This window comes from Bidens hawaiensis, unplaced genomic scaffold, assembly GCF_021521415.1.
Source record: "Bidens hawaiensis isolate Kalapana, Puna unplaced genomic scaffold, B.hawaiensis_p1.1 tig00000142_1, whole genome shotgun sequence".
NCBI lineage: Eukaryota > Viridiplantae > Streptophyta > Magnoliopsida > Asterales > Asteraceae > Bidens > Bidens hawaiensis.
In genome coordinates, this window is record NW_027491019.1 from 8,589,298 (window position 1) to 8,661,386 (window position 72,089).

General features: G+C 33.9%; 1 protein-coding gene across 1 annotated transcript; it reads right to left on the minus strand.

Moving 5' to 3' along the window:
• Positions 1-32,274: 32,274 nt before the first annotated feature.
• On the minus strand, positions 32,275-34,021 carry LOC143578140 (uncharacterized). The gene is made up of 4 exons (XM_077061829.1): positions 33,535-34,021; positions 33,200-33,432; positions 32,670-32,837; positions 32,275-32,442 (listed from the first exon to the last, which is right to left on the minus strand). The coding sequence occupies exons 1-4, from the start codon at positions 34,019-34,021 to the stop codon at positions 32,275-32,277; spliced, it is 1,056 nt and encodes a 351-aa protein (XP_076917944.1).
• Positions 34,022-72,089: the final 38,068 nt, after the last annotated feature.

Consider the following 72,089-nt stretch of genomic DNA (forward strand, 5'->3'; position numbering starts at 1 on the left):
TTTCGTGGTTTGAAAACTTTATTTATGGTGTTTGATTATAACTAATGATTCCGATCCTGTTAGTTCACACCCTCTGACGGTAAAACTCCGTTAGTGGATTTTGAGGGTGTGACATTTTTCAAAGAGGAGCCATTGACAAGAGCTTATTCTACAAGTAAAGAGCAAGAGATTTACTCCTACTTCAAGTGTATGTTGACAATATCATCTTTGGATCAACAAATGAACATATGTGTTTTGTGTTTGAAGAACTCACTAAGTCATGAAGTCAAAGTACCATAACAACTCAATGGGAGAGATGAATTTCTTCCTTGGATTGCAAGTTCAACAGAAATTGGATGGAATATTCATTAGTCAATCTAAGTATGTACAATACATCTTAACCAAGTTCAAATGCCAAGATTTGAAGACTGCTTCTATTCCAATGGACACACATGAAAATATGATAGCTGATGAAAAAGGGGAGCCTGTATATCAACATGAATATAGAGATAATATTGGATCACTAATGTATCTGACTACTTTAAGACCAGATATCATGTTTGCTGTGTGTGTATGTGTGTAAGATTTCAAGCTAATCCTAGAGTTTCACATATGATGGATGTCAAGAGAATCTTCAGATGCTTGAAAGGAAAGCCGGATTTGGGAATTTGGTATTCAAAGAACAATACTTTTGGCCTTTTTGCCTACACTGGCAATGACTATGATGGATGCAATATCAATAGGAAGTCAACATCTGGTGGTTGACAATTCTTAGGAGACAGGCTAGTTTCATGGCAAATGCAAAAAGCATATAACTGTGTCAATTTCAACTGCTGAAGCTGAATATATTATTTCATCTGCTTGTTGTGCTCAAGTCCTCTAGATTCAGAATCAGCTGCTCAATTTTGGTCTGAACTTCTTGAACACTTCAATTCTTATTGATAATACTGCTACTTTATTTATTGTGAAAAATCATGTTCAACATTCAAGGACCAAGCATATTGAAATCAGACACCATTTCTCAGAGATTGCAATGAGAAATGACTAATTTAAACGGAAAGAGTTGAAACAAGTGGCAACTTGGCTGATTTGTCACCAAGCCACTAGATAAGACTAGATTCAACTTTCTATCAAAATATTTTGGAATGATCAACTCTGATGAAGTCTAATTAAGGATATATGTTCTCATGTGCTAACTATTTACTAGTTAAAAGCCTTGAGTGATTTACAAGTGATTATGTGTTACTATGTGTGCTTATGTGATATTTGTTATGATCAAAATGTGCTTAAATGAATATGTGTGGCTCAGGTATCTATGACGCTTAAGTATGAATTTGTGATTATGTTTCATATTAATTTGACGAGTATGATTGAATCTAATTTGAAGTTTCTTATCTGCATACTTGTCTAAAAATTAATCACGACTGCTGTTTTGAAATGATTATGCATTATGTTCTTAGAACAAGTTGGATTATGCACGTTTTATCTTGATTAGAATTTCATGTTTGCATGCTTGTGTTTATGCATTAATGTGATTGCTGATTATGTTTGAATATGTAAACAGTTTGTCTTTGCCAAAATTACTTTTGTGCTGAAACTTATATGATTGAGTGAAATGCTCAAAGGTTTTCCAAAAGTAAAGTTCTTTTGATAAAAGAGCAAACTTATTGTGAAGAGATATGTTAAAACAATTCAGTTCAAGCTTTAAAGAAGTGTAGAAGGTTTTCAATGAAAATTTATCGAGCATTTTGGGAAATGATAGAAGATTGATTATTTACACTAATCTTATTGATTTAATAGGCTAAAAGGACTATTAGTGCAATCATTGATAAGTTTGGAAGATTTCCATGATTTGTAACAACTAAGGTGATATAAACTAAATGAAAATGCTAAACTTAATATGGAGATACATTATTGAAATATGCATGTTTCAAGATAAATCTCTCCACATGATATGTAGAAAGGTAACTACCCAGTCATACATAAGCCTGTTGGTATTTGGTCACTCAAAATGATTCATTTTATACATGACAAAGAACAAAATTGAGCAAAAGGACTATATATAAACCAAAAGTTGATAAAAATACAAACTTGAGGGTTTAAACTAGAACTACAAAGGTGGTGCATCATTATAAGTCCGAAACACCTTGAATGTAAGGCATGTAAGTCCGAACTGCGTGGCATGTAAGTCCAACATTCAACCTCAGAGTTTGAAAAGTTTTGAAAAGATAAATTTTGTTAAAGAATATTATTCATGTTATGCCATTAAAGATATTTTGAACAAATATCATGGGGGTTGAAGTCAATTTGGGGATATTTGAAGAAGGCCAAATAAGCTATGAGAAAAGATATGAGACATCCTAGTGCATTTAGTGTTATCCATTTTTGTATTTATGCAACTAAATAAACCTTAAACATATTACCAATGTAATAAAATTCATGCTAAGTAATTACCTGCTATTAGCATGTCTGATGTGTCATAATAACGCTGAGAATGAAGTACTGAAAGTTGTTTAACCAATATGATCCCATGGTGAGATCTTTTCATAAGAGAAAAGTATTTGAAATGATAAACTGAAATTTGATCTCACAATGCACCTTTTGTTATTAAACTTTTGATCTCAAAAGAAAAACTTGTTTAAAGTGAAGTTTAAGTAAAAGGTTTATCTAATAGCAACTCAACTTCAAAATGTTTTATTCATTGATGATTTGTCTATCTTTATAGTGATTATGTCTGAATATGTTTGAATATGTACTTTTGAGTAAACTTGGATGTTTATTTGAAATTTGTCTCATTCGAGCATACTTGATATATTTTTGATATAATTATGTCTGAATATGTTTGAATATGTACTTTCGAGTAAAATTGGATGTTTTTTTGAAATTTGTATCATTCGAGCATGCTTGATAAATTTTTGATAAAATTATGTCTGAATATGCGCTTTCGAGTAAACTTGAATGTTTAATTCACAATTTGTCTCATTCGAGCATACTTGATAATATGTCTGACTACTTTGTTCTTAAGTATAAGTGTTTTCGAGTAAACTTTATTTATTTAGCACACTTTATGCTTCAAGAAGACTTTTATATTAAGAAATAGATATTTTAAGTGTCTTCAAGCATGCTTGAACTTTGAAGTGTTTTCGAGTAAACTTTGTTTACCGAGCACACTTTATGCTTCCAGCACATTTTATGTTATAGATTTAGCATTCCAAGTGTTCTCAAGCATACTCCATATTATCAAGCATACTTGACTAATTTCGAGTAAACTTTATTTATAGAGCAAGCTTCGTGTTTGAAAATTTGAAAATGGGGTGGTTGGCAGCATTCATGTACTACACAACAAATGATTTTACTCAATGCTTTCAAGTAACCAGTGTACAATAGAAAAGGGAGAATAAAAGGAACTTTTTAGTCAGTTTTCTCTCCACCTATTTCATTCTTATACCCAAAAACCAAATTGTCATCTTACACATATTTGCTTAATCTGTTGTCGCTTTCATCAAATCAGTATCTGCAATAGTTTTATTATTATGTTCCGACACACTTTATCCCGATTGAAAGTTTCAATTTGAAGTTTAACTCACATCTCTGTGTTGTTTATATGTATTCATATTGTTGAAGAACATGTTCAACAAAGAATTATCTTTTATCCATCTCTTATCTTCTCTTTATTTGTTTATAACACTTTGATTTGACTAATCCATATTTTGTTTGTGTTTTAATTGGTAATTATACAGCACAAGATTGGATTTCAACTCTTTTTGCCCTAATTCATAAAGAAATCATCTAGCATAATTTGAAGATGAACTGAAGAAGGCATTGAAGAAAATTCAGGCCCTGAAATATGAGCTTGAGAAGACCTCAGATGCACCAAAACAAGGGAAGAATATTTTAATCAATGAAGAAGAGAATGCGTTACATCTTTTGAATGTGTATGATGATACATAAGAGGAATTAGTTTTAAATGAAACTATATTGAAACTGATGAAGTCTTGCATGAAGAAAAAAATGAAGTAATTCAAGAAAATGATAATAATACAATGGTGAATATAAAAGAAATTGATAAACAAACAATTTAATCTCAAATGAAAGATCCAAAATTTCAAAATGACTTGGAATTATTGTGTGGCGACCTTGACAACATCATGCCCTTTAATGATAGACTTTCAAATGAAAAACAAGAAGATTCTCCTCAAATAATGAATGACATTGGGACATCTAAATCTATAAAAGATGAGGAGGAAATAAGGAAATTAGAAAAGGCTGCAAACGAACAATTAGAAATTGCGCTTGAAATGGTCATCAAGGCATTGGATGATAAGAATGATACAAAGGCTATAAATAAAAAGGGTGTTAACTATGTTTTGAGCAAGAAAAGTCAGGAGAAATAGTTTGCAAGAAAGGAAAGACTAAGAAAACAAGATGAAGAGAAGACTGAATATGAAAATTTTATGTGCAGATATGGAGGAAAACCAAAATATCTTGTGAACAACGGTGTTTCCTTTGACATTGTGAATCCATGACAAAGAAAGAAATCGTGTCTAAATTCTAAATCATCAAAAGATGACTCCTTGAAGATGAAAAAATAACTACTCAACTCTGTAATGAAAAGATCAAGTGGGTGACACAGAAGAAGACTTATCAATCAAAGAATATTAGATTAGAAAAGAAAATATCTCTAGAAAAGTCAAATTCTATAAATGGAAATATTTTGAGTAATTTTTTTGTGTTTGTTACGTTTAATAGTATTTAAGAAACACTCATGTTTTTTAGTGATTTCGCCGTTAACAAACATTTGTTCTTACCCTAAATAGCACAGTCACCAACCGTTTTTGTCGACACAGTTTTCTGTGTTGGATGTGACATATATTCTAGAGTTTGAGTGATCATTTACCGTGACCTGACAAGTGGTATCAGAGCTTGTTTGTTGCTGTTTGGGTGAAGAATTGTTTCTTACTGTTGATTGATTAATGATGAAGAATGACGTGAGCTGAATACTGTTTCATTGATTTCTGACATCAGCCACTATGTTTTCATTCATTCTTCTAGATATGCAAATTTGGTGTCTTCTTTCACTGATTTTTACTTAAAGTTTGTATTTTTATTACTAGATCTTGCTCCAATCGAATCAGGAACATCAGATTTGAAGAGTTACCTCTCAGATCTGAGTGATTTTCAAATTTGATCTTTGACTCTGTTTTTAAGTTTTACCTATTTTATTTTAAAATCATTTTACAAAATACCAAAAATATGTCTGGTTTTGAAGAGCAAGTGGTTTCCACTAACAACATTCCTAGGTTGTACGGACAATAAAATTTCAAGAAACGGAAGGTATTGTTTGAGGCTGCAGTGTGTTATAATAACGTTGATATGTGGAACTCAACAGAATGGCCCACATGTAGCTGATGGTGCATATCCTAACCCTATTGTACGTGATAGGATAAGGAAAGTGGATGACATGGCTCTAGTTATGATCAAGCTGGGTCTGTCTTGGGAAATTTTAGCCAAGGTTGCACATCATACAACAGTCAAAGCTATATATGATGCAGTAATTGAAATGTTTGAAGGGAATTCTGAGCTGAAAAGCATTAAGAAACAAAGACTCAAGAATCAACTTGAGAGATGCAAGTATAAGGATGGGGAAAGAGTGAAATCCATTCTTGATAGGTTTCTAGCTATTGTGAATGACCTGAGAACCACTGATTATGTAATGACGGATTTTGATTTGAAAACTAAATTGTTGTCTTCAATGCCAAAGGAGTGGTATACAGCTAGCAAATTCATCCTTCAGAAACCAAATTTCGAACAACTCAAGTTGGATGATGTAATTTGCTTTCTTCAAGCTGCCGAGATAGAGATGATTGAGAATGAAATGATAAAGGAAGAAAAGCTATGTTTCCAGGTGTCCAATGCTCTTATTGCACCTATGGGGAACTTGTCCACCAAAAACCAACAACAGATCCCTATCATTGAAGAACCTACTGAACATGGTCTTGATACACCTAAAGCATTTGTTGGTGGTAGTTCAAGTAACCAAGGAAGCCCATCAAGGGTTAATGTCCAACTCATTGATGACAATGATTCTGCCTCAATAGCAAGTGGACATTCACCTTATGCTAGAGGAAACAGTGGTCAAGGAAGTGAAACTCAAGCATTGTTCTCTATGTTTACAGAGTCTTACATTGCCTTTGTAGCCAAAAATATGATCCACACAAGTGTCATTCAAGATAATTTACAATAGATTGATGCTGATGATCTTGAAGATATGGACTTGAAGTGGCAGGCTGCAATGCTTGCACTCAGAAGCAAGAGGCTGTTTAATAGGACTGGAAGATCTCTAAGTCTAAGGCAATCTGTTACATTTTCCAGCAACCTGGACACTTTTCTAGAGAATGCAACCAACCTAGAAACTTCTAAGTTAATCAATACCAGAACCAACAGCCAAGAAATCAGTTGCAATACCAGCAGAACCAGCCATGAAACAATAATTACAACAACCCCAATTTCAACAACTACCAGCAGCCACAAATAAATACTCAGCAAGTTGTGTCTCAGAATCAGAACTACCAAAGAAACCAGAACCCTTAAACTGCTCCAAATAACCTCAATAGAAACAATCAAAATCAACCCAGAAACCAAGGAAATGTAGCACTTGCTGCACAACAAGAAGGGAATTTTGATTGGAGTGATCATGCAGATGACATCACAAATAATGTTGCATTGATGTCAAATATTGAAAATGAGGCTGAATATTCTTCTTTACAGGTAAGTTGGAGAGTGAATGTGAAAGTTGATAAGTTGAAACAATTTGAAACACCTTCAAACTCTATAACAGATTTACTTGAAACAATTGATGCGTTGAATGTGAAAGTAGGTAAGTTGGAGAGTGAATGCTTTAGAAAACAAAGCATGATTAATGAGTATCAAGTAAGTGATATAATCAATGAAGAAAAGATTAGAAGCCTTGTAGATGACTGTATGGTTAATTACAAAACTCAGTCAAGGTATTTGACTGAAATTGATGGTCTAAAAAAATGATTGTTGAAGAAAAGGTGAAGAATACCAAGTTGCAAGTTGAGAATGAGTTTCTAAAGAACTTAGTTTCTACTGGAAACAATTGTGGTATTTTGAAAAAGGTAAAAGAAGAAGATAAGTACAAAGTTGTTCTACCACCATTCGACAACAATTATTTGTCCAATGTAGACAAAGAAAACGGAGATGGATATCTTCAACAATTCAGAGATGGTTTTCAAGACAATGAAGAATTTATTGACATTAACAAGATGGTTGAAGTGAGTAAAGATGGAGAGTTTGTTGTAAAGGAAGAGGTAAGGGTTGATAAGTCAATTGGTGTTCAAGTTTCTGAAGATGACTACAATGAAGATGATTTGGACAAATATGATTTGAGTGACTCAAGTGATCAAGTTTCAAATAAAGAAATTCAAGCTGTGGAAAGACATAGAAGACAAAAGAAACCTGAGTCAATTGAAAATCTCCCAAAACTGCCCAAGTTCACTCCCAAGATGATCAAATACAATGAAAAGATGAGAAAAGAGCATGTGTCATTTGACATATGTGAAAGATATAAGGTGAGCTACAATGCAGTGAGGCCACTAAGCAAGGCTGTGTTAAAAAGGATAAGTGACAATAACAAGAAAAAGGTCACTGAAACAGTAATTTGTGATAACTTCATTCCAGTTTACCCAGTTTTCTCTAGCCATGAAGTGCTTAGCATTGGAGAGGTTGAGACTATGGAAGAGTATGAGAAAAGACAATCAAGACACAAAGGAAATCTGGATGAAGAGCCTTTGAATTACAGAAAATCATCTTTGTGAAAAAGCAAGACTGAGAGAAAAGATATCAAAATTGAAGAATTTGTACCTTTTTCAATTGATTTTGATGGCTTGAAAACTCATAAAACACTTGGGATCAAGCCACCTAGACCAAGTAAGAGATTGAAATTCTCATGAAAATTTCAAAGGAAAGATATGGCGCAAAAAGTGTGATGAATATGGCCAGCATACTGATTCTTGCACTGAAAGATTCAACTTCAAACCCTTTCATGTTCCCAATGAGACAAAGTTTGGTCAAAACTTTGAACTTTATAAAAGGAAATATGAAGAATACATGGGAAAAGGAAAGGTGTGAAACGGAGACAGAAAGCAAAACTGTGAAGAATGTTGTTGACAATGTTAAGAAATAAAGGAATAATGTTGAAAAACCTAAGAAAAATGTTATTGATCAAGTCAAAAGAAACATTATTCCTAGGAAACCTGAAACTGGTGAGAAAAGGAACTTTCAGCCATTGAGAATTATCCCAAATCAAGACTCAAAATCAGATAAGTCTGATGATTCTCAAAAATCACCAAATAATGGAAAGAAAGGAAACAAGGGTTTCTTTTCAAGAAAGAAACCAACTGAATTAACTGGTAATGAAAATTTTCTTTTGAAGCATGGGTTTGAGCCTCATGAATTTCTTTGGAAACCAAGGGGTGAAGTTCAGGAGAAAAACAAATTTGATGTGAGAGATTATTCAAGAACAAAGGATTATGTTGTTCAATATTGACAAAGCATAATTCCTTGTGTGCAAAGCCTAGTAGAGAGTGGTTATGAAACTGACAAATGTGAAGACTGTGAAGTTGTGCATGAAGATCCTAAACCTACTGTTATCACATCCAATGCAACAATTGTCAATGAAAAGAATGATTTGCAAGTTGACTCAGCTTGCACTTCATCACTCAACTATCAACTCTTTTTGTTTTTGGAGGAACAGTCCACCAAACTAAATGAAGTATGATACATGGACAAGGGATATTCCAGGCACATGACTTGTGACAAGAGGTCACTTGTTAACTATGAAGAGAAGTTTAAGGGTCCATTTGCATTTAGAAGTGATGAAAATGGTGGAAAAATAGTTTGAAAAGGAATCTTAACCAATGGAAAGGTCACATTTGATAATGTCTTTTATGTGGAAGGGCTACAATATAACCTTTTGAGCATATCACAAATGTGCGATGAAGGTTATAAAGTTGGTTTTGTTGACTCTCACTGTTTCATTCTAAGACCTGAATATGTAATCCCACCAGATATGATTATGATGATGGCCCCACGGAATGGTAATTTATATGAATTGAACATGAAAGAAGCTATTTTTAGGGGTGGTACATGTTTTCTCTCAAAAGGAACTAAAAATGAGTCAAAATTGTGGCATAGAAAGCTGTTTCATGTCAATCTCAAGAATTTGAACAAACTAGTCAAGGGTGAGCATGTCATTGGTTTACCTATTAGGGAGTTCAAGTTGGATGAAAACTTTGAAACTTTCAAGTGTTCTCTCAACATGCTTGGTAATTTTTCAAACTTTTGCTTTTCAAGTACACTTTGTTTCTAGAACTCATCTCTAGCACACTTTGCTTATTCAACAGTGTCTCGAGCACATAATGTATAACAGTTTCCTTGAATTATTATTTGCTAACTGTTTATGCATTTTCGGGTAAGGTTTGAGTTAGTCAGACATTTGAGCAAGGTTGACAATTAGGAATATGTCTAATATATTATTTTGGGATACTTAATTGACTCCTAGCATGGATGCCTATTTGATTATTTATACTTGATTATTAGTCTTGTGATTTATTTCTCGAGCAATCTTGTATTTCGAGTAAGCTTCATTCACTTTTCGTAGTTTTATTCCTAAAACACTTGATAATCTGAACGAGCAAGCTTTCAGAAAGTGGAAGATACCTAGCAAGCTTTGTGAATAATCATTTTTCCGAGTAAGGTTTGCTAAAAGAACTTTATCGAGCAAGGTTTTAAATGTGAATATATTTAATGGATAATGTTATTGTTTGACAGCTATTTACTAACTACATGGCAAAATGCATTTAAAACCCACTTTCAAAAAGGTATAAAATAGGGAGTTAGTGAAATTTTCACCACTTTCACTTATCTCTCCTTCTACACTTGCTCTCGTTTTCTACACTTGCTCTCGTTTCAGAATATCAACCGACTTAATATCAAAATTCCTAACCCTAGTTTACCAGCCCACACAATACAAATCGGTAAGCATCAATTAGTGTTTTCCGACAACGATTGAGTAATAATGGGCATTGATTATTCATTTTTACTAACTCTCTGTTTCTTGTGTAGGTTATAAATTTTTTGAAGATCAGGTTCAAAGGACATTTCTTTACTCTTTCTTCTAATTATAACCTTAATCGTTCAAAGTTATGAGCTTTATGACTGATGTTTACTTTGAATGTGTTTTTGTTTGTGTGATCAGATATGGCTAACGAAGATAACCCGAGATATCCATTTGAGCACAAGCAGAACATGTGTGCTTTGTTACAAGTCACTCCAGACAATGAGTAGGTGGCTGATAAGATCGAACATACGCTTTGCCTTAACCAAGTGCCTGGTGATATACAGAAATCATTCACTAGATATCTGGCGCTCAACAAGATTATATGATGATGTAAACGGTAGGCGATTGACAGCTACCGGGGTAGGGCATGAGATTCGAGTAACTGAAAGATTGATCAGAAGATTGCAATTACATGATGATGATCATAATCCGATTCACTTTACAACCGATCATCTGCTAAAGATATTTGTGTAAACAATGGGATACCAAGGGAATGTGAAGGAGGCACAACTTCAAAAGGGAATGTTCCCGAACTTGTACAGATTTTTGATTCGCCATCTTATTCAAGGGTTTTCCCCTAGAAAGGGATCATGGACTCTAATGAGTCATGATTTGGCCAATGCAACTGTTTCCATAGTCTATGATCTGCCATTTAATTTTTCAAAAATGATTTTTGAAGACATGGTGAGCATATTGAAGAAATCAAAAAAAGACAAATTTCTAGCTTATCCCAGATTTCTTCAAATCATCTTTAATTAGGAGTTGAAAGGTTTACCCACAATGGGTACAACACATGTGTTGCAGAATCCAAATACTTATAAACGAATTGCAAACCTGGCAAGCACGAGCAAATTTGTTCCAAATGATGAGTTTGTTGTGTTACCTTAGATGGTTGATCAGAACTTGGAGATTATGCTTGTTCCTGAGTTAATCTTAGAGGAGGAAGATGATGAGGAAGTTGATGAGGAATCTGAGGAATCTAGTGATGACAGTGATGATAATGAAGGTGAGGGAGATGGAAATGAAGGAGGAGCTGAAGAAGTATTTATTGATGATGTACAAGATCAGGGGGCGAATCAAGCCATTCCAACAACACCAACCACACCTTAAGCCACACCACTAGCCACACCACTTTATGCACCACCACCACGTGACCAATCCCCACCTCAAACCCCATCTACTCATACCCAAAGCCCACCCCGAACCCATGACCATGAACCTTACATTCCAGAAACCATTCACATATAAAACTTTCCACCAACACCAACCCACTCACCAAAAACAACTCAATCTCCTACCCATTCCAAAACCCAAGACCCACCCATAGACCAAACCTTAAACCAACCCACAACCCAATCCACATCCCAACCCTTACAACCCACATTCATAACTATTGCCCCTATCCAATCCCAAACCACACCCACATCCTCACCTGATCCATTACCCCAAGCCACTCCCTTTGGTGGTTTTGCTTTTTAGAGAAATCTTGACCTGTTTATTGAAAATCTTGACTTGAAAGGTAAGAATGTTGTACTGGAGGAAGAAAATGAAAATCTCAAAGCACAGTAGGCCCAAGCTCTTTTAAAGATTCAAACCCTCGAGTAGGAAGTTGAGAAGACCTCAGCTGCCCCAGAACAGGGGGAGAATATTCCAACTGATAAGGCAACTGGTGCTGATTATGTTGAGGAAATGGCTGATGATGAGACTGAGACTATGGTGAAGGTAGTGGATACTGATGGTTTGACAAATATATTAAATGCATATGATGAGAGTGATAATGAGGATAGTGGAGAAAGAATGATCCTTGATGAGGATTATGAAGGTGATAGATCCGAGGATGATGAATAGAACTATAATGTGAATAATGAAGTGATGAATACTATCGCTGGAGATGTTGATGACGAGTTGTTAAGAAAAGACAAAGAGAGTGATGCTGAAATGGGAAATCAAGCCACCGAAGATATAGTAACAACTAAAACACTGGGAACTGATACAGTGGTTACTGATGTACATGTACAGACTGAAGCAAATTCTACTGATGTTATGACATATTTTATGACTGCTACTGATGTACAAACTGATGTAATGAATGAAGATAATGCAACTGAGGAGCTAATCTTAACTGAACAAGAAACTATTAAAGAAAGTTCCAAGAGGGTCATACATGACAAGGAGATGAGTGACATAAGTGATGATATTGATAACTTTCCTCCTGAAATAGAAGAGGAAAAGAAAAGAGGATTAGAAAAAGGGAAAGCTATTACTCATGATGACGAGGAGGAAGAGCCTTTTACTACCAAAAAGGCATATGTTGTTGAAGAGGAAGAGGATGAGAATGCTGCTGCCAGAAGGCTTGAACAAGTTATGAAAGAAACAAGGGAGAGGGAATTCATTGCCAAAACCCTAACTGCAGAAGGGTTGGCAGAGCAAGAAACTTTGATTGAGCAAGCTAACATTGTAAAAGTTCTTGATGAAGAAGGTGTTGAGCAACAGGAGGTGATTGAAACTTTCATTAAAATGAAAAGAGCTGAAGAGGTTGATAAATCCTTGGCCATGGTTGTAATTATATTAAGTCAATCCCAAAATAAACCTCACCATGAACCTGAAAAGGAAGCTGAACATGAAGAATCTAAAATAAGGGAGAAACCATAGAAACATTGGTGAAAAAGGCCTCCAAGTTTCATGAGGAGTTCATAGCAAAAGTTAATAGATTTGTAATGATGAATACAAGAAAAAGGAAGGCTGATGAACAGGCTCATAAAAACAAGTCAGCAAAAAGGAGTAAATGGGATAATGAAAATGAATATTTTGTTGAAAGTCCCGAATAGAAAGAAAGCCCTTTGAGGCCTGTTCCAATTAAGATACTTAGGCCTGAAGATTTACCTAATACAAAAAGAGCTAGATGGGATGATAAAAAAGAGTATTTTGTTGAAAGTCCCAAGGATAAGGAAGGTCCTATATGGCCTACTCCAATTCAGATAATTAGGCCTGAAGATTTACTCAATCCTGAAGAAGCAAAAATTGATTCAATGAATGTGTCTACCAAAAAAGAAGATACCACTGAGGAAAATGACTCTGAAAATGATAATGAAGATAATGAACAAGGTGATAAGCCTGCTGAGGCTAAAAAAGTTGATATTGTGTCCCCTCATGTTGAAATGACAGATGATCAAAGGGAAAATATTCAACAAAGTCTGGATGAAGCTCAAAGGAATAATCCATTAATTGTGAAACTGGCCAGACTTGGGCATAAGTTTGAAGATCTGGCTCCACTTTCTGATAAGGAGCTGCAGAAGTTAATTGAGAAAGAGAATGATGCGATTAAAAGGAGAATGCAGAAAAAGACCGTGAGTCCTTGAGGTATAGGGATTATTTGACAGGCTATGGATTCTCAGAAAAGGATTTGACTAAAATGACCTTCAAAGACCTTGAAGAACATTTTTAATTTGAATAGAGAAAGAAGGGAAAGAGAAGAAAGGGAAAGATTGAAAGAAAGAATTGAAGAATTAAAGAAAAGATATGCAGGAAAGTGTGGATACTTGATTGAAAGAGGAATTGCTCCTGAAATGGTTGATAGTTTGTCAAAGGCTGCAGCTGAATCTCATTACAACAGATTGTTAAAGAAAGATAAATCAAAGAAGGATCAACCCGAACCATCTGCCAAAAGGAGAAGGATTATGACATTAAGAGAGAAGAAGAGGGCTGAAAATGAAAAGGATGAACTAAAAGATCTGAAACATCCAAGACTCCTATCCCAGTAGAAGTAAAGAAAGAACCGATTGAACACAAAGAACCATGGGAGGATGAGGAGATGATTAAATTGCTGAAAGAAGTAATGAAGAACAAAGGTATGACAGGAAATATGTTTGACATGTTGGGTCAAGCACAATTGAAGAAGTTGTTTTATGAACAAAAGGTTGAATTGGAGAAGCTGCTGAAAGAAACAAGAATCCCAAGAAGATTTAAAGATGGCCCAAGTGGGTTTGAATAAGTACCAGCCGGTCGGCTTGGAGATGATAACTTGTTGGAGATGATTGGAAAACTTTTCAGAGAAGGAGGAGAAAATCTTCTGGATCTGTATAACATGCCAACTGAACTGGTAATTAAAATGTATAAGAAGAAATTTGGAGTCACGGGGGCCACTAAACCAATGAAGTCTATTCCAACAAGGCCCTCAGCTTCAAAGAGATATACCTCCAGAGTAAAGTAGAGTTAGAGCTCAAAGGGAAGAAAAGCCACAATCTGATGTGGACTTACCAATGATACTCTACTATGAATCTGTCTCACATACTCTGAAAGTGATTATGCAGAGCAGAGAATTGAGAGAGATCATTTTCAGAGATGATTCTGCTGAATACAAGAGAGAGCAGCTGCAGATAATGGCCAATCTTGACTTATATGACTATCATGACAGAAACAAGATGGCTGGGAGACAACAAAATGAGTCGTCAAAATATTTGAAGATTGAAGAAAGAAGAACTTTCCTATGATTGATCAAAGTAAAAAGTGGAAGCTGACTAAACAAGAGCAAAACAGAAGAGCCAAGCGTTTAAGTAATATAAGAAGTGCAGAATTTGGCTATCTTTCAAAAGTCAGAGACAAGAATCTACTATCCAACTTGAATAAGTGTATCAGTATGAGGAGACGCATGACAAGACCCAATCACGAGGTACAGAAGAATGGTAGGATCACTCAAGTGGACTACAACAGCAATGAAGACCACTACATTCTTCGAAAGTCCGATAGACTAATATTGGGCAATATCAGAAATGATGGAGATCTGACCTTTTTACATAATGAACATTTGAGGGATATAATGGAGATTACTATTCCTGAGAATCACCCTCATTATCAATTATTGTCTATTTTCAAGCAAATGGCAGGATCAGTGATAGTTGAACGAAGACAAGCAGCCCATAATGCAAGAAGATGAAGATTTTAGTTTAGGGTTTGCTTTGTAATGTCCACTGGACATAATTTTCAACTATGTAATCATTTGATTTTGATATGTAATTTGGTTTTGATTTGATATGTATTTTAACTAAGTGTAAGTAACCTTAGAGGTGTTTTGGGACAACTGAGGTGTTCCAATCTAGGGTGAGATTGTTGAGACAAAGATTTGACATGAAATGACTTAAGGAAGATTAAAGGAGATTGGAATCTTCTCAACACTCCTTGGAAATGGCTAAGTATGAATACCGAGCACACTTGGACATCTGAGCAGGGTTTTACTTTTCCTAGCAAGGAATTTTGCCTCTCAGGCAAGATTATCTTCTTGAATTCCTCTTAAGTGATGATCCGAGCAGGGTTCACTTATCTAGTAAAGGTGTTCTTCAAGGCGAGCATGGTTTGCTTACCAGCAAACACTATGCTTACCAAGAAATTGAAGTCAAGTATTTGGAAGATCTGGCAAGGTGTGATTAATAAAAAGTAGTCCGAGCATGCTTGTTGAAAGTGATCAAGAAATATTCTAAGTACTTTCACTAGCAAGGTTCAACTCCGAGCAAGCTACAGTGCTACCAGCACAGTTCAAAGAGTGTTACCAGCACACTTTGGTTTGCTTAATAAGTTATTATTTAACAAAGAGTTGAAGGGATTCATGAAGAACAGTTTGCTCGTAGGACCATATCGAGCAAAGTTTGCTATGGTCAAGAAGATTGATGTTTGCTTGGTGAGTATTTTCTAAGGAAAATTCTCTAAGTAAAGACTACCCGGAGAACTGTTCACGAGCACACTTCAAGGTTACCAGGTCTGCTCGAGAAGACAAATGGCACAAAGTGTGCCCGAAGACCTGTTTTTACACTTAGAATGTTTTTGAATATGTAATTTATTTATGTACCAATCATTAGGGTTTCTGAAAGGAATGACAGCTGTTAGGTGGTGGCAGGCCTATAAATAGAAAAATTTAGGGCACGCCTACGACGAGAGACGGGAGGACCAAGGATTTTGTCTTTACACTTTTCAGAGCTAAACGAATATTCCTGATTGAGTGTGACGGCTGTCCTAGGATTAGTACGGTTAAACATTACTTACAAGAAACCCTAATCAATTTACATTTGTATGAAACCTTTCTATAAATGGAAATATTTTGAGTTATTGTTTGTGTTTGTTACATTTAATAGTCTTTAAGCAACACTCCTGTTTGTTAGTGATTCCGCCATTAACAAACATTTGTTCTTACCCTAAATAGCACAGTCACCAACCTTCTTGTTGACTTAGTTTTCTGTGTGGATTGTGACATTTATTGTGAGTTTGAGTGATCATTTATCGGGACCTGACAAAAGGAATTATACTAAGGACTTTTAATATCAAGGTTCAACCTCAAGCAAGCTACAGTACCTAAACACACTTGAGTTTGCCAGAATAAGTCTTAGACAAAAGGTTGAAGAGATCAAGAAGAACAAGTTTGCTCATAGGATATTCTTGAGCAAAGTTTGATTATATCATGAAGATTGAAGTCTGCTTGAAGAATATTTCTATTGAAAATATCGATAAGTAAAAGCTTGCTCGAAGTACTGTACTAGCACACTTATGGATTACAAGGTCTGCTCGATAAAGACAAAAGCTTACTCGAAGACCTATCTGACACTTGTAAGAATTTCGAATATGTTTGAATATGTTTTTACAATGATTAAGGTTTCTAGATGGTCTCAAAAGTGGCTATTTAAGAAAACTATGTCACATTTACGACAACTGTGAAAGACCGAAAATTACACACTTTCCAAGTAGATAGTTTCTCGATAAAGACAAAAGCATACTTGAAGACTCATCTAACACTTGTAATAATTTTGAATATGTTTTTACAAATTAACAATGTCTCAGTTGTGGATATTTAAGGAAATGCGACGTCACATTTATGAAAACGATGAAAAGTTGCATATTACAAACTTTCCAAGCAGATAGAATGTTTTCATACAAAAAGCAGCCACATCTGACATTCTACCTAGAAACCCTAAAGTTATTATTTTGTATCAATGGAAATATTTTGAGTCTCTTGTGTGTTTGTTATGTTTGTTATATTATAGAAACATCTTGATTACTATTGATTTCGTCTTTAGTAATCATTGGGTCACATTAGCATATTTGTAATCGTCTTGTCAACATTAATTTGTTGGTTACGAGGTTGGAAGAGACTAACACCTCTTTCAATTTAGCGATTTTTATGTTTATATCACATACTTTACCCTAGTTGTTTGTTAAAGACCTACCAATGCACCAATGCAATTACGCACACAGTATTTTATGCCTATTTATATAATGAAATATCATAATAAAATGATTAATGTACTATCATATTCTCTTTTTAAGGAGCACATTTTTTTAATGTTTTTGTAATTTGGAAATATTTGAATGTTTTTGAATTTTTATCTGTACAAATAGAAAGCATATTTTTTTTTGTATATTCCCATATTCTCCCCCTAAACACCAAAATATTAAAGAAAGAAATAACCAACAAAACAGTACTAAACAAAAAATAATTTCATGAACTTAGGGATATCAGCAAGAGATTTTAAACCATTTAAACGAAGAAAAAATTTAAATCTTGTTTTATCAAATGCTTTGGTAAAAAGGTCAGCCTTTTGATAGTCCGTGTGCACCTTATCGATGTCAATTATTTTTTTCTCGTAGCAGTCACGGATAAAATGATAACGAATATCAATATGTTTCATTTTAGAGTGGTGCACAGGGTTCTTCGTGATACGCATGGCAGCAGAGTTATCAATAAAGATGGGAGTAGTAAGAAACTTCAACCCGTAATCCCACAAGTGTTGCTGGACCCATAAAACCTATGAACAACAACTCGAGGCTTCCACGTAATCGGCTTCAGTGGTTGAAGTGGAGACCGTTGTCTGCTTCTTACACTGCCCGGAAACATGTCGGTTTCCTAAGAATTGACTACTCGTTGTTGTAGACTTGAAGTTGATATTGCATCCTCCATAGTGGTAATCGGAAAAAGCAGTAAGATTAAAACTATCGTCCTTGGAATTCCATAACCCGATGTCAGGATTACCCCTCAGATAATGAAAAATACTCTTCATCGCCGCCAGATGATTCACTCAGGGACTTGCTTGATACCTGAAACATTAACAAGCAACAAATATTATAACAGGACGCGATGCGGTTAAGTACATTAAAAAACCAATCATAGCTCCGTAAAGGGTCTGACCAACTGTATCTTCAAATTCGTCCGGACACAAATTGTGACTCTCGGGAAGAGGAGCATAAGGGACTTTTCCAGCAGTTATCTTCTATCGGCTCAAAACATCGTTCACATACTTTGTCTGATGAATAAAGATTTCTTCTTCAGAATGTTGAACTTGCAACCTTAAAAAGAAACTCATTTCCCCCATTAAGCTCATCTCAAACCTGGTCTGCATCAACTTCTCTTCCTTCTTCAGAATGTTGAACTTGCAACCCTAAAAAGAAACTCATTTCCCCCATTGAGCTCATATCAAACCTGGTCTGCATCGACTTCTCGAATTCCTTATATAATTTGTTGTTTTCGAGCCAAATATGATGTCATCGACATAAATCTGGACAGGGAGCAAATCATCTCCAACAGTTTTATGAAAGAAAGTACAATCCACAGTCCCTCATTTGAAGCCACTATCAGTTAAATGGTCAAAAAGCGTGTTGTATCATGGTCTCGGGACTTCGTGTTGACCATATAAAGCCGTGTTTAATTGGTAAATAAGGTCTAGAAAGTCTGGATCTTCAAAACCAGAAGGCTTCTTCACAAACACCTCTTCATGATGTTCCCCGTTAAGAAACGCACTCTAAAACGTCCATTTTATATACTTCAAGGTTCTTAAAGGCAACATAGGCAAGAATATACGTATAGCCTCCAATCTTGCAACAAGAGCATATACTTCAGTGTAATCAACGACTTCTTGCTGATGAAACCCTTGCACAACCAAGCATGCTTTGTTTTTCACAATGACCCCACGGTCATCTTTCTTACAATTAAATACCCATTTTTTCGGGATAGGCTTCTTAACCCATTATTGTGTTGCAAAACATGTAGCGTTTTATCCCGTTTTTGTGTTTTTTATGCTTAAAAGTTAAAATTTATCGATTGTTTCTTACATGAAATTACATGTTTTTGATTATTGTAGGTCCCATGGTTGAAAATCTATGAAAAACAATTCCTAAGAAGAGGAAACGAGGCGTAACGAAGATCAAATCCGAAGCCATTGAATGTGTACGAAGTTAAACGAGTCGAAAATCAAAAAATCGAACCAGAAGGGCCCGGTTGCGCCACGCGGCCTGGAAGGCCATAGAAGGCCACTTAGCACGGCGTGGTGGCTGACCAAGGATGTTCAGAAATCACATAGCCCGTCTATTTTGACTTATTAGTCCTTGTAGGCTTGTTTTAACCTATTTTACATTTGGAATGAGGTGTTTAAACATATAAATAAAGGGTTTTAACCCTAAAAATGAAATTATCATCACTCCAGCCATCCCATATCGTTTTTGGACGAATTACCAAGGAGGAGAAGCTGCCGATTTCAAGTTTCATCACCCGGTTGTCGGTCTTGAGTATTTTAATGATTGCGAGTTCCTTTTTTCGTTTTAGACTTTCAAACAAGTTGCAATCAGTTTCTAATGAGCATTTTAATCATATTTATCTATTTTATCAGTTGTTCATTCATTATTCTTTTCTAAACTTGTTTGAATCGCCTAGGTTTGATGTTTAACGGTTGATTTATTAGTTTTCCGGTGCTAATCTTGTGTTTGATTGTTTTATTTATTGTAAATTCATAATTTGTGATATTATTCCATGAACCTTACTGCCATTAAATGTATTTTAGGTTGCATGAGCCCCGGGTAATTGATTATTGCAGGAATTAGTGTTGTGTAGTCGTAAATTGCTAGCTCGGTTAATACTGAGTGTGTTGATTAATTGTGGTAGACACGCGCGATTAGGGTTTGTGTTTCTTGAATCATTTAGGTAAAACACTTGTTACATTATATCATCTGAGCCAACTTTACCCCTGTATTTAATCTTACCTAGGTGATTCGATTTCTTATTATCGTTAAATCCCGTTTAGTTTCTAGTTAGTTTCGTTAAGTAAATTGAGTTTATTAGTCAAATTAGTTTAAAATAAGTAAAAATAATAAAATGTATTAAAATATTATTCTTAAGTAAATCTTAGTTAGGGTTTAGTAACAAAATCGTTTTAACGTGTCTTTGTGTTCGATACTCGGACTTACGATCGGTACACTTGCCGGTTGTGTAAAGTTTTTTTAGGCTAATCCGTTTTAATTTAAAGCTTAGTTGCGAGTAATAATCTTCATAGTTACATTTTCCTACATCACCCGTTCAGGCTTATAAATGAGATCCCATACACCCAGTCGCACAAACTGTTGCAACTTCTCTTGCATTGCCTCAACCCACGAAGAATCTTGAAGTGCCATAAGAACACTCCTCGGCTTAACTTTAGATAAGAAACAAGTGTATCAGGAGCTACTCATGATTCCCGATGTATACATTAGTAACTTGATTTCGTGTACGAATGCCAACATCAAGATCACCAATGATGTTGTCTGGATGATGATAAGTATTAATCCGAAGAGTCGGATTCTCATACAACCTCATCGTTAAATCATCCACTAAAATTTCATTGGGAATCACTTTGTGTAGAACCTCCTTACCGTTTTTCATATGATCAAATGGGGAACTTCTTAGGATATAAAGAGTTTTCAATAAATATATTAGAGCCAATTCCAGAACTGGAAGCAATTATGGATGATATTTTCCACGTCCACCTCTGACTCGGTATATTGAGAATGATTCAGTATATGTTCCACGTCCACCTCTCATTCAAAAGCTTATTGAACCTGATGTGTCGTAAAACACACTTACTTTCCTTATGATTTTATCATGGTTTTTATGCTTAATTTCTTATTTTATGAAAGTATTGGGGGTTAAGTGCAATAATTTAAAAGTTTAAATGTTAATTGTAGGTTTATGAAAGATGGTGAATGAAGAGTTAAGTTGGAAGACTTTAGGGGCCTTTTTGGTCAAGTTTCAATGCTACAACCCAAGGCCCGACCCAAGCCCACAAGTTAGAAGCCTTACATGATATTATATTAAGTTAATTAACTTAATTTTCAGCCATTATCCAGCCCTAAATCCCGAAATAAAAAAATAAAACCCTAACTCCTGCAAGGTTGCGATCGGCAACAGCAAAGGAAAAAAAAGAACTTATGGCGGCTGTAGTGGCTGTTGTGACGGCTGGAGAGGAAGAAGAACACCAAGGAGAGTCTTGTGCAGCTGCTAGGCATCAAATACATCCATAAACTCAGCTCAATAACCTTAAGTAATCATCTTTAAACTTTGTTTCTTGTTCAAGAACCCTAACTAGTTGAATTGATCTTTTTCTTTGGATTGTTTTTCAAGTAATTAATTGTTTAACTTTGATTTAGTTATTCTTGGATCTTGAATGAGTTTGATTATGTTTATGTTGATGTTTATGATTTTTTACTTGAATGTTAAGGGCTGTCCAAACTTAATGAGTAGCTAATCTTGTTTGTTCTACCTAGGTTTGATGAATATTGTTAGGTTTTGACTAGTAATATGGATTGTTAATGATCATGGCTTAAATTGTTAATGTAAAGTTTGATTTAACAGTAAATTAGATTGTGTTTAGTGGCTGTGTTTTTTTTTATTATACCTAATAACCTCGTGCTTTAATTAATTGAATCGGTTTTGATTAGTTGTTGCATGTTTAAGGCTCTTTACTTTGTGTTTAGGGTTTATTTGCGGGAAGTACAACCGTAGGGATAAGTGGGTAAATTAATTAGATAAAATCAGTTGTGAAACACTTTCTTAGAGACTGAGAGGTGATAAGAAGTAAACTCGTCTCATTACTTTTACTTGTTAGAATTAAGATCGCGCGAGAGCGGGTTTTGTTCTTGTCGGGTTTGGGTGTTTGAGCGATTAGTTGGTCTAGTTTAAGTTAAGTTGAATTGTTCCTCTATCCTTGGTTGCGTAGTATTCGTTTCCATTAGGCTAGTGTGTCGGTGAGACCGAGAGGTGAGTCGGTATTAGAACACGTTAATAATTTGTTTTCCCGGTTTGTTCTTAAAATTTATTAAGATAAGTTAGAGTTTGTTAGTGAGACTGAGAGGTGATTTGACTTTCTTGAGCGAACCTTAGTTGTGTCATCCTTTAGAACCGGTGTCGTGAGAGCTTTCAATCCATTGTCTTGTCATCTCCTTCAATATGATTCTTATCTAGGTAGACGTTTTTATCACTGCAGTCAAAGTTTCTGAAGTTTTGTTAAAAGTTTTCATTTAGTTAAATTAAGTAGTTAAATCAATTCTAAAAAAATCAATTAAATATTTTGGTGAGTCTTGGTTAGAGTTTAGTGATTATAAACTTTTTCACGTGTCTTCGAGTTCGATATCCGGACTTTCCTCATCTGTGCTATACGCGACCGGTACACTTGCCGTTTGTATGAACTAGGATAGATTGTTTGGTTTTTAAAGCTTAGATGCGACTTGTGTTTTATTTATATATATATATATATTTTTTTTCGCACATCAGAACCCCAAAGTGAGATTGAGGATACTAGAATGGTGATTTAGTCCTTCCGACACTACACCTTGATTATGAGAAACCAAAGCATAACCCGTACTCAATATCCATTCGGACGTGTTGAGGTTAAAAACCTTGACCAAAAAATTAAGGAGGATACCTGGGCACATGGATCATAGTCTGGTGAGGAGTTTGTCTTCCCCACCTTACTTCACCGCATCATTTTTGTGGGAATTCAAGAATTGGTGGATCAATATGAATTCATATGTTCGGGCCCACATGAGTAATGCAATTGGTTTCTTCCCATCTAGTTGTAGAAGAAGGGTGTTGAGGAGTATTGATGGGAAGAGGATAAAAGAGAAGCCTCCTGATGCTTATGAGACAAGGAAGATATCTGTGGCGGAAACATTGGGTACATGATGCTTATGAGAGAAGGAAGATAGATATCGAGGCAAAAAAGGCTCATTGGGAATCACTTTGTGTAGAACCTCCATACTATTTTGCATATGATCAAATGGGGAACTTATTAGGGTATTAAGAGATTTCGGTAAATATATTAGAGCCAACCCCAGAACTGGAAGCAACTATGGACGATGTGTTCGACGTCCACCTCTGACTCGGTATATTGAGAATGATTCAGCATATGTTCCACGTCCACCTCTGATTAAACGCTTATTGAACCCCAAAGTGAGATTGAGGATACTAGAATGGATGAGCAAATAAAGGTGGAGTATGTTTCATCTTGGGAGGACATGTTTATGGGTGAGTTTGGTGAAGAGTTGATGGATTTTACCACTATGGATGAAGGAGAGTTTGACATGTTTAAGGGAGGATTACAATTAATTAATTGTGAGAATCCGGTTAAGCCTGCAATAGCCTATTAGGTTGTCCCATGAGTTCAACTGCTGAATTTGGGAATAAACACATCATCTGATTTACAATGAATAAAGAGAATTTTTTTATTTTGGTTTCAATGGATGTTAATTTTGCTTGTTAATATTCAAATTTTTAACCTGATTTTCAAAAGATTTTCATATAGATGTTGTATATGATTTTAACCCACCCAAAGAAACAAGCCACGTGGACCATGCGACAAAATAAGTAATTATGAATGCACACATAATTACTAAAATCCTCGCATGGAAGTATTGGTGAGTACGTTGGGGAGTGTATAACTTATAATCGAGGGACTATAGGACAATGGTACAAATGATATATAAAATGAAAAGATCATGGTGGATACACCACAGGTAAATCCTATATATAAGTGGACTTGTCATATTACCCATTTGGAGCGTCTTTTCGGGTCACTCGAACATTTATGTTGTTTCGTTTTAGAAGAGATATGATTTTTGTATTTTAATTTATTCTTATTGTATTGTATTCTAATTTCGGGACAAAATTTTCAAAATGTTGTGAATACTGTAACATTCGTCAATTTTCGAACCCAAAAACCTGACCCCGTATAAAATTTTATTTTATTTATTCGGATGCCCTTTGTTAATACAGATGATGAAATTTATTTATTTTCTGTATTTATGTAGGTTACACGGCACTCGTAATCATGTTGTTCGTAAACGAAAATCTAAAGTATCAAGTATTTACACTTGTAACCCAAAGTTCAAGGCTTGCATCTTTTTTTAATCATTCTCAAACTCTAGGGACTAATTAGCAAAAAAATTAAAATTTTGATTACCTTCTCCCTCGTCATTACCAGATTGTTATTATTACATTTATTTATTTATTTATTTATTTATTTATTTTCTTTTTCTTCAAATCTTGGATCATAAAATCAACCATTAATCATGGATTCGTTAAATTGTTTGATTCATAATCAACACGATTCAATTCTATATGGTAACACTCGTTAATTGATAGCAAATGATGAATATAATTAATCAACTGGTTTTAACTCTAAACGTGGCCTAAAAGAGTTTGAACAATCCTATAACAATCCGGCTAGAATGCAATTAAGTATGACCGCATACTCCTCGGAGCCTCACAAAGCAAACCCATATCTCAGTTACAGTCAAATCATTTTGTAGTCCAAGTTGTAGTTTCGTGTTCTTGACAAACCCCTAGTTTGTCGATGTTGATCAAAGAAACTTCATTTCAGGTAATTGATAGAGGGTTTTGTGTCGGAATTGTATGCTTAACGAAAGCCTTTTGTCAATTTTAATTGACAAAGGGAAATCGTATGTCAATTTTGCGTTTCTTTCGATTTGGGTTTATAAGGATTTGGGGCTTTTCCAATCTATGTTTATAAATATTAGTTCCAATCTTTTAATATGTTAGACACCAGCCTAGTTGGTTGGTGCAAAACGTGTTAAGGTTCTTTTCATAAACGTGTTAAGGTTTCAATCTATGTTTATAAATATTAGTTTCCAATTTAATATGATTTTTGAATGTTTCATATTTGTAAATCTTTTCATAAATAATACAATTTTCAAATTAAACATCGAATTTTTTAAGGATTTCTCAAATTTACGCATGTTTTAATTTACATGACGCGACCTCATATATTTACAATTACTTACCCGGATCTTATGAAATTTTATAATCGAAACCCATACATTCAAAACTTATGAAGTTTTACACATATTCCCCCGCAACATGTTTTCTCACCTTATCAACCGTCATCGCCACACCGGTAACTCTGGCCATTGCATGTCTTCTCGCATTGTGAAGGGAATTGTGGAAGCCCTTCCGACACTCATTTCTCAGCTCCAAACCGTAAATGGTGTTGCCACACTCATGAATCCAAACTCAATTGGTTGCTCCTTCAAGCAATTCACAAATGGTTCGAGCAGATCCAAAGTCTGTTCCTTCATTGTGCATGTTCGGAAGTTAAAAGGACCCCCTACGCCTCAAGGGTCTTCAAACTAAGTACCCTAACTTGGTGGAACAGTACGATGCACTCTCTTGTGGCTAAGGTTGCCATTGGATGATGTTAAGAAACTCATTCCGGAAATGGTTTTCCCGAAATATGAACTCCGAAAGTTGGAAGAAGAGTTCTAGAACTTGAAACAAGAAGGTGGTGACAATGTGGTGTATAATGATCATTTTCATGAACTTAGCCTCCTCATTCCGCATATGGTCAACCCACTCAATCGAGCCATCGACAAATATATCTCCGTCCCACCCATTCAAATTCAAGACTTTGTCTTGAGTCGTGACCCAAAGATCCTCCACGATGCTATCACTCTAGTCGGTACCCTCACCGAAACTCACGTTAAGGCTGGAACTTGAACACGTAAAAGTACCAAAAAAAACTTACCGAAAAAGCCACAAACCAACCTTCCAACGAGGTCAAGGTCGAAACCCCATCAACACCAACACCAACAACAATCACAAACACCGAAACAACGCTTTAACCAACACGAACCACTTAATAACCCAAGGTATCCAAGGCCAACCCATCAAAAAGCCTACACGAGAACATATCCTTTTTTGTAACACGTGTAAGTTTAACCACCCTCCTACTACACAATGCCGACAACGCTTCAACTGTGGTCGCTTCGGTCACTTCTTCAAATCTTGCCGAGAACCCATGAAAACTCAACACAGATCACCCTTCCCACAACCAGTTATTCAACCATATCACCAATCTTACGCCCCAACTTATGCACCCACAATCCCAACTATGCTAGGTTGCTATCCTTGTGGTGACTCGAGCCATCTTTGTAACACATGTCCAAAACTCGTTTATCAAATCCAAACCTACCCAAACCAAACCAACCCCATCTATATCAAGCCCAAACCTTCCAACCGCAAGCCCAAGCCGATCAAGCCCAACCAATGGAAGCCCAACCCATCCAAGCTATTCAACCCCAACCAAACCAAACCGATCAAACTAAAGTAAATCAAGCCAACCAGGGTACGCAATGACATGTGTACATCAACAGCAATGATTTTCAGCTTAGCAATCATGGCAACACTTCAAGCTAGTCTTTATGCCCAAGAAACGCCAACCCCCCTGGAAGACAAGCTCTGTGGGCAACATTTTTTTTTCTTACCTTTTCACATTTATTACTTTTGTCTTTTTTCTTTTCGTTTGAATAATGTCTCATTGTACTCAAATTTTCAATCTTATTAAAGAAATTTAGTTTACATTTGATATATTTATCTTCATTTACTCTTTTCACAAAACACGAAACGCGTTGCTTATACAATCCATAAAATTAAATTGTATACTCATGATCAACTCAATATAGCGACCTATGACCGGTTACCCCAAACGTAATTGTTAATGGAAACCGGGACCATGTGCATGACTACGGGCATGGTTATACAATAGGAACCATAATCTAGGCTATCTATGACCGGTTACTCTGAACCGAAGCTATATGCTTGGTGAATGTATAACTATCTAATAGGAGCCCTATGTATTTACTTTATTTTAATTTATTGATCTTATATTTCATTTGCGATTATTAGATATTTCTGAGTGTTTGTAACCAACCTAAACCCTCCCAGTAATGGAAAAATTTATCCGAAAATAACATTATTAACATCATTGCGTCATTATTCCACTTCTCCTGATTTTTGATAGTTTCTTATGGTTTTCATGTGTTTAGACAGATTTTAGTATTTTATGACCCCAATGTTTCACATATTTAACTTAACTATGGTAATAACTACTACGATTTATTATGTTTTCTTTTGACTTTAATACTACGGTAATTTATTTCATCTTTCACTATTCTGTCTTGATCTTTTTTTAATTCTAGAATTTCTTTATTCAAATTTTTTCAATCATTTCGTTAGTTATCATTAAACATTGGCGTTATACTATTCATCTTGAAATTTTACTTCAAGAGTTTTCTTTATTTTGGTTTCAATGGCTGTTAATTTTGTTCGTTGTTATTTAATGTTTAGCCTGATTTCGAAAGATCTTCGTATACATGTTGTGTATGATTTTAACCCACCCAAAGAATAAAGCCACGCGGACCATGAGACGAAATAAGTAACTATGAGTGCACGCATAATTACTAAAATCCTTCAATGGAAGTCTTGGTGGGTACATTGGGGAGTGTACAACTTATAATCGAGGGACTATAGGACAATGGCGCAAATGATATGTAATATGAAAAGATCAAGGTGGATACGCCACAACTACATCATATATATAAGTGGACTCGTAATATTACTCATTTGTAGCGTTTTTTTGGGTCACTCGATCATTTGTGTTGTTTCTTTTTAGTACAGAAATGATTTTTGTATTTTAATTTATTCTAATTACATTGTATTCTAATTTAGTGTCGAAATTTTCAACAAGTTGTGAATATTGTAGCATTCGGTAATTTCTAACCCGAAAACCTGACCCGTATAAAATTTTATTTCATTTATTCGGATCCCCGTTGTTAATAGAGTTGAAGAACCTTATTTATATATTGTATTCTAATTGCACGGCACCCGTAATCATATTTATCGTAAACGAAAGTCTAAAGTATCAAATATTTATATTTGTAATCCAAATTTAAAGGTTTGCTTATTTTTTTTAATCATCCTCAAACTCTAGGGACTAATTATCAAAAAAGAAAAATCTAAATTTTTTTCTTTTTCTTCAAATCTTGGTCAATAAAATCAGTCATTAATCATGGATTCGTCAAGTTGTTTGATTCGTAATCAACACGTTTCAATTCTATAGGGTAACACTCCTTAATTGATACAAATTAATTAATTGGTTTTAACTCTAAACGCGGCCTAAACGAGCTTGAAAACCCTATAACAACCCGACTATAATGCAATTAAGTGTGACCACATCCTCCTCGAAGCCTCACGAAGCAAACCCATATCTCAGTAACACAAATAAATCTGTAGTCCAAGTTGTAGTTCCGTGTTCTTGATAAAACCTTAGTTTGGCGATCTTGTTCAAAAAAACTTCGTTTTGGGTAATTGATAAAGGGTTTTGGGTCGGAATTGCATGCTTCAAGAAAGCCCTTTGTCAATTTTGATTGACAAAGGGCAATCGTATGTCAATTTTGCTATTCTTTGGATTGGGTTTATAGGAATTTGACGCTTTTTCCAATCTATTTTTGTAAATATTAGTTTTGAATATTTTAACATGTTAGACACCAACCTAGTTGGCTGATGCAAAACGTGTTAAGGTTCTGGACGCAGTTTGACGTGTGTTCGAGTCCCATTGGGTCGGTTTGTGTTACTTTTTTTATGTATTTATTTTGTTTTAATTAAATGTTATTATTTAAACTCTCTATATATATAATAAAAATAATAACTAGTGTTGTTTTTTTTTCGTTTAACAAACCGAACACATAATCTCACAAAATAATTTATCGTTAAAACTTACATAACGTTATATTTATATTTTATATATACTAACTTATTTATAAATACTTTTATTTCCCGATTTAACAAAATATGATGTATAAATAAATAAGATAATAAAATGCTTTTAACACATCAAAGTGAATCGATAACCAAACGAATTTCCAATTTGATATATAAATATATTTGGGTTTTTTATCGATAAGTAACTTGTATAAAATTAATGTTTTATCCCTATTCATGTTTTAATCTCTTACGCTTTTAATTCAACAAAATTAATATAAAATATATTTGATGTCTTAACGATCTCAAATCCGTTATAAACGTTTACTTTTCACATCTTGTTTCGTTTATGTCGTTAGATCAATTCATTTTATTATACTTTAAATTAGAAGAATTCTACACGACTCCTAAAGGACTAGCTAACAAATCTGTCTTAACGTCGCCCTCTCTCGTCGTCATCTATCATATCTCAAACGTGAGTAATCGCATCCCCTTTTTTCTAATTTTGTTCTGGGGACATTATGCGTATTAAAAATTATTATTATACTATTGTACTCAAACTACTTCCATTATTTGTGTGATTGTTATATTGCTAATTGTTGATTACTATATGAATTAAGTGTTTACCGCTTTTATGGTTGGTTGGTATCTCATCCTCATCCTCATAGTATGATCATATGCCGTCCAAGTAGACATATCCGAATCTAGTGGCATGTTCGAAAAGACATAATTATTTGCTGGTTGCGAATTCTTCCGAGTAGGCATGTCCGTATTCTAGTGGCATGATTGCACAGACACATCTATTTGTTTTTATTAATTGATGTTATTCACATACGCAATGAATTGTTTATTTCTCAATATTATTATATGTACACTAAACTATAAATTACTCGCTCAACATGTGTTGCTGACAAATTATTTTTACGCATATTGCAGATCGTTATTTAAGATGATTTGAAGTGAAGAACTTAGATTATACCTTAGGTTAAAAATTATCAAAGTTTAAATGTTGTTGTAATTTCTTTTGCTTTAAATACTTAGTGCACTTTGATATGAATGAAATAAATTAGATATTGACACTTATTATTAATTTATTGTCTTTGAGCTATGATAAAAATTAATATTGTCACGTGCCGGGGCATGTTCTGTCAATAAATTGGAGTGCGACAATAACAATCTGAAGCTCTTCCATTCCAATATGATATGGTTCTATTCACGTCAGCTGTTATCATCTTACTTCAGAATATGAAATAAAATACACAAAACACCACTATCATTCATTAACATCTATAGTTAGGTTTCTATTAATTCATTACTGAACCACATAAATTTCCAGATCTGACATGTTCAACATTGTAAACATGCTTTTATATTATACTAGGGTATATACCCGTGTGACACCCAGGTGGAATACCATGTCACTAAATATAATCAACTTAAACATCAATTTATACAAACATAATAATTGTTTAATTATTAAAACTTGATAGATTTACATTGTCTTAATATTAAAATTTCCAAAACACATCAACAAAATAACTAATAATGTTCTTTGCTACTAAACAATCATCAACATCTTTAAAACTTCAACCAAAATAAATCAATTTTCCTAACACACCTGAAAATTGTTACAACAAATAGAAGATTATATAAAATATAAACCAAACAAAACATGTATAATAATTAGTAACATATAAACATTACTAAAGTTGTTATATGGAACCAATAAATCTTAACTTTCAAATTTTAGTTTTTAGAAAGTTAAAGAGGTGTTGATCATCTACTACTTGTATTAAATCTAATAATATCTAAATAATTTATTTTTTATCTTAAAGTTCATCATCAGACTCCAAATTTTCTGGAAAATCCGCATAATCACTTTCATAGTTACCACATTCTTCTAACCATTTCACCTTCAAACTAACTTCTGCTTCCAACTCAAGATGTGCAAGTTTTTTTCTTGCATTAGATAACTTCAACAGGTCAAGCTCTCTCAACATAATCAAATCATCACATGACAATAGTTGTTTAGCGTTCAAAATTCTTAAACTCTCCATTCTCAAACCTGATTACAACCTTGTCTTGATAAGGGTAAAAAAACCACTCCCTTACATGTTCATAAGGTAAAACCTGTTGCTAAAGATCATGAAGGAAATCATGTAAAAAATTTATGAGATTTGTTTCTTGTTGACATGGAAAATTCTTCCTAAGACCAATCTCATGAATTTGATATTTAAAGAGGTTGTTGAATAGCATGATGGATTCAATATTAGTTTTTTCTATCGTGACTAAATCGCTAAACACGAATTGATACTTACGTAACAGGTTACAAAACCTCCCGTTCATAATCGTAGCCATTATCGGAATTTAGTTATGTTCACAAACTTTGGATTTTTAAAGAAGAAGAAGAAGAAGAAGATTTAAATTGAAAATTAAAAAATAGATTAATGAAGTGACGGTTTTATTTTTCCAAGGCAGATAATGATTAAATCTATCTAGTAATTATAATGTATAGTTAGCCTATACTTGTAAATATATAATTAGATAGTATTATAAATATCTTAAATACTTTAAGTTAAAAAGTAAATATAAAAATGGTATCTTATAAAAGGAATTTTAAACATATAGATTTATATCCGGAAATTTTTGATTTATATTAACATTAAATAGGTATTTATCATTAATTAACAAAATATAAGTTAGGATAACAAACAAATATTCAAAACAATTTTTAACTACATAAATCTAAAGTATAGACCAAAATAAATTACATTATAACCATTATTGTAGAATATAACAATTTGAATTACATAACGAATTTAAACATTTAGCATTCTGCGTTTCCAAAAATCTCCTTGTAAACAACATTTGTTGTTTTATTTGTAAGCTTTGATTCTTTGTCGAGTATCACTAACTTAATACCATCTCGACTCTTCACTCTTGACAAAGCCACATAAAGTTGACCGTGAGAAAATATTGAATCTTTAAGATACAATCCAACTCTTGACAATGATTAACCCTGACTTTTGTTGATTGTCATAGCAAAACATACAGAAATTGGAAACTGTCTTCTTTTTAATTTGAAAGAAAGTTTCTTATCAGTTGGTGTAAGGCTTACTCGACTAATTAGAGTGCAATATCCGATATTCGTACCAGAGACAACTTTAGCTTCAATTACACGTCTACCGAGACTAACGACTTGAAGGCGGGTACCATTGCACAAACCCTTTTTATGATTAATATTCTTTAACAACATGATTGGCACACCAACTTTGAGGACCAATCTATGATAAGGCATTCCTGACATCTTTAAACCATTTTACAAATCTGGGGAGTACAACTGTGGATCAAAATCGTCTGAAACGTCTTCACATTCAGCTAAACTATCGAAACTTAGATACTCGACTTCTTCACCAGGAAAGAGGGATAACATACGTTCATTAATTTCTTGAACCACCTCATTCAAAGGTGCCGACAGTGCGCGATCCTGAAAGTAAGTAAGTTCGTTGAATATATCTAACTTATTAGGATAGACAAACCTTATTAAATCACCCATCGGATCTAATGAGTTCAATATCAAAAGATCGTCTCGAATATCAATAACCGACTCTCCGTTCGTTATAAGAAGAATTGATGTAAGCATTGACACATTCACTTCTTGTACCGTTCGTTACAATGGGCAAAATTTGCCAAAAATCACCAAAAAACAACAACCTTACCTCCAAAAACTGCTTCGGAAGTATTGCCAGAATCACCATTCATAACATCGTTTAAAGTCCTGTCTAACACTTCGAACGCGTGCTTATGAATCATGGGTGCTTCATCCCAAATTATTAAGCTTGACTTTTTCAATAATTCATAGACGTTGGTATTTCCTTTAACCTAATTATATGAAAAAATAAAAAAAAACATACATAACGTAAGATATTTAAAAGTAAATTGATATTCTAATAACAAATAAAACCATATATACTAAAAAAAAGATTAATACTAAAAGTAACATAAAGAAGGTTGTAATATTACTGGGAATCTTCGGTCAAATTAATAGGTATTAAAAATTTCAAAGGTGTTGTTCTTTCACCCTTCAGAAGCAAAGAAGTTATACCGCTTGAAGCAGCATTCTTTGACCTTATTTATGTAGATAAGGTTTTCTATAAATTTGTTTTTCCAGTACCACCGTAACCATAAACAAAATAAACGCCACCTTTTTTATAAATCAAAGCACTCATTATTTCATTATAAACCACTCGTTGTTCATCTGTTAACAAATCAAACATATTATTAAATTCCTTATTCATGGTCTCGATATCATATGAGAGCTCTTCCACCATCAACGGATTAGTTTCTATTGAAATTGTCTCCATATCTGGAAATGGCATTTGTTGATATCTTCTAAGACTGGAGTTGTTGCAAATTAAAAAATTTACAATTTCCAGGAGTGCTAGGTTTTTTATGTGTTCTTCATTAAGAATCAACCCTGAAACAAAATAAGAAGCTACTTAAATTAATAATTAATAAATATTTATGGATATTAGATATTTGGCACAATTGAAAAAATTACAATAAACATAAATCGTACCAGGGTTGTTTTGATCTTTTTGTTGTTTGTATAGTATATCGTCAACTAACAGTTGCCAAGTGTTTTCCCAAACAAAATGAGGTCTAGATAAACTATAAGTAATCAACATTGTAGAAAATAAATTCCTTAAATAATATCCGGTAAAAGTATGACTTGCTTCTTCAATGGCTTCTATGTATTCCTTATCATCATCTAACATACCTCTTTTGTAACATGCATCTCGAAAAGTTTCACACACAACTCCATCAACTGTTTGAATGTCTTCAAAACATTCAGGACCTTTAACCTTATTTAATAATATTCTTAGATAGTAAGCCTCGTCGAATGTGGGTGGAACAGCATGAACTCTACCGATTGCAAAACCCCTTAGCCGAGGTTTCCATTTACGACCTTGTTTTTTCCAAACAAACTTTGTTGAAAAATTAGAGTATGTGAGACTCTTTGCGAGGTCATAGTTCTTATTACACTCAAACCAACCGGTAAACATCGAATAAGCATTAGTTTGTTTTGTTTAAAACATCTTCAATATCTTCATTAGCACCATATATTACTTGCTGCTCACCGGGTAAATGAAAAGCAAGCCTCATAACAGACGGAAGCCTATAATGCACATCAAATGAAAATATCCTCCATGTTGCCTTACATGCAGAGAGATATCTACAATCATAAAACGCTTTGATTTCATCTAAAATAGCATATGGGTTATCACCATTGTTATTTTGTACAAGAAAAATTGTTGCTCGGTCTAGACCCTTATTAATGTATTTAGACAAATACTTTATCGATTCATCTTGATTGCACTACTCAACGTTAATATGGGCTTGAATTTTTTTAATAGGGTCTTTTTGTATGGAACAACACTTCTATTATCCATCATTATATCTGACTTAACAACATATTGCCCGTTATCTTTTCTTTTGTATACCGGAAAACCTTGCAATTCAACAGCTGTCTCATCATTATAAATTTTAGGGAAATTTTTTGTGCATTTTTTTGTTTACCATGCAGGTGCACTTCGGGTTAGCATCACCACATGGACCGTGAATCATATTATCATATACAAGCTTGTATAGGTCTGGATCACTATCTTTGTTTGGAATCTCAGCAGAAATAAATTTATCTACATCTTGTGAATTATGAATCTTGCTACCTTGATGCATAAATATGCAAATATGGGCATGCGGTAGGCCCCTTTTTTGAAACTCTATCGTGTAAACAACTGCAACTTACATAATAAAAGTAAATATTCCACAAGTTTCAATAGTTAAAGAAATATTTTATTTGTTTAAATTGATGTTTAAGTCTACACACTAGTAATATATTCAAGTAGCTCATGATTATAATTGTATACTCATAAAATTAATTAAAATTACTTGCTTGAACCCTTCCAAACAAAGACTTATCCTTCACCGACTTAACCATTGCATCAAACTTGACCTTAAAAAGCCGACATAATATATCAGGTCTATCCTCTGACTTTAAGCTTGTATCCTTAAGAAATCTTTTAACTTCTGGCCAATTGGGATTACATGTTATGGTTATGAAAAAATAGGGATAACCAAACCGTCTACAAAGACACATAGCGTATAGATAATTTTGCATCATATATCTTGTTCCGCTAGTAAATGAGGATGGTAGAATAACACGTTGACCAGCCATTGAAACATTAGTATTTCCAACAGATTGCATACCTCGTAAACTTTGGTAAGTATCACATCGAAGTTCATGTTATTTACTGCGTATAAAATGTAATCTTTGAGCCTCAATCATCGTATATTTGTCAACTAAAATTTGCAGAAACAAACGCCTACCATTTAACATGGTTGAAAATATATTTGACCTATCTTTAATACCATAAGCAAAAAACTCACGCATTGTAACCTTCTTGCGTGCTCCGGTTGATGAAGAGGAAACATTCTTATGAAGTATATTAACCTGATAACCATCCTCACCAAAATGATGAAACAACGGGTATTGAAGAGGTGTATACGATGGATGAAGTTCACTGATACGCTTTAACGAACCAGATTTCTTGGTAACAATTATATCTCGGTTATCAACAGCGTCACCAATATCACCAACAATTAAACCAACAATTTCAAAACTGGATGGTAAGTTATATTGTCTGGCATCATGTTGTCTTGTTCCAATAATACGCAACTTCAAATCGAGTTGTGGATTTTCTTCAAAACAATCCCGTACCATTCGATAAGCTCGGACCAAACGATTATTTGAATCTAACATCGTCCTCAAATAATTAGTAATATGCTTTTCTTGCTCATCGACCACTGAATTATAATCACTGCCCATAAAAAAATATATTTGCTTTGATTAAATATAATAAAACTTATACTAAAAAATAATAACATAACCAAAGTTGACGAATATTGTTACAGTATTTACTCAAAAACACCTTGACAATTTGAAATCTCTTTTTCCGTGTCGTAAATGTAAAGTTGAGAAAACTGTGGTTTACGACCACCTAATGGTAAAAGACTACCCAAACAATGATAGTTTTCAACGCTAAGTCAAAACGTATAAGGCGCATTCCCTCTATTTATGGAATGGTCAATTTTTCCTCCCATAGACGTAACTGAAAACATTGAATTGAACAGCTAATGTTTTTCAAGAAATACTTGCTCATGGCGCTTTCACCACGAAATAATTCAAGATAACTCTCATCTGGTTGTCTAACATTCGAAAGTTCGACTTTGCCATTATAACAACAAAGCGAAAAAGCTCCTTCTTCATTACTACTACTTGATCTGTTAACTTTGGCTTTCCACAATAAAGCATTGCAACTTGGACACATAACGGATTAATTTCCATGATCAACATATTCTAGTAAAATTTAAATATCATGATCTGGAGTTAATTAGTATATATAAATACATAATAAATGATTGTAATTAAATTATGAAATATATATTATACCTGATGATATTCCTTTATAAACATCTACAACATTTTGATAACCAATAGTTGTAGCATGTTTATCTAAATCAGCCATAGGTATAGGTACTATAGGAGTTCTTTTTCTTGACCGTCTACGAAAGGTTGTATATGACTCCGGAATGTCATCAAAAACACAAGACGTGTTTGATCCTTCTTTAACATTTTATTTAACTAGACGACCAATTAAAAATTAAATAAATAAAACTTATTATAAAGGTTGTCAAAAAATATCGACAACTACACATACGATATTTTAAATGACAAATTGTAAATTAAATTTTTAATTATTAATTATATTACATCAAATATTATTTTTGTTTAATTGTATCATTTATAACTTAACAAATTATGATACATTTGCTTATAATGTTTTTCCTTATGTTATTTGTTAATTAAAAATAATGAGGATACTTGAAAGTGTAAATAGTATCATATTTTTCAAATATAAGGCTGCTTATTAAAATGAAATTATTATTACATCTAATATTCTTCTATTTGGATTTAAGTATTTAATTTAAAAAAAAACCTCAAAAAATGTACATAAGAGTTATAAGGAAAAGGCAAAATAACTGAAGAGGTATTTTGTAGACCAGTTTTCTTTTTGTCAACTGAAGTAGTTCTTTTCGCATCTAAAATTGATCATCTTTCTTTCCTTTTGGATGCAGCAGAGTTCACAAATGGTGTACATGTTTGAGGGTATTGAAATTACAAAGGTAATAATATCAATATTTAAGGCCAACTAAAAGTTTTAAAAACAATTTATAAAAAAATAAAAAGAGTATATATTTTGTGTTAAATATTTTAAAATACTAACCATTGTTTACTACATTCTAAGAGTAGACATTTGAAGTTGTTTATGGAGACAGGTTCTCCTTATTAATATTTAAACGCGTTACTTGTGTTGATGAGGGGGCATTTTGCAAGGTATCGAAAATTTGGTTAACTGTATCGTTTTACATATTAGACATAAAAATGAGAAACAAAAATTGATAGCGAAAATATAGAGTGAAAAACATTTTATTAACATACCAGCGACACAAGGATTAAAGGAGGAATATGTTGCATGCGGATTAGAATTTGGAATATTAGATAAACCACTAAAGGGTACATTAGAACCACCTGCATTAGAAAATTTATTTTTAATTTTCATTTAAAAAATTATATTTCATAACAAATTATAATTTAATAAAAATTAAATACTTGTGAAGTGGTTTCCGTTGTAAGCATTTCATTTATTTAAAAAGACCTCAAAAAATGAAAATAATACTTATAAGGAAAAGGCAAAATACCTGAAGAGGTATTTTGTAGATTAGTTTTCTTTGATGTACATGTTTGAGGGTCTTGAAATTACAAAGCTAATAATATCAATATTTAAGGCCAAGTAAAGGTTTTAAAAACTATTAAAAAAAATAAAAAGTCCATATTTAATTGAAAAATATTTTTAAATACTAAGCGTTGTTTACTACAATCGAAAAGTAGACATTCGAAATTGTTGATGGAGACACGTTCTCCTTATTAGATTGTAAACGCAATAATTGTGTGGATGACGAAATATTTTGCAAAGTGTCGAAGATCCGATTAACTGTATCGTTTAACGTATTACACATAAACATGAGAAACATAACTTGATAACGAAAATATATAGTGAACAACATTTTATTAACATACCAAGGACACAAGGATTAAAGGAGGAATATGTTGAATACGTATAAGAATTTGGATTATTAGAAAAACGATGGATATTATCTTGGTTACTACAAACCGGTATATTACAACCACCTGAATGGATAAATTTCAACGATAATTTTAATTTAAAAAATGATTTTTAATAAAAATTTATGATTTAATAAAATTTACATACTTTCTTGATATGGTAGAGTGACAATCGGTGTTGCTTAATAATCCATGTAGTTTGTATTATTGGATATGGTACACAACGGTAAACGTTGACTTTGGGCTGCATTTAAAGAAATTAAAAATTAAAAGAATAACATTAATTCTTAGTTAAAAAATATATAAACCAGATAAGTACCTACCACTGTTACTTAGCTATTTCGATAAAAATACATAGATTGTGAAAAACACTTATAAAATAAAAAACCAGTAACTTTTATAAGAACATGTATAAAAGAACGATACTTAACTTATGGTATTGAGGAAGAAATGAATCACAATAATCCAAAGGAAAAAAAGTAACATAGAAGATTGTGGGAGTGAAAGTTGATTTATATGTGTATATATACACAATTAATGTAATATATATTTTTTTAAAGGAAACAATAATAGGGTAAAGTTAAAATACAAAGGACAACAAAAATGAGAAGAGTGAGAAGAAATCCAGTCCATTGATCTTAGATTTGAATGACTGAGATTAATTTAATAAATAAAAATTGATGGAAAGGGCATAGAGGTAATAACCCACCTTTGTTGACTTTCTCTCTTCACATCCAAGGCACATGTCAATTCCCCCATCATTTTAAAATGTCTATAACTTTTTCATACGACATTATTTTTTTTTAAACCACCATAATAACAAGCGTTTTTTATCTTTAATATGAGTATCATATTGTTATATCAAGATAAAAAATAAAATTAATGGGTGTTTTTAATTGTATTTTTTTGTTGTTCATTGTGTCTTTTAGTTGAGTTTTCATATGAATTGTATTATAGATTTTGATCATATTAAAGACAAAAATTAAAACAGATTACGTCATTGTGTCGTTTTGTTCGTCATTAACTTTTAGTCATTGTGTAATACGTTCATTGTCTTTTATTCGGATTGACATATGACAAATTCATTTAATTTGAGAAAAATAGTATTGCGTTCATTGTATATTACGTTCAAGTCATTGTGTAATATGTTGTTTCCATTGTGTTTTACGTTTCAAGTCATTGTGTATATATATTCACCATTGTGTCTTACGTTTTAGGTCATTGTGTTATGCGTATTCACCATTGTGTCTTACGTTTCAGGTCATTGTGCTATGCGTATTCACCATTGTATTTTACGTTTCAAGTTATTGTGTAACATGTATTAATCATTGTGTTTTATGTGTTAGATAATTCGTTGTTATTTTATCATTATTTTTACATATTATTATTGCACAACGGTGTTATTAGTATTTAAAAAAACATAATGATGAGTTGAAAGACACAATGATGAAAAAAGACACAATGATAAGCGAAAAGACACAATGGTGTGCGAAAAGACACAATGATAAGCGAAAAAACACAATGGTGTGCGAAAAGACACAATGACGAAAATAGACACAATGATAAGCGAAAAGACACAATGGTGTGCGAAAAGACACAATGACGAAAATAGACACAATGATAAGCGAAAAGACACAATGGTGTGCGAAAAGACACAATGACGAAAAAAGACACAATGGTGTGCAAAAAGACACAATGACGTGATTTTTGTTTTCAATTTTATATAACAAAACTCATACTCATATTAAAGATAAAAAAAAGTTTGTTATTATGATTAATTTTTATTTTTTTTAAATATCATACGAAAAAGTTATAAACGTTCTAAAATGATGGGGGTATTAACATCTGCCTTGCATGTGGAGAGAGAAAATGTGTACAATTACTTCTATACCCTTTTTTCGTTTGGTCACCACTTGACACATATCAATTATTTATGACTTCTCACACTTCTCATTTTTGTTACCCTTTGTAGAATAACTTGACCCAACAATAATATAATGTTTATATTATGATAGTTTATTTTGGAAGGTAATATGGTCACCATAATTTAGAAATAAGGTGACGAAAATAAACAACATTTATGGCCTTAATATATGAAAATCTTTTATAATATTATTCTTAATTGAATTCTGACTATTTTTAAATAATTAAGATATAAGTATTTATATAAAATAATAATAATATAACCTTTTTAAGAAGAAATAACTTATGGCATAAATAATTATATACGAATTATTGTATAGAAAAAATAATTTATGGCATTCAAGTTAACCTTTTATGTATTTGTTTCCTATTGTACGGATGACAATAATTATTAGAGCAAGTAATTCGTATATATAAATAAATAGACTTATATAACATACGTACAAGACAACTAATGTCATTCAAGTTAACATTATACAAAAATAAGATATCATATAGTCATAATAATTTGTACAAACCATACACACTAAATCCACTAAAATAAGTCAATAATTTACATAACTAAAGCTAACAACATAAATAAGAACATGTTAGCAAAGTGTATTGTTTAAACCTTAATGTTTCAAAATAAAATACAACCCATGATCGAAAAGTTGGAAATTAACCAAGAACATTAGTGGGTATCAACGAATGAGTAGCAGTGTTGTACTCGAAAACAGCCAATGTTCCAAATTGAAGACCATTTGTCTGAACAAAACTTAGCCAATGTCTAACCCGGATACCTCTCATTAATTCCATTGAGTTTAATAGCAATTCAGTGGAGACATTAACACCATTAGGATTTATTAACACCAAATCTGTTTCCACATCCAGGTTATTATTCCGTTCAAACTCAACCGACAAACGCTATAAAAATATAAAATTATAAAGTTATTTGTTTCACCATCCATCATATGAAATTAAAAGGCTTGTATAATATGAGTTTACTTACCAGCCTATCCCGTATAACCACTTCCAAAATGTTGTCTTCTTGAACATGAGGAATAATAATATCCAAAACCGGCGCATCAACATCTTCCATACCAACATCAACTCCTATACATATACATTTAACTTATAAATTTATTAATAATATAAAGTGTAACAAAATATATAAGATAAAACAAATTGAAAAAAAATACCTTCAAGCTGGTTGTGTTGTTCAGATTCGTCATCACTTTCAATCTCAATAACCATTGGAACATAACCGAGTTTGGGGTGGACATGCAGACCGGTGTATACCAAATAGTCATTAAAATTGACACGTTCGATACCAAGACTATCAAAAACAAATATTCTGAATGTCCACGTACCTTCAAGACGTTGAAACACCAAATAATCATTAACAGCAAGCTTACAATACGCGGACATGTCTTCCCACATACCTGTTAAAGGAAATCTTGGAGTAGTCAGTTTGACGCACTGGATTTATAGATTCCATTTAAATCCGTCAACAGACTGAGCGATGATTTCATCATATTGTCCTCACTCTAAACTAAAGTAGCTTTTAACTTGATCATCTCTCACTGGCTACAGTAAATTAAAAAAATAACAAATAAAATATTATAAGAAAAAATAAACATTTTAAAATTTACTAAACGGATTGTTCATTATTTAATAAAAAAAATTGCATCGTTGCTTACGAGATATTTAAGAGTAGGGTAACGAACCACGGCATAAACAACCGTCTCTTCATGAACTGGATTATCTCTAACGTAAACGAATGTCCATTCATTTTGGTTAACTGGAGCAAAAACCAAGACATCTCCAAATATCAAATGATTGTCTTGAACAAATTGTGCCTAGCCATTTTGAAAAACATAACATCCGTTTGTGAATTCAACTTGAACAAACCAATCTTTGTCTTTGTGATACAAAACAACCGGGTGCATATTAGCACTTGGCTCAAAAATTCCTTGACAAAACTCAGTTGGAAGTATCTGAAATGAATATGATATGGTAGGTAAAGTATAATGCAAGAATTGAAACATAACTAAAAGAGTTGGTATATTACATGTTTTTGATACATATCGTCTCTCCGTTGAAATTGTCATAGAAAATGCAAACCGAAGGAATAACAATCTGTTTTGTTTAAATTTAATATAAATTAATCAAAAATGATAAAAACACTAATTGATATCTTGGTTTTTTAATTATATATAAATATAACGTCTATGATTATTATATGATTATGTTCATATAGTAATTAGCCCTATACAAACATGTGTATACCAAATCTTAATAAAACAAAGCCATTAACACATAAAAATAATAACCTAGGAATCAAAAACCAATAAATTCTTATTACCAAACTGATAAAACAATGATCGATGTTTTAGCACAAAAATATTACTGTTAAACCCTCAAGCATGCGCACAGACTATAATCAGGTTTAAAGAAGTTGAAGACGAACTAAATAAACAGCCTTGATGTTATAACTAAATCCTAAACAACAACATTAAAGATTATGACTAAAAGTCATCTTCGATAACTTTAAATTAGGGATAAAAAGATAAGAAGAGTTGTAATTAACAAAATTAACAAAATTAAATTATTTCACAAAATAATATTTACATTCTCCATCGATTGAGATCGATATCAAACGTGAAGAATGTCTTCTAATAGTCGATTCAATTTTTTATTCCAATGGACGGCATATACTGAAAAATCGAAATGATATTATTTTTTATGATAATTAACAATATAAACGAAGAGTCGTTAATTTTAAAATTGTGAAAAGTAAATGTTTGTATATGCCTCAATTAATCGGCTTACTTTATTGGATCTTGTTACAAAAGATATAAAAAGAGGCATAATCTTTAATAAAGATATATAATTCAATTATTAAATTCAATTAGTGATTTGTTACCAAATTACAATCTAAATTAAATCTTTGATAAAGATATTAATAAATATATTTTAAACATAATTAATGGAATACAATTTTTATTAAGGTTTAACATTTAGTAATTTATTATACAAAATATCCTAGAAAATAAATTATACCTTTGTAAAAATAATGTTAAATAAAAAGCATTGTATAGAAAATTAGACATTATGGTTATATTAAAAAGGTGTTAGCAAAAACAAAAGCTAAAAAGCAAAAACTTATTTATTTATAAATAATCGCAAAAAGCATTTTCATATTATAAAATAAAAGGTTATTTTAAATGAAAATATGTTTCAAATATAAAATAATCTTGTTTGACATTAAAAGATTACTTGCATGGAATATTACAAATTAATAGAATATATATAAATCAAACAACCAAACATTAACTCAAATTAAGTCAAAACATAAATATAACTAACATCCAATGTAAAATTAACTCAAATAATAAATTACCCGTTTACACACGGTTGAAATTAGATAAGTAAGAAATGTATATAAACAACCATACGATATCATAAATATTGAACCATATATGAACATTCAAATAGCCCAAATAAAAAAAATGGGAAATACCATTGTCTACATAATAAGTTGATAGATACACTAACTTGAGTATCTTATCAAAAACATTAAAACATTACACATTAAAATGAATTTAAAAGGATGATCTTGAAAATTTGTCTCCTAAAACAAAATCATCGGCCTAAACCACCTGAAAAAACAAAACAAACCATGGAATGTAATAAACTATGAAACCAAAATGTTAATGACTATTGATATGGTTTAAAAAGATACATGCTATTATATAAATATTTCCTATATTTTCTAGTATTTTAAGCCAGGTTTTTATTAATATATTTATATTTGGCTCAAAATTAGATTTTAAAGGTTAAATTTTTAAAACAAGCTAAATTATAATATTTTCACTAATCTTGAGACAACAAACAACAAATAATAATAATTATAATAACAAGAATAAAAGAAAAAAAAGACATTAATTCATGTGAGTAAGATTTGAATATGGTCCGACAATATTGAATTCATTTGTTACTATTATTATTATTATTTTTTACCTAACAATTTTTTATTTCAATATATATTATGTTATACGAGACTACGTGGTTTTAAGTTGGACTATAAGACGTGATGGGCTTAGAGAATAATAATCCAAGCATGATTACAAAGGAGGTAGGTCAAGATGTATCAGCTAGAATATAACTTGAAGCGGCTACTGTTGGAAAAAGTGCATCTGAAGTCAAGAATATAATTTTGGTTTGGTGGTGTACAGCTCTTGATTAGAGACGCAAGTCAAAGGAAGAATATATTATAATTATATTGTGTCTCATAAGTGGAGACAAGGCATGCAGACAAGAAATTTTGGATTTTGGGAGTTGGCTACTGTGCTTAATTCGTCGGTTCAAAGTCAAAAGAAAGCAGAAGAATATATTATTTATTTTGGTGGGCTGCTATTGTGGAGTCTTGAAACATAGAAAAGGCACACTCTTTTATCTTTAGTTTTATTTTATGAACCATAATCTACATTTTATTTTTGTTTCTATTTTTTTATGAGTAACTAAATACTTTACACAACCTAGGTTTTTGGTTGAGTACTAGTTTATATTAATGGTTTGACGAACTATTATTTGACTTTGGTTGATTTAATATTATGGTAAAGTTTTTTTATTGGTTTGGTCATAATATTGTTGAGTAATTAAATCTAGTTTATTACTTTAATATTTATTTCACTTGTGTTTAATAATTTTTGGTGATTGTTAGACGCATGATTAGGTTGTCTACTTTGTGTTTTCAACTTGTTTGCGGTTTATGATCGAAATAACTGTAGGAGTAATTTATAAAAGTTTATTAGATTTTGTTGTTCTATCACTAGAGAGACCGGGAGGTAATTTAGTGTTGTGTCATCTTTGTCTTTTGCGGGTTTGGGTAGTAATTGCACAGGAGTGAGTTATCCTAGGTCCCTTAGATTATTGTGATACAAGTTGTGTTCAAGTTAATTAAAAATACCCTCTTTATATTAATATATATTGTATCCGAAGAGACCGGGAGGTGATTTGGGTTTTGGGGTACCATAATATTATTAGGTAAGGTGAGACCGGGAGGTGATCCAAATCTTTAGCAATTAAGTTTCACATGTCAATAGAGTTCTAGGGTGTCGTTGGTGAGGCCGGGAGGCAATCTAGCGTATTTTAGTGGTCTCTAGTGTTATATTTTTTAAGGTATTGTTTTTCAACCAAGTCAAGTTCGTTAACTATTAATTTAACTAGTAGGATTCCATTACCTAGGTAGTCGTTTCTCATATTTATTAGTAAACCCAATTTTTATAAAGTTTTATTTTTAGTTTAATTATTAATTAGTTTAGTATTATTAGTTTAAGTAATATAAAAAAAAATATAAAAATCAAAAGAAAGTTTAGGTTAGTAATCTTTAAGGTTTAATTAATAGAGTTTACCCGTAGTGTCCAAGGTTCGATATCCTTTCTTACTTACTAGCTACATTGCGTCCGGTATAATTGCTGATTGTGTGTGGTTTTTAGTTGAATTCGGTAAAACTTGGTTTTTAATATTTTATACGTTTTTCACACATCAACTATCATAATCAATGTATGATAGTTATCTACCTACTTATGTTAAAGTAAAAAAGGAAACGTGGAAAAGTAACAATTAGCGGTTAAATATATACAATCATAACTATTCAAAACAAAAACTTTAAAAAAATCTTTAAAACTATCAAATGCATAAAAAATGGTAATAAAAATTAAAAAATATGGAAACTATCGTATTAGAGAGACAAACATATTAAAAGTAACTAATAATACAAAAGGATTATAATTCAGATCCATTTAATAGAAAATTGATACTAACACAAACTAAATATAAAGATAAAAAGATATTGTAAAAGAAGATATAAGCATGTGGAAGTTATGTTTACCAACAATTACCTTCAACCAAAATCCAACAAAAAAAGCTAACTATCATGAAAACCTGACAAACAAAAAGAAACGATTATACCAGTGTATTGTACTTTTTTCAAAGTTTGTAATTAAAAAGTAAACTAATAACATAAACAACCAAAACAAAGTCGAAACTTAGACTTATCAAATAAATAAGTAACATATTTAATCTGTCTTCCCTTAAACTTCAGAATCAGAATCAAAATAGCTTTCAAGATCATCAAAATCGGATTCATAGTTTTGACACTCTAACAACCATTTAACCTTCTCACTGACCTCATTCTCCAAATCGAAATGTGCCCTTTCTTTTCTTACATTAGAAAGCTTCAAGTTATTCAAATCTCTTAAAAGATAAGGATAATTGGATTGTAATATTGATTTAGGTTTAATAGTCTTTTGTTGCCCATTCACATACTTTATGACCACAGTATTTTGCAAAGGATAATAAAACCACTCACTAATATTGACCAAAGGAAGTAGTTGTTGTTGATGGTGTTCGGTATTTTCATGTATAAAATTCAGTAGTTTCTTCTCTTCAGCGGTTTTAACTTGTTTTCGATTCACGATGGCCTGTATTTGGTACTTAAACAGAATACTGAAAGACGTAACAAACTCGATAGAATCCTTGTGGATTATTGACAGATCGCTAAGAACAAAATGATAGTTATTCAAATCGGATGAAAATTTCCAGTTAACAATTGTGGCCATGGTTGAAGATTTGGGAAAACAGATAGGTTTTGATGGAAGAATTTATTATGTGTAGGTTGATCTTCAAAACTGATTTTTTTAATTAAAATAAAAAATGACGGTTTATTCAATCAAGAAAACTCATCATTTACCTTATATATTTTAGACTATTTATGAACATTAAACCTATTTTTATTTTCTAATTTTTTAATATTGTAAATTGATAAGTTATATAATGCATAAAAATTATATTCGGATATAGATATAATCAACTATAATATATTCGGCTATAAGTAAAATGTTTTAAATTTAAATTTCTTAAAGATTAAAGATATACAAGAAACATAAAAACCCTGTTAATAAACTAATGAATGAAAAATTAAAATACAAACACATACCTATAGTTCACACTCAAAGATTATTTGCATGGCAGATTATTTTGTTAATAGATTTATAAATAGACCAAACAACCAAACATTAATTCAAATTAAGTCAAAACATAAAAATAACCAAACATTCAAATAAGAATAAATTGTTCAAAACAACCAACATTCAGGGATAATCGCTAAAAAAAATTGGATATAACCAAACATAAAATATCACTCTCAAAAAGACTTAACATAACGGTAAACCGAAACAAAACTTAAATTGTTCACTTAGATTCCTTCTCCACTTTAGAAATTAAAAGTGTTGCACCATCGCATGATTCACTGGTGGTCCCCATCTCTTCGATAGTCTTTGACTTAAACTTATTGGCCGACATGCTAGCTTCATCGTCAATTTCAAAAACAACCACCAGCTTTCTCTTAAGTTTATCGTCTAAAGACGTTGACATTCCTTTTGTATCATTTGCCACATCCTGAGCATCAACATTTGTACTTAGAGTCTGATTATCTCCAATATCAGAAAGCTGTTATTAAAAAAGTAACCGCCAACACAAAATCATGTTACACATCTTTCTGTTACCTATATTTATAAGTTTGAATTATTATATTAAACAAACATCTATACCTTAGTGGAAACCGAACCGGATGACTGGAATTCAGAAATAGATGCCCCCAATGTAACAGAATTAGAATCGGATTGCTGATATTACAAATTGGAACATAAACATATGCTAATTGAAATAATTATAAAATAACATTAGTTATAATATAATGTTAATATTAGATATTTACCAAACGACCATTCTGCCTTTTTCTGTAATTCAGTGAGAATATTAGTGTCATCCGTAAGCTTGTTTATACCATAGTCTTCGACATTGTTTATGAAGTTGAAGTCTGCCACATCGACCTTAAAAGCGAACTTCTTTTCTAAAATAAGATGAAAAACAAATATAATATTAATAATTGTTAAACCTGACAATATAATGACCATGATGCATAAATAAACTATAGTAATTGAAAACAAACCTCATTTTGTGAATCAATCAATTCAGTTGTTGTTTTGTTAGTCAGCATTTTAGCATCTCTATCAAAGAGAGTCAACGACCTTTATCTTGATCTTGAGAATCAATCAATCCAGTGGAATCCTGAACCTTTATCTTGATCTTGAACCTAAATAAGTTTTAAAAATAGGTAAATAGCAAGAAAAACATATATTTCTACAATGGACCTTTAAATTTGTATTCAATAAATACGTAGGTGTAGGGAGAACACGTAACGCATTGCATCTTTCTATTTTGCATTCATATTGTAACATTCGGCCCCTCACACCACCAATATTGTCCGCTTTGCCCACGAAGAGCTCACGGATTTTTTTTTGATTGCCCAGGTGGAGACTTCCTAAGAGGTCACCTATCCTGCTACTACTTCCAGCTGGGCACGCTTAAATGTGGAGCTCTCCTCTCGTCCACTACCATTAAGCCCAAAACGCGGTGGTGATTTAAGAGGCGGGGCATTTACTTATGAAACAGAGAACTCTCTTGTCCACGGCCGATGGGAGATTTTCCTAGGATGTTACAACCCCCCCCCCCCTTTGGACTCATCGTCCTCGAAGAGGTTTGCCCCACCATCCTATCGAAGATGTGGTATTTGCCTAAGGTGTACCTCACGACACCCCCCGGGGACTCACCGTCTCTGATGAGGTTTTCCCCACCATCCCGAACGGCACAAGAGTGGCTCTGATACCACTTGTAACATTCGGCCCCTCGCACCACCAATATTGTCCGCTTTGCCCACAAAGAGTTCACGAATTTGTTTTTGGTTGCCCAGGTGGAGACTTCCCAAGAGGTCACCCATCCTGCTACTACTTCCAGCTGAGCACGCTTAACTTTGGAGCACTCCTCTCGTCCACTATCAATAAGCCCAAAACGCGTTGGTGATTTAAGAGGTGGGGCATTTACATATGAACCAAAGATCTCTCTTTTCTACAGCCGATGTGGGATTTGCCTAGGATGTTACGCATGATTCTTTCCCCCTTCACCATTATTTTCCATGAGCTTACGGCTACAAGTATTACACCCAATGTAATACCATTCAATATCTGGAAAGATGACCTTAATTGCACCAAGGATGATGATACTCTTAGGCTACAAGTAAAAAACACTTAATTAATATTCAATTAGTATTCAAAGATAATTAGGATACCATAAAGAGTGTAATAATTACCTTACAAATATAATGCTACAAATATCACAAATGTTAAAAAAATCTGTTGCTTTCAAAAACTCATCATCAACAGACGACAACATCTTTACCTGAATCGGTGTACGAACAGCAACATCATTGCCATTTAGCAAACCCAACAAACTACGGAATTTCAAATTTACAAATTTAGGCAAAACTCAGATAATCTAAAATTTAAATCATAAAATCTATGAACTAAAAACAATAATGACTGGTTTAATAATATACCTGTTTTTGTATTCTTTTATTTCAAATAAAAAGTCGTTTATAAACAAACGGCTAACATTGATCCAAAAGAATTCGACACATACACATTCTCTATAAAATTGATGATTATTAAAGAAAACATTAGTTTAAGTTGATATATTTAAAACTCAAGTAACTTCAAAACAATAGACATAGTTACCTTTACTATCAGATTCGGTGTAATACTTAACCCTACCAAACTGCAATACAATAATGTCCTGGCCTTCATGAAAATGTTCAATGACATATTTAGAGAGCTCAGATGCATAATGATCCCATAGTGTGAGATATACATAATTTCCACTGAAATAAGAGAAGTGCTAGTTACTACAGGATAAAGTCTATTAACTAAATTATGTCACCAAATGGTAGTGTAAATAGACATACCTTAAATAACATATCTCCATTGTATGCTTGTTTTTGTCCTTGACGGTTGAAGCATTGCTCTTGAAGACATGAACCACGTGACCAATAATATCTAACACAAAGAAAATAAAAAAAAATCAAAATTAACATATTTATTGGAAATCTAAGGCTAAAATTATAAAATAATTTATTTCAATAAAAATGTATTATACCAACAGTGGATTTCAAAGAAATTTCTTTATTGATTATTGATTCAAATGACATCATTTTAAAACGAAACATGGAACCTTCAAACTCTTGACATGGATTGACATGTGTGTTTGGTCCCAACACCAATTTGTTGGAACAGTCAATCACTCGGTAGTTGAATCCATTAAAACCAACGTTAGGATTAAAAATAGTCAGAGTAGAGATTTCCTTCAAGAATCTTTTGAAACGAAAGATATCATGTTTGTAAATGGTGGCTTGGATTCGATTCTCCTGTCATTAAAGAACAAAATATTTATGAGAATTACAACTCAATCAATAATTAAGATATAAAAAGTGTAGAATCTGTAACATATATACAGATTGAAAAATAGATACTTACATCTTCATCCATTAGAACCATCTCGATCAAAAAATCATCGTTGACATTTTTGTTATCTTTGATGCTCCAAAGTCTTAGAACTCTAACCTTAAGAGTTGATGGTGATGTTTTGAGAACATCGATTTCATTTAGCATGGTAAAGGTTTGACCTTCCATTATCCTATGAATACAATATAAATATAAAACAGTTAACCAAAATATTTGAAACATAAAAACAATTATTAAAAGGGTAGTAGCTTACATTGTTGCAGAAGATATGATTATGAAAAGTATGATAAAGGATTATGTGATTAGTTAGGTATTATATAGTAGGATGTAGAGAATATACAGTTTGGTAAACGTACTATGTATAGAAACTTTCTAAAAAAAAGTTTGAATATAATAAACCGGTTTATTGTAAATATTTATGTCCAAAATAACCGATTGATTATATTCAAAATGTATTATTAGAATGTATTATTATATAATATATTTTATCTTTCAATATTTAAGATTAAATAAAATCAGTTAATATTTAATAATAATAAGTTGCTTAATTTAGGAATGAAATAAGAACAATAATAAAAAACATAAATTCTTTCCTTAATTATCGTTATTATAGTCAAAGCTTTAAATATATTTGAATTACAAAATATAGTAAAAAAGTCAATCGGTATTATCATTAAATTAAAAATTTCTGGAATAATAACGGATTAACTTAATGTAACATAATTTTTTAGAAACTTCTATAATATAAAAATTTAGAAAATCAATATTATAACTTTAATATGAATTTTAAATATCACTATTATAATTTAGTAAATTTATATTTCAGTAAATATTTAATAAATATTAATAAAAAATTAGAAAATATAAAATTCCTATTTCAGAAAATTTACTAAATTAGCAAATAATTTACTTTTTATATAACTGAGTCAAAATTTACTAAATTATATTTTCTGAATTTTAATATAACAAAATCAAAATTGCTCGGAAAAAAAAATTAAAAATTGGACATAAATTATGTTTGTTAATATTTATTAAAGGAAATAGAAGCAAATTGGACGAAAAAAAAAGAAATTGAACGGAAATTCAATTCTTAATATTTAGTAAACAAAACAATAAGAACAGTTTGCCGGAAAAGTTAGAAATTGGACAAAGAAAACAATAAAAAAATTGGACGGAAATAAATTCAGAAATTGAACGGATATTCACTTCTTAATATTCACTAAACAAAACAATAAGAAATTGGCCGGAAAATATCAGAAAACATAAAATATCCGTATAACAAATTGGCCGGAATACATTTATCGGATATTATAATAAATAATTAACTCTATGTGCAACAATGGATTGTTAATTACCTTTAATATATTCATCGGAGAATCGTCTGTTATAATCATCATTAATCGACATCGCCTCTGAGATACGATAAATTGCATGGAAACGAATCGATTGGAGACATCAATAACCTTAGACGTGAAGAAAAACATAGTAGAGTAAATAATTGTTGGTGAACACTATAGAAAATCGATGTTAGATCTGAGCAGCGGAATTAGGGTTCGTATCTTCATCAGGAGGTTAGAGAGAAAAATGAGTAGTGGAATTCGTTGTGGGTTATGATAATTAGACCGGGTCTTGTTTGTTTGGGTGTTTGGTCAACATGACACATGACAGCCTAATAAAGAATATGTGAACGGAAAGTTGCAGACTGGATTGCACATGTGGACAACCAAGAAGAAGGCCATGTGTTCAAATTGTATTGTTTTAATAGTATTTAAAAATGAATATCACAAAAACTAAAATAAATTAATTACTAATTATTTTCTGGTTAAGTAATTAAAATACGATAATTAATAGTTAATTTTTATTTATCTTGATAGAAACACATAAATTTAGCAACTTAAAATATGGAAATAACTTTTTGACTAATTTACAGTAAAGCTAAGTTACTAAAAAATCACAATTTAATGAGATCCATATGAAACAATCTTTAATTTCAAAATAATATCTTATAAACATCTAGGCTTTTGAACACAATGTGTTATTAAAAGAATCTGCAATACTGATTTGGAAAATAACTGATAATGATGTCGGACTGACATACAAAACATCTTGATAAGCGAATTGCAAAAACACCTTCACAAGAGAAGCAAAGAAGCTCGAAACTACGAGCACCATCTTTCCAACTTCTAGCTCATCAGCATTCCGCTATAGTAACTATATAGTGTAACAATCAGAAAAGTCAACATATGTTACCAAAACATTGAATCCTAGAAAAACAACTTTGAGGAATAGAGCTCTGTCCTAATAGTATACTCTAACCCTTAAATCATAAGAGTAAGTGTCAGACCTACACTTTCTAAAAGCAGACAGAAGACTGCCTAAAATAGACATGAAGCATACGACCAAACTACTAAAAAGATGCATCAGGCACCTCAGAAACATTTGCGTCATGCAAGCTGAGCTGCACTTATCTTCAAACATTTAGGTGTTGTTTGTTTTCCAGAGGTAAAATGTCTGCAGTCTGCGGACCACATCTTCAGGCATCTGCATCAGAAGTGGTGAGCCAAACCTCTGTAGTCTCTAAGAAGAAGACTGATTGTTTTTTAACGTCTGCATATTGCTCAAATCAAACAAAAATTTTTAAATAAGTGAAGGTTTAAATAAAAAAGTCATTCAACATCGAAATTTAAATAATAGTCAAACAACACTGAAAATATTTATTAAATCACAATAACAATTTTTTAAAATACTTGTTTTGAACTTTGCATAAACAATGTTATTTGATAGAAATTGTGCTTATCACAATGTTTAAAGTGAATTGTGAAAGTTGTAAACAATTCCTCTTATGTATCTATTATTTCTTTTGCTAACATATAAAAATATACAACAAAGATGAAAATACAAAGAAACTTGCTTTAGGGTAAAATATTATGTTCAAAAATATTATTAGATGTTAATAAAACCCAGGACCAGTTCATCTTATTTTAAAGCCTCAATGTCTAATCCTATAATCCTAGGTTTATTTTCGTCAAATCTCATAACATTATATGTTTAACAAAAACATACATGACCATTTGTAATATGGAGGGTGGATGGTAGCGGTGGAAGAAGGCGGTGGTGGTGGTGGTAGAAGGCGGTGGTGGTAGACAGTGGCGGAAGCGGATGATGGTTGGTTAATTTGTATATATTATAATTCGGTTAATTACTAGTTTTAACTATTTATTGTGGGAACTTCAATACTCCATACGTGTTTATTGTATTTCAGATCATATACGTTAAAGCAACTAATTTGGACCTGTTGAGGCACGGGATGAAGACCCGATATGTCCAGCACGCGAAACGAGAAAATAATAAAAAGAGTTCTGCTAACGAGGCCCATCGCGATACGCGATGGGCAGGCCAGAAGACCCATCACGTACCGCAATGGGTTTAAATGAGATGTCGACTTTATGGTCCATCGCATTACACGATGGGTGATGCAGACAAGAATTTTAGGGTTTTATATTATTTTCATCAAGCTCGACCCTATCACTCGATAACTGATTCAAGGAGATTTCCAGAGCAGAAGAGAGGCAATTCCACCATTCCGGATCATACCGAGACCACGTTTATGTTCCATAACATCATACTTGACGATTCCATGATGTCAAGGTTGTGCTAATCTCTCCGATTCATTCTCGGGATGTAAATTTTGTATTTTATTCAGTTTGTAATGTAACCAAGAACATACTATTTGTAATTATCGTTGATTGATCTATGAGTATTGATATTTAGTATTGTTGTGCATTTAATCGGTTTAGGTTTACGTTGATCAGAACGATTAGTTTGCTGGTTGCTATAGTAATTGCTCGTAAGGTTGTTTGACTAGATTGAATACAACAAAGCATACAATTTCCCTTAGTTGAGTCACACTGGCAGGGACCGTTTGATAACCAGTGCCGTGTGTTAACGATTGTTGATGCCTAAGGTTTAACTCGTTAATCAGTCTTTAGTCAGTCTGTGATAATTAATCGGTTAGGTTGCAAGAGAAACTGTTAATTTACAGTCTTGAACCCCGGGGATGATTCATCTTTGTTAATTGTTTGAATTCGTGAATTTTCTTAATCAATATTAAAACCAACCTACTTGCTTGTGTGATCAGCACTAAAATTTGTTACTTCGTAATATCATAAACTTGTTTGCACGATTTACATTGACCACATACCCCTTATTTTCGACACCCTACTTACCCTATCTTACTTAGGTGATTAGGAACTTATTTTAATTATTTTTTTACTAGATAGCGACAATCTAGCATCAAAATGGCTTTGTCGCCTAGGAGTTAGTGCGCTTAGTGTTTTTCGTGTTATTTGATTTTTGTGTTTATTTTAGTCTTAAGTTTAGTGTTATTTTTCAGTTTTTAGTTTAAATTTTATTTTTCCATTTTACGCGGGGTGTGTTGTTTGTGCAGGTAACAGGTTTATGCACACTCGCTACTCAGGCAGACAGTCACCGCTTGTTTTTGAGCCCGAAATTGGAATACTAACTCGGTAGAACCGAGCCCGTAACATAACTTCCGAGATAGAAGGTTAAGACCCAAACTTCAACCAAAACCACAACCAGAATCAGAATGAAAACCAGAACCAAGACCCAAACCCACCCCCAAAAAAAAATAACACGTTTCACCAAGAAAACATCCACTGTTAAATTCCAACCAACAAAACAACCAAAATAACTCAACTCGCTTTTCTAGAAACCGAAACCGAAACTTTGATCAGGCTGAATCATCAGCCCCACATAACACCCCTAGACTTAGAGTTCGGATTGATCTTGATGACGATCGTCCCGTTAGTCATACCAAAGATGAGGAAGAGGGGGAAGAGAATGATGCAGGCCAAAGTTTTGAAGCAGATAACGAGGTAAATCGGCGAGTTAGAAGAAATGAGGTATTTGAGCCAGAAAACGAGGGTGAAGAAAATTGGGATGAAGTGGTAGAAGAACCTGTGAATCAGAGACAGGGTGATGCAGTTAAAAGAAATGGGGGAAGATGTCACACCCCGACTAGGTAATTACGGAAGCTTAATACGGAAATGTAACAGATAATTCTGGTATCAACCACATTGTTTATAAAGAAATTCAACAAACTAATTTACATCATATTACACGGGTTGGTACTATGTTTACAAACTAGATGAAAATCACATAACCGGTTCACGAGCTTCTTATTCAATACTATGTATTTGCGTCTATTCACAGCTATTCAACTTCATTTCTAACACCAAGCAAGTAAGCAATTCATTCCAACTTCGGTTTACCTGAAAAGCATGTTTAAACGGGTCAACTACGTCTAGTTGGTGAGTTTCAAGTTTCACGAGTACGAACAAAATCAGTATACGAGTTCGTAAAGTTCACCAAATATGTATGTATATATGTATGTGTTTGATGTTTTTATACTAAGCCAGAAGTGAAGCCAAGACAGCTCACACGCATGGCCACCCTTGCCCATGTACTCCCGTTGGCATTTAACAGCCACTTTGCCCCAAGTATGTACTATGTCTAACACCACATAGCAGAATGTCATAAGTTTAAATGAAAATGTGCAACTGGGTTAACATGTTCCGGCATACCCCTCCGACCCTGTCAGTTGGGTTTGTCAAACCGATAGTACTATTCACATGTCACTGGCACGAAGTTAATCACTTGTGTTTGTAGGGACTTTCAAGTGTTAGTACTTAGATAATTCACATCATCACAAGTTTTCAAGTATATAAGTACATGCTTTCCACCCCAAAAGTTCGTAAAACAGTTTAGAAAGTGGGGTCGTGAAACTCACCTTATTGTTTTGGGTTGGGAACGATGAGGTTATCTGGTGGGAATTGAGTTGGTTAAGTTTTGGGATGAAAATGGTTCAATATGTTTTAAGAGACTTTATATAATATTTGGTATGTGGACTTCCACACTGGCGGCCGCAAGCAAGGGGGGGCCCTTTGGGCCTTCCTTTGGCCCATTAATTCCTCGTTTTCCATGCCACGCATAAATCTCGGTCCAAAATTTAATTCGAGTTCGGTTTTTTGCAAGAAAACTAGTTCGAGTGCGAAAAATAGGGCGAAAACGAGTGTTTTTCAGCCTATTTTTGTAAAATAAGAAAAACGTACTGACTCATTGTAAAAATACAATATATTTTCACGGATTGCTTAGAATATGTCATATAAGTGTTTTATAAATCTTTTTCAGCTTAACGGATTCTATAATGCTCGTTTTGATGTTAACGATTGCGTTTAAACTCATAGTGTATCAATAAACGAAACCTTTTTCGTTTAAATGGTTTTAAATGTACTGAGGCCTAAATATTAATATGTTAGCCACTATAATATATATATGACTTATATATGACCCCTCAGTATATATATATATATATATATATATATATATATATATATATATATATATATATATATATATATATATATATATATATATATATATATGAGTTTTAGTCAGTATCAGTCGGTTACTAGTTTAATCGCTACGAATTAACTGATTTATCATTTACTCACTACGTAGTGAATAAAGTATACCTCGTTTTGTTACGAATGTCACATTCCCTCCCCCATTAAGAAATTTCTTCCTCGAAATTTGATGTGTCATCGGTTTTCTTTTTAGGAAATAGGTGTGGGTATTTCTTTCGGAATTCATCATTTTGTTCTCAAGTAAATTTGGTACTCGTTGTGAGTTCCACTGAACTTTTATTAATGAGATTTTTTGTTGTGTGTCTTAACTATTTGGGTTTCCCGTCTACCCTTGCTATAGGTTCCCCTTGCTACAGGTTCCTCTACGAATTTCAGCTTATCGTTTACATGTATATCTTCCAGTGGTACTATCGCCGTTTCATTAGTGATACACTTTTTCAGGTTCGATAGCGTGAGTAAATATCTAAAAGTAGTTTCAGTCGGTAGGCTACCGGACCAACATTAGAAATGACCTAGAAAGGTCCAATGTATCTCGCGGCTAACTTACCAGTTTCACCAAACCTTATAATTCCTTTCCATGGCGATACTTTCAAAAACACTTTGTTGCCTACTTCAAAAGATAATGGTTTTCTATGAACATCGGCATAATTCTTATGCGGTAATGTGCGGCTTTCAATTTTCGTTTAATATTATGGATTTATCAGTGGTTTCTAGAATTAAATCAGACCTTGTAATTTTAGTATCACCCACTTCTATCCAACAAAGTGACGATCTACATTTTCGCCCATATAATGCTTCATAAGGTGCTGCTTGTATACTATTGTGGTAACTATTATTGTAAGAAAACTCAATGATTCGGAGGTGTTGATCCCAGTTCCCGTTGACATCCAGTACACAAGCACGTAGTAGATCTTCTAAGGTTTGAATAGTTCGCTCGGATTGGCCATCAGTTTGGATGGTAAGTGGTACTCAGATCTATTCAAGTTCCCAGAGCTTCTTGAAATGCTTGCCAAAAATGTAAAGTAAAGTGACTGTCTTAATCTGAAATAACCGAAAGTGGTAATCCGTGTCGAGATATAATTTCATCAATGTAAATTTGGGCGAGTTTCTTGGTAGTGTAGTTGTTACGGATTGGAATGAAGTGTGCAGATTTGGTTAATCGGTCTACAATTACCCAAGTTGCATTATGTCCTCGGGAGGTTTTGGGAAGGCGTGTCACGAAACCCATGGTAATTTGTTCCTATTTCCATTGAGGTATTTCGGGTAGTTGCAACATTCCCGAAGGTTTTTGGTATTCAGCCTTAAAACTTTGCACAAGTTGCACATTTACTTACATACAACGCTATATCCTTTTTCATGCCAGGCCACCAGTAGAATTCTTTAACATCTTTGTACATCTTATCAGTATCTGGATGAATAGAATATTTGAATTTGTGAGCTTCATCAAGAATCAGTTCGCGAAGTTGATGAAGTGTTGGAATCCAGACACGGTTTTTAGAATAGAATATATCATCAATTTTCTTCTCAAAATTCTTTTCGTTCCCGTGTAGTTCTTCCTTTTCTAACTGGTATGCTTTTAAGGCTTCGTCTTGTGTAACACGAACTTGTTCGATTAGGCTACTTCGGACAATCATTCCGAGTGCTCGTACCCTCAATAGTTTAACTCTGTCCTTTCGGCTTAAAGCATCAGCTACTATATTGGCCTCGCCGGATGGTATTTAATTTCACAATCATAGTCATTTAACAGTTCTACCCATCTTCTCTGTCTCATATTCAGCTCCTTCTGATCAAATATGTGTTGTAAGATTTTGTGATCAGTATAGATGGTACATTTGGTGCCATACAAATAGTGTCTCAAAATTTTCAATGCAAAGATAACTGATCCCAATTCCAAGTCGTGGGTTGTATAATTCTTCTCATGTACTTTTAATTGTCGGGAGGCATATGATATTACTTTCTTTCTTTGCATCTGAACGCATCCTAAACCTTTACGAGATGCGTCACAATAGACCACTAAATCCTCAGTTCCATCTGGTAGACTTAATATTGGAGCTTCACATAACTTTTGTTTTAACGTTTGAAAGGCCATTTTTTGTTCCCCCCCCATTCATACGTTCGATCTTTCTGAGTTAGGTGGGTTAAAGGTTGGGAAACACTTGAAAAGTTTTCAATAAATCGTCGGTAATACCCGACTAATCCCAAAAATTGGCGAATTTCTTTTGGTGATTTTGGTACTTGCCAATTCTTAATGGCTTCAATTTTGCTTGGGTCTACTTTGATTCCTTGTTGATTCACAATGTGTCTTAAGAATTGTACTTCTTGTAACCAGAATTCAAATTTGGACAACTTGGCGTATAACTTTTCTTTCTTCAATAACTCCAAGATTACCCGCAAATGATTTTCGTGTTCTTCTTAACTTTCTGAATATATCAAAATGTCGTCGATAAACACTATCACGAATTTGTCAAGATAAGGTTTGCAAACTCGGTTCATGAGATCCATAAAGACTGCAAGCGCATTGGTCAATCCAAACGGCATAACCAAAAATTCTTAGTGACCATATCGAGTCCGGAAGGCTGTTTTTGGGATATCTTCTTCCTGAATTCTTACTTGATGATAACCCGATCTGAGATCAATTTTCGAAAACTACCTCGCACCCTGAATCTGATCAAACAAGTCTTCAATCCGGGGTAATGGGTATCTATTTTTTATAGTCAATTTATTCAATTCCCGGTAGTCAATACACATCCGGAAACTTCCGTCTTTCTTTTTCACAAATAACACTGATGCTCCCCATGGTGAATAACTAGGTCTGATGAAGCCCCTCTCTAATAAATTTTGCAATTGGTTGGGCAGTTCTTGTATTCCAGAAGGTGCAAGTCGGTAAGGTGCCTTAGCAATGGGTAAACCAGGCAACTCATCGGGTAAACCAGGCAACTCAATACGAAATTTAACTTGTCGGGTTGGTGGTAAACCAGGCAACTCATCGGGAAATACATCTGAATACTCGTGTACCACTGGGATGTCTTCTATTCGCTTTTCATCAGGTTCCCTAACTGTTACGCTTGCCAAGTATAATGTACAACCTTGGCTCAAGTATAGACTTACCGTTAGCGAGTTCTATAGTGTATGGTTTCGTTAGCTCACTAACCGGCATATTTTCTAAGGGTAAAAATTTAACAGATACGAAACTTCTATCAGCGCCCGTATCAAGCAAAACTGAAGCATACTGAATGAAAACTAAGAATGTACCCATTACTACGTTCGGATCACGAAGCTCTTCACTCGATCCTATTACAAAAGCGCATCTCCTAGCTGCATTGGAAGTTGATGCCTGTGCTTGTGTAAGTCCCCCCGGGGGCGTCGCCGATCGATACGAGATCCGCACGAGGTCTAGGAGTGCGGAATACTCCTAGACTCGTTTATTGGTGTAAAGATGAAGAACACAAACACGTACACGAACAAATACACGAACAAATACAAGAACGGGATAAACAAATCTGCAGATTCTTTATAATAATAATTAAACAAACACGTTACATACCGTAACATAAACAGAAACACGTCCGACCCGAGGTGAGCTCTACCTCGGGTCGTCCCTAACGACACTCTCTCTCTGTTTGTTCTCTCTCGACACTCAAACTGTAACACACAACTCTCTGAATTACTGGATTCTTAAAACTAAACAAGACACACGCATATATATATAAACTTCAGTAGGCGTCAGTAGGCGAAGTTGTTCATAACTTCGCTATAGCGAAGTTGTGATAACTTCGCCTAAGGTGAAGTTGTCCTAACTTCGCCATTGGCGAAGTTGTTCTAACTTCGCCTAAGGCGAAGTTGTTCTAACTTCACCTATGGCGTCTCCGCTGGTCTGAATTGCATAGCGACGGTCACAAAATGCACCAACAGTCTCCCCTTTGACCGTTGCTCTCAATTCTAACAAACACGAAAGATCATCTGTTACAAAATATGCACCAACAGACTCCCTCTTAACTGATGATCTTCTGTTTGCTCTTCAACCAGCCGTGTCTGAAACTGTCTTGTAGCTTCACAAATCTACCAATCACCCAGCGTCTTCCATATCAGATCTCCCCTTCAGTGTAAGCTTCTCCGACTATAATGATTGAGGTCTTTGAAATGCATGCATCCTCGTGCCAATAGATCATCTCAACCAATCACGTGAGTCCATCTGACTTCACCAACACGTGAAGTTGGGCGTCCTCCACAACTTCACCAACTCGTCGGCATACGATAAGGTTTAATCTTCAACTACTCAACATCAAGTGATCAATTTCATCACAAAACCACCTTGACAGAATCTAACACATGACCATTAATTAATCCGAAGCATCTTCAATCACCAGGGATAACGATCAAGAACATAAACACTTTAGTTCCCGATTAAATCCAACTTGTTCCAGAATTTTCACTCTAATAAATAAGCATCACGTTTCAGGATCCAATTCTCGAACGCCTTGAAAATAACATAAATAATATGCTCTGACCGCAATCCAGTAATGACAAAAACCTTCAGTTCAATTTGACTTTCTTCAGTTGGTCAACCTCGAACAACAACAATTTCATTGCCCACAAACACCCAAATATGTGTCAATATCCAGTTTCAATCAATATCCCATTCACAAACTCAACTCCATATCCAGAGTTGACACGTATTTGTTCACACGTAAGACCAAGAGATAACAAGTTTCACTCGTTGTCGGAACAACGTCTTCGGTCTCACAATAATCGTGTACACCTGGCAATACAGACGAAAACTCCAAAACACTCTTTTTCTTTTTTTTTTTTTTTTTTTTTTTTTTTTTAATCTCGTTAACTTCGCCTGTTCATAACTTCGCCTGGCTATAACTTCGCCTGTCCATAACTTCGCCATACCTTATATCTTCGCTGAAACCCTACGAACAGTGACGGCAACTTCGCCTGATGAACAATAACTTCGCCTGCGGCGCTGTTCGGCCAGAAACGCACAGAAACGTGCCAGAAACACCAAAACGCAGATCTCGAACCATAGCATAAGAGCCTAAGGCTCTGATACCACATGTAAGTCCCCCCCGGGGCGTCGCCGATCGATACGAGATCCGCACGAGGTCTAGGAGTGCGGAATCCTCCTAGACTCGTTTATTGGTGTAAAGATGAAGAACACAAACACGTACACGAACAAATACAAGAACGGGATAAACAAATCTGCAGATTCTTTATAATAATAATTAAACAAACACGTTACATACCGTAACATAAACAGAAACACGTCCGACCCGAGGTGAGCTCTACCTCGGGTCGTCCCTAACGACACTCTCTCTCTGTTTGTTTTCTCTCGACACTCAAACTGTAACACACAACTCTCTGAATTACTGGATTCTTAAAACTAAACAAGACACAAGCATATATATATAAACTTCAGTAGGCGTCAGTAGGCGAAGTTGTTCATAACTTCGCCTATGGCGAAGTTGTGATAACTTCGCCTAAGGTGAAGTTGTCCTAACTTCGCCGTTGGCGAAGTTGTTCTAACTTCGCCTAAGGCGAAGTTGTTCTAACTTCACCTATGGCGTCTCCGCTGGTCTGAATTGCATAGCGACGGTCACAAAATGCACCAACAGCTTGGTTCTGTCTTCTTACTACATTCTGATTCAACTTGGAACAGTATCTTCGAAAGTGTTACATACCACCACATTCGTAGCAGGTACAAAAGTTCATGGTAGGTGGGGTTTGTTGATTGAGTTGTGGTCGGGTTGGTTGAGGTCGAGGTGGATGTTGCGAACGACGGGGTTGGGTTGTTTGAGATTGTCGGTTTGGAGTATTCATTTTGTTCTACAATTTGGGGCACAATGCCCAATTTTCCACATATTTGACTCATAACTGTTCGACACTCGCCAGTATGACGTAAATTACATTTTTCACATTTCGGCAACAAACCTTTGTATGTATCTTGTTTCGTGTTGGAACTGGTCATAGTATAATTCTGAGTTGCAGGGCGGATTCTTTGATTCTGAGATTTCATTTGTGCTCTAGAGGTACAATCAGTCGTTTCAGACTAGACAATTCCCCTGGTATTCTTAATACACCGTTTCTTGTAAGGTCAAAATTAACGACACCGACTTGTGAAACGTCACTTTCTAAAGTTTGGTGGGCTATGGAGTTGACTATACTTCTCACCTTTGGGGTCAGTCCCCAAATGTAGTGCTCAATGCGCTTGGATTCCGGAATAATTGACCATGGTACTAAACGAGTTAATTTGTTGAAACGGTTTGTGTAACTTAAATGATCAAGGCCTCTCATTTCCAAATTTCAGAGTTCGTGTTCCAACTTATGGATCTCATTTCTTGGATAGAAATGTTTTAATATAAGGGTTTTAAGTTCAGTCCATGTCATACTGTTAATCGCTTCTCGTTCCCGAGTTTGTACAATCATATTCCACCATATTAAGGCATGATTAATAGACATGCTAATAGTATACTTAACTATACAATATGGTCGATAGTTGCTTATGTTAATTACGGATTCAGCCTTTTCAATACATCTTATCAATCCGTTTAGTTCCTCAGTACCACTGAAATTTATAGGTCTACATGACATAAACTATTCATACGCACATTCTCGACGCGGGGGATGCGTGTTACCAGAAATATTAGTATATAGTGGGGGAGTTATACTCGTGACATTATTTGTATTCAACGGGGAAATAGTATTCGTAGCTGCATTAGTGTTCGGTGGAGGTGTAGTATTATCGGTTGTATCGGTGCTCGACAGTTGGTTAACGGTTGTATTTTCAAGTATGCCAGCAGTGACAAGCGCTACAATAGTCAGTATCACTGCTTGTAGTTGGCGAGCAATCATTTCACCCACCTCCACCTCAGATATAGTATTAGTTTTCTCCGGAGCCATTTTATAACAATAATCATAAACACACAGCTATGCCAAAGAACACATTTGTGTTACCCATAACTGTTATTATACGTATGTATTCCAAGATCAACGCATATGCTTAACCTTGTATAGGTCGGCGCTTTAAATAGACATACTAAAATTTATCACTATATAGAGACTTAACCCGATAAGGGTGTCAATGCTTGTAATAATAGTAGATTATTAACATCCTCCATGTCAGCGTAATATACTACTGCCAGTGCTGCATGAGGTATAAAAGACTACGTACAACCAACCAAAATATTTTTATTTCTGTTTATTCATATGTATATAATACAATAACCACATACAACCAGCCATTTAGGCTGCAATAACTGCTTGACAACCCCATAACTAGGCTGCCACTCTGTCCAAGAGCCGTTAAGAAAGACTATCGGATCAATGTAAGTTAATTACAACTTGTTGTATATCCAGCATGTAATCATATAGCTCCCGTCTTCTCTGTAAGTTGGTAATTATAGCTATTAAGTGCTCTAGTATCTGATTAGTCAATACAGCTAACCAGGCTGGGTCGGCTAAATGGGGAGGTTCTTGATTAGGTATAGGTATACTCCGTGTAGGGAAAGTTAACCAGGATATGGGAGGTTCTTCCCCTATGATAAGTTAATCTGGGTGGGGAAAGCATACAATCAGGTGGTGGTACTCTCGTACAGTTAGTCTGACTAGCTCTATGAGTGGATGCAGTCACCGGGGTATGATGTGATGATGGTGTGGGAGATCTAGGAGTTCTAGTGGTAAGTACTGGTGAATCCTACCTCATGCTTAGGTGATGTTCTAGGGGAATAACTATCTCATCTATAGCATGATAAGTAAGGCTTTTCAATGGCGCCTCATATGGAATCACCTCATTTCTCTCATTTCATTCTATTTCTACATATTTGTTCTCGTCTGAGTCTTTTTCTGGTTCTTCATTCTAAAGAGATTGTGTTGGTATTTGATAAGTTGCATCATATCTGGTTCTCGGCATCCCTCTTTACAAAGGTTACTATAATAATAACAATTCTAGATAACATTAATTATAATAATGTATAATATTAATTACAGTTTAGTACTTACACGTATTCGCACACATTAGCATAGATAATCCTTTATATAGATATATAATTATTTAATATTATATTTTATACACATATGTTGGTGTTTTTACCTATTAGATTGTTCAACGACTCCTTCTCGAATTCTCTCGTACACACAAGTCCGTTATTACGTTCCAGACCATAATAACCCACTTGTCCATTCGAATTCATCCCGAGAATCATCAGTATATATTATTTAATATTATTTTATTCCCACAGCTAATCGAGCCTAAGGTTATATTAGGGTATCCTAAGGGACATCCTAATTCTTTATAACCAATGGCTCTGATACCAACTTCTGTCACACCCCGACTAGGTAATTGCGGAAGCGTAATACGGGATTGTAACAGATAATTCTGGTATCAACCACATTGTTTATAAAGAAATTCAACAAACTAATTTACATCATATTACACGGGTTGGTACTATGTTTACAAACTAGATGAAAATCACATAACCGGTTCACGAGCTTCTTATTCAATACTATGTATTTGCATCTATTCACAGCTATTCAACTTCATTTCTAACACCAAGCAAGTAAGCAATTCATTCCAACTTCGGTTTACCTGAAAAACTTGTTTAAACGGGTCAACTACGTCTAGTTGGTGAGTTTCAAGTTTCACGAGTACGAACAAAATCAGTATACGAGTTCGTAAAGTTCACCAAATATGTATGTATATATGTATGTGTTTGATGTTTTTATACTAAGCCAGAAGTGAAACCAAGACAGCTCACACGCATGGCCACCCTTGCCCATGTACTCCCGTTGGTATTTAACAGCCACTTTGCCCCAAGTATGTACTATGTCTAACACCACATAGCAGAATGTCATAAGTTTAAATGAAAATGTGCAACTGGGTTAACATGTTCCGGCATACCCCTCCGGCCCTGTCAGTTGGGTTTGTCAAACCGATAGTACTATTCACACGTCACTGGCACAAAGTTAATCACTTGTGTTTGTGGGGACTTTCAAGTGTTAGTACTTAGATAATTCACATCATCACAAGTTTTCAAGTATATAAGTACATGCTTTCCTCCCCAAAAGTTCGTAAAACAGTTTAGAAAGTGGGGTCGTGAAACTCACCTTATTGTTTTGGGTTGGGAACGATGAGGTTATCTGGTGGGAATTGAGTTGGTTAAGTTTTGGGATGAAAATGGTTCAATATGTTTTAAGAGACTTTATATAATATTTGGTATGTGGACTTCCACACTGGCGACCGCAAGCAAGGGGGGGGCCCTTTGGGCCTTCCTTTGGCCCATTAATTCCTCGTTTTCCATGCCACACATAAATCTTGGTCCAAAATTTAATTCGAGTTCGGTTTTTTGCAAGAAAACTAGTTCGAGTGCTAAAAATAGCGCGAAAACGAGTGTTTTTCAGCCTATTTTTGTAAAATAAGAAAAACGTACTGACTCATTGTAAAAATACAATATATTTTCACGGATTGCTTAGAATATGTCATATAAGTGTTTTATAAATCTTTTTCAGCTTAACGGATTCTATAATGCTCGTTTTGATGTTAACGATTGCGTTTAAACTCATAGTGTATTAATAAACGAAACCTTTTTCGTTTAAATGGTTTTTAATTTACTGAGGCCAAAATATCAATATGTTAGCCACTATAATATATATATGACTCATATATGACCCCTCAGTATATATATATATATATATATATATATATATATATGAGTTTTAGTCAGTATCAGTCGGTTACTAGTTTAATCGCTACGAATTAACTGATTTATCGTTTACTCACTACGTAGTGAATAAAGTATACCTCGTTTTGTTACGAATGTCACATTCCCCCCCCCCCCATTAAGAAATTTCTTCCTCGAAATTTGATGTGTCATCGGTTTTCTTTTTAGGAAATAGGTGTGGGTATTTCTTTCGGAATTCATCATTTTGTTCTCAAGTAAATTTGGTACTCGTTGTGAATTCCACTGAACTTTTATTAATGAGATTTTTTGTTGTGTGTCTTAACTATTTGGGTTTCCCGTCTACCCTTGCTATAGGTTCCCCTTGCTACAGGTTCCTCTACGAATTTCAGCTTATCGTTTACATGTATATCTTCCAGTGGTATATCGCCGTTTCATTAGTGATACACGTTTTCAGGTTCGATAGCGTGAGTAAATATCTAAAAGTAGTTTCAGTCGGTAGGCTACCGGACCAACATTAGAAATGACCTAGAAAGGTCCAATGTATCTCGCGGCTAACTTACCAGTTCCACCAAACCTTATAATACCTTTCCATGGCGATACTTTCAAAAACACTTTGTCGCCTACTTCAAAAGATAATGGTTTTCTATGAACATCGGCATAATTCTTATGCGGTAATGTGCGGCTTTCAATTTTCGTTTAATATTATGGATTTATCAGTGGTTTCTTGAATTAAATCAGACCTTGTAATTTTAGTATCACCCACTTCTATCCAACAAAGTGACGATCTACATTTTCGCCCATATAATGCTTCATAAGGTGCTGCTTGTATACTATTGTGGTAACTATTATTGTAAGAAAACTCAATGATTCGGAGGTGTTGATCCCAGTTCCCTTTGATATCCAGTACACAAGCACGTAGTAGATCTTCTAAGGTTTGAATAGTTCGCTCGGATTGGCCATCAGTTTGGATGGTAATTGTACTCAGATCTATTCAAGTTCCCAGAGCTTCTTGAAATGCTTGCCAAAAATGTGAAGTAAAGTGACTGTCTTAATCTGAAATAACCGAAAGTGGTAATCCGTGTCGAGATATAATTTCATCAATGTAAATTTGGGCGAGTTTCTTGGTAGTGTAGTTGTTACGGATTGGAATAAAGTGTGCAGATTTGGTTAATCGGTCTACAATTACCCAAGTTGCATTATGTCCTCGGGAGGTTTTGGGAAGGCGTGTCACGAAACCCATGGTAATTTGTTCCTATTTCCATTGAGGTATTTCGGGTAGTTGCAACATTCCCGAAGGTTTTTGGTATTCAGCCTTAAAACTTTGCACAAGTTGCACATTTACTTACATACAACGCTATATCCTTTTTCATGCCAGGCCACCAGTAGAATTCTTTAACATCTTTGTACATCTTATCAGTATCTGGATGAATAGAATATTTGAATTTGTGAGCTTCATCAAGAATCAGTTCGCGAAGTTGATGAAGTGTTGGAATCCAGACACGGTTTTTAGAATAGAATATATCATCAATTTTCTTCTCAAAATTCTTTTCGTTCCCGTGTAGTTCTTCCTTTTCTAACTGGTCTGCTTTTAAGGCTTCGTCTTGTGCAACACGAACTTGTTCGATTAGGCTACTTCGGACAATCATTCCGAGTGCTCGTACCCTCAATAGTTTAACTCTGTCCTTTCGGCTTAAAGCATCAGCTACTATATTGGCCTTCGCCGGATGGTATTTAATTTCACAATCATAGTCATTTAACAGTTCTACCCATCTTCTCTGTCTCATATTCAGCTCATTCTGATCAAATATGTGTTGTAAGATTTTGTGATCAGTATAGATGGTACATTTGGTGCCATACAAATAGTGTCTCAAAATTTTCAATGCAAAGATAACTGATCCCAATTCCAAGTCGTGGGTTGTATAATTCTTTTCATGTACTTTTAATTGTCGGGAGGCATATGATATTACTTTCTTTCTTTGCATCTGAACGCATCCTAAACCTTTACGAGATGCGTCACAATAGACCACTAAATCCTCAGTTCCATCTGGTAGACTTAATATTGGAGCTTCACATAACTTTTGTTTTAACGTTTGAAAGGCCATTTCTTGTTCCCCCCCATTCATACGTTCGATCTTTCTGAGTTAGGAGTGTTAAAGGTTGGGCAACACTTGAAAAGTTTTCAATAAATCGTCGGTAATACCCGACTAATCCCAAAAATTGGCGAATTTCTTTTGGTGATTTTGGTACTTGCCAATTCTTAATGGCTTCAATTTTGCTTGGGTCTACTTTGATTCCTTGTTGATTCACAATGTGTCTTAAGAATTGTACTTCTTGTAACCAGAATTCACATTTGGACAACTTGGCATATAACTTTTCTTTCTTCAATAACTCCAAGATTACCCGCAAATGATTTTCGTGTTCTTCTTAACTTTATGAATATATCAAAATGTCGTCGATAAACACTATCACGAATTTGTCAAGATAAGGTTTGCAAACTCGGTTCATGAGATCCATAAAGACTGCAAGCGCATTGGTCAATCCAAACGGCATAACCAAAAATTCTTAGTGACCATATCGAGTCCGGAAGGCTGTTTTTGGGATATCTTCTTCCTGAATTCTTACTTGATGATAACCCGATCTGAGATCAATTTTCGAAAAATACTTCGCACCCTGAATCTGATCAAACAAGTCTTCAATCCGGGGTAATGGGTATCTATTTTTTATAGTCAATTTATTCAATTCCCGGTAGTCAATACACATCCGGAAACTTCCGTCTTTCTTTTTCACAAATAACACTGATGCTCCCCATGGTGAATAACTAGGTCTGATGAAGCCCCTCTCTAATAAATTTTGCAATTGGTTGGGCAGTTCTTGCATTTCAGAAGGTGCAAGTCGGTAAGGTGCCTTAGCAATGGGTGCTGCTCCCGGTATCAAGTCAATACGAAATTTAACTTGTCGGGTTGGTGGTAAACCAGGCAACTCATCGGGAAATACATCTGAATACTCGTGTACCACTGGGATGTCTTCTATTCGCTTTTCATCAGGTTCCCTAACTGTTACGCTTGCCAAGTATAATGTACAACCTTGGCTCAAGTATAGACTTACCGTTAGCGAGTTCTATAGTGTATGGTTTCGTTAGCTCACTAACCGGCATATTTTCTAAGGGTAAAAATTTAACAGATACGAAACTTCTATCAGCGCCCGTATCAAACAAAACTGAAGCATACTGAACGAAAACTAAGAATGTACCCATTACTACGTTCGGATCACGAAGCTCTTCACTCGATCCTATTACAAAAGCGCATCTCCTAGCTGCATTGGAAGTTGATGCCTGTGCTTGGTTCTGTCTTCTTACTACATTCTGATTCAACTTGGAACAGTATCTTCGAAAGTGTTACATACCACCACATTCGTAGCAGGTACGAAAGTTCATGGTAGGTGGGGTTTGTTGATTGAGTTGTGGTCGGGTTGGTTGAGGTCGAGGTGGATGTTGCGAACGACGGGGTTGGGTTGTTTGAGATTGTCGGTTTGGAGTATTCATTTTGTTCTACAATTTGGGGCACAATGCCCAATTTTCCACATATTTGACACATAACTGTTCGACACTCGCCAGTATGATGTAAATTACATTTTTCACATTTCGGCAACGAACCTTTGTATGTATCTTGTTTCGTGTTGGAACTGGTCATAGTATAATTCTGAGTTGCAGGGCGGATTCTTTGATTCTGAGATTTCATTTGTGCTCTAGAGGTACAATCAGTCGTTTCAGACTAGACAATTCCCCTGGTATTCTTAATACACCGTTTCTTGTAAGGTCAAAATTAACGACACCGACTTGTGAAACGTCACTTTCTAAAGTTTGGTGGGGTATGGAGTTGACTATACTTCTCACCTTTGGGGTCAGTCCCCAAATGTAGTGCTCAATGCGCTTGGATTTCGGAATAATTGACCATGGTACTAAACGAGTTAATTTGTTGAAACGGTTTGTGTAACTTAAATGATCAAGGCCTCTCATTTCCAAATTTCAGAGTTCGTGTTCCAACTTATGGATCTCATTTCTTGGATAGAAATGTTTTAATATAAGGGTTTTAAGTTCAGTCCATGTCATACTGTTAATCGCTTCTCGTTCCCGAGTTTGTACAATCATATTCCACCATATTAAGGCATGATTAATAGACATGCTAATAGTATACTTAACTATACAATATGGTGGATAGTTGCTTATGTTAATTACGGATTCAGCCTTTTCAATACATCTTTTCAATCCGTTTAGTTCCTCAGTACCACTGAAATTTATAGGTCTACATGACATAAACTATTCATACGAACATTCTCGACGCGGGGGATGCGTGTTACCAGAAATATTAGTATATAGTGGGGGAGTTATACTCGTGACATTATTTGTATTCAACGGGGAAATAGTATTCGTAGCTGCATTAGTGTTCGGCGGAGGTGTAGTATTATCGGTTGTATCGGTGCTCGACAGTTGGTTAACGGTTGTATTTTCAAGTATGCCAGCAGTGACAAGCGCTACAATAGTTAGTATCACTGCTTGTAGTTGGCGAGCAATCATTTCACCCACCTCCACCTCAGATATAGTATTAGTTTTCTCCGGAGCCATTCTATAACAATAATCATAAACACACAGCTATGCCAAAGAACACATTTGTGTTACCCATAACTGTTACTATACGTATGTATTCCAAGATCAACGCATATGCTTAACCTTGTATAGGTCGGCGCTTTAAATAGACATACTAAAATTTATCACTATATAGAGACTTAACCCGATAAGGGTGTCAATGCTTGTAATAATAGTAGATTATTAACATCCTCCATGTCAGCGTAATATACTACTGCCAGTGCTGCATGAGGTATCAAAGACTACGTACAACCAACCAAAATATTTTTATTTCTGTTTATTCATATGTATATAATACAATAACCACATACAACCAGCCATTTAGGCTGCAATAACTGCTTGACAACCCCATAACTAGGCTGCCACTCTATCCAAGAGCCGTTAAGAAAGACTATCGGATCAAAGTAAGTTAATTACTACTTGTTGTATATCCAGCATGTAATCATATAGCTCCCGTCTTCTCTGTAAGTTGGTAATTATAGCTATTAAGTGCTCTAGTATCTGATTAGTCAATACAGCTAACCAGGCTGGGTCGGCTAAATGGGGAGGTTCTTGATTAGGTATAGGTATACTCCGTGTAGGGAAAGTTAACCAGGATATGGGAGGTTCTTCCCCTATGATAAGTTAATCTGGGTGGGGAAAGCATACAATCAGGTGGTGGTACTCTCGTACAGTCAGTCTGACTAGCTCTATGAGTGGATGTAGTCATCGGGGTATGATGTGATGATGGTGTGGGAGATCTAGGAGTTCTAGTGGTAAGTACTGGTGAATCCTACCTCATGCTTAGGTGATG

What these genes read in the sequence shown, in the direction of transcription:
- LOC143578140 (XM_077061829.1), bottom strand. Translation starts at nt 34,021, where the DNA reads ATGTTTACCGGTTGGTTTGAGTGTAATAAGAACTATGACCTCGCAAAG. An exon ending in AAAAGATCAAAACAACCCTG is followed by an intron (nt 33,433 to 33,534) that starts GTACGATTTATG and finishes ATTTTGTTTCAG; the next exon opens with GGTTGATTCTTAATGAAGAA. An exon ending in AAGCAGTTTTTGGAGGTAAG is followed by an intron (nt 32,443 to 32,669) that starts GTTGTTGTTTTT and finishes ACTTACTTTCAG; the next exon opens with GATCGCGCACTGTCGGCACC.